Source organism: Agelaius tricolor, unplaced genomic scaffold, assembly GCF_023055355.1.
Source record: "Agelaius tricolor isolate 1412-34295 unplaced genomic scaffold, bAgeTri1.0.p SCAF_3, whole genome shotgun sequence".
NCBI lineage: Eukaryota > Metazoa > Chordata > Aves > Passeriformes > Icteridae > Agelaius > Agelaius tricolor.
In genome coordinates this window covers 26,959,432-27,031,520 of record NW_027269263.1, presented here as the reverse complement: position 1 = coordinate 27,031,520, position 72,089 = coordinate 26,959,432, and the positions used below count along the sequence as shown (strand labels likewise).

At 37.0% G+C, this 72,089-nt stretch overlaps 2 protein-coding genes and 1 long non-coding RNA gene across 3 annotated transcripts; 1 reads left to right on the top strand and 2 right to left on the bottom strand.

Annotated features, from left to right (window-relative positions):
• Positions 1-15,641: 15,641 nt before the first annotated feature.
• LOC139588695 (uncharacterized) lies at positions 15,642-27,351 on the top strand. The gene is made up of 3 exons (XR_011678774.1): positions 15,642-15,801; positions 26,649-26,809; positions 27,140-27,351. It is a non-coding gene; the product is annotated as an uncharacterized lncRNA (long non-coding RNA).
• On the bottom strand, positions 25,129-42,577 carry EPYC (epiphycan). The gene is made up of 6 exons (XM_071424307.1): positions 42,410-42,577; positions 31,764-31,917; positions 29,118-29,276; positions 28,339-28,541; positions 26,654-26,749; positions 25,129-25,414 (listed from the first exon to the last, which is right to left on the bottom strand). The coding sequence occupies exons 1-6, from the start codon at positions 42,575-42,577 to the stop codon at positions 25,244-25,246; spliced, it is 951 nt and encodes a 316-aa protein (XP_071280408.1). The 3' UTR covers positions 25,129-25,243.
• Positions 42,578-65,901: 23,324 nt separating this feature from the next.
• Positions 65,902-71,509, bottom strand: KERA (keratocan). Its single transcript, XM_071424306.1, has 2 exons — positions 70,624-71,509; positions 65,902-66,074 (listed from the first exon to the last, which is right to left on the bottom strand). Exons 1-2 carry the CDS (start codon positions 71,507-71,509, stop codon positions 65,902-65,904), a joined length of 1,059 nt encoding a protein of 352 aa, XP_071280407.1.
• Between the last annotated feature and the right edge of the window lie 580 nt (positions 71,510-72,089).

Sequence of the window (72,089 nt, the reverse complement as noted above, 5' to 3'; positions counted from 1 at the left end):
TATCTAATCATCTACATCCAAAAATACAGTAAGGTCCTGTTCACCAAATGTTAGCTTTTCTGACTGAAGTACATGAAGTGATTTTTGAACAACACAATGTCTTAAGGAATGAACAAGACATCTGTGGGAATGTCTATTAACTGGAAATTAGGAAACCACAGAGACTAATGAGGCACACATGGAACTTGTGAGAGAGTATAAATATCCCTGAGTTATGCAGCCACCCAGAAAGTATAAATGAAGGATTTAATTAACCTCTGCTGTAAGCAAGCAGATTATTAGAAATAGCTGTTCAAAAACTCTATTCCAGGTTAAAAAAGCAACCACTGGTTCCTAGAAGTGATTTCTGTGGTACACATTAAGGAAAGCTTTACAAACAGCAACTGTCAGTCGTGGAAAGTAGAAAACAAACCAAGGAAAGCAAAGCTTCTTCATATTTAACACAGGGTTTACAATAAAATCAGAAATGCAGTAGAGGACATTCAGACTTTTAGGAAAGATGTGGTCTCCTTGTAGAGAAGAATCTCAGAGCTATATAACTGCTTGTCATGTATATTGCTGCTATAAATTCCTGAGTGACAGTGATTTAGTAGAGATTACAGCAGGCAGGATGCCTGCTCTGTCAGAAGTGTCTTGTGTGGATATTAGCTGTGCCTGGTGGTCAAGCCCCTGATGTCACAAGCTCTCCTGCTATGGAGTTACTGTCTTTCAGCACAGCAGCCCTCCCTCCCTCCTCCACCTCCAGGATTTCTAGAACAGTTTAAAATACTGAGAAGTATTAGGTATAGAAGTATATAGATACTTAGAAGTATCAGGTATAAAATACCTGAAGAATTTATATGTTGGTTGAAAGGAAATTAGGACTGTGTGAAAGGAAGATGCACAAGGAACTCCTCTAATGCAGGACTGATAATAAAACTACCTATGGCTTTCTAAGCTGGAACAGAAATAGAGCACCTTGGGTCCTTAAAATCAGGAGGAGAGAAGAGAAAACAGACCAAAAAATGTGTTTCTGAATCTATTGTCCAGTTCCACTTTGAGCAACTATGAAGAGTGAGCTCTGATAAATAAATTGCTGTAAAATAACATATAGAACTGCTCCTATACCAAAAAATATTTCTTGAAAAGGTAAGTCATTTCCCACTTCATAGCAATGCCGAGTCAGCCTCTTGTACTTTCTCAAATGTAGAAACTGAAAATCTAATTCCATAGCTTTTCTTCCTATGAATCTATCTTTCTTTCAGTTAGTATGCAAGCAAAAAATTAAATCTAAGTCGAAGGATCATCAGACCTAATAGCCAAGACTGCTATTTTGAAAAGGTCACCTTCTTACATGCAAAGCATTTAGAGTGAAATCCAAGCCTTAGCAAGCCTCCTATTGATCTCATTTACTTCAGATGCATATACTGATCAGGAAAAACACTTTTCAATGACGAAGGAATTGAACTGGAAATGTAACTTTAGGAATAAGAGTCTTAAATATTATTACAACAAGATTTTCCTTTTGAATTTCAGGTTTTGGACTGAAAACTGTTTTTTCTAATTCTCCAAAAAGTTGTATTTAGTTCACCTATGCCACTTTATAGCACTTTCTTCTTGTAGAAGATAGCTTCTACATTGGAAAAAAAAATCTTCTGCAGACATTTTAAATTTTAGCCTGATTAACTCAGTTATTTTGATCTATTTTTTTGATTGCCTTCAGGTTCCTAACCCACTCCAATTAATTACTAGAGATGATAAAATTAATCATCTTATTAGCTAGAAGCCACAGCTACCATGGTACCCTCGTTTAGTATGCTACAAGAAAGTCATGCAGAAATTTAAAGCTTTAGAGAAGTTTTAAACATACAAAAATTATTGGAAATATGAGATTAACTCCCAGATATACAAAATCTCTTTTATGGCTGAATTTTATAGTGTTTGACAACCAGGATCTCCAAGAGAGTAGACCAGGATTTGGACAGGAGATGTGCTATTGTACTTCATAGTTATCAACAAAAAAGCCTAGAACAAAAAACCCCTACAGCTGAAAGTAGGAAGTCAGAAAAGTTAGAGCATTTTTGAAAAACAATGTGCCCCCTAAGTGTACTGAAATGTCCCTGTGTTATTTAATCAAGAAAAAATTAAAAGGCTAAGAACTCATTTGTCTGGGATGTTTCTACAAAATATATTTTTAAAATCCACAGTAAATTTGTAGACACTAAAGTTTAATTCTTTATGTATTTCCATTCATTTTGGGGAATGGTTTGGAAAAGGAGATAGTCATATCCTCTCTATCAGACAGGGTGAAAATTATAAGGTCTATGTCAGGCAGAGTGTTGTCTTCTCAGATGGTGAATATCCCTCTATTTCAGGATCAGCTAAAAAAAGAATTGGATGATGGAAAAAAATTGGAAATGTTATAACCTTTTTTGTTGCTGTTGTTGTTGCTCTTTGGAATGAGTCAGTTCTGAAGGCTTTTAATTTACAATTGAAAATGTGAGTGAAAGGGTGAAAAGGTTTTGAAAGTGTCAAACACTTTGGATACTAAGAAAAATCATTTTAGTTTGGCTACACAACATTTAAAAATCACCAGCTAGGAGTATCAACTATTCTCAAAGCCTTTTGTGCAGCAAAAAAGAAAGTATGGGTTAGACAGCCAGGGTAGTGCCCCTGAATTGGAAGTCTGAGTTGGAATTTGAGTCTGTCAAAGAGGTGTCTCAGTGCTGCTGGAGAATTGCTGACTGTTTACTAGAAGTATATGCTTTTTTGAAAATATGGGGGAATCATAAAGGAGATGTTTTTCAAAGTTCTTAGGCTATTCAATTTCTCCCTCTGTATCTAAGCTGAAAGTGTCTCCTCTTGTTTGGTTTATGGGAAGTATAAGTCTATGTATTAAGCAAACTATCAGCTCTGCATTAACTTAATTTCCTTTCTCTAATCATGATACATATCAAGATGACAAGAAGCATTCCTCAAAATAGCAAGGGCCAAATCCATTATCCTCTGCAGAAAACTGCTTGACATTTGTGACATTTAAGCACCATTTTTATATGTAGTCAGGGAATGTGGTGAGGCATGATTGCTCTCAGTCAAGCAACATAGCATATCACAGTTCATAAAGCATGGGGTAGGGATGCTCTATAGGTCACAAAAATGTCCTAAATTGCAGACAGGCACATTCTGTGCTGGTGAAAACTTTTCTGGTTTTCTTTATTTTTAATCATTAATGGCACAGAACACCATCACCTACGGGTGTTCCTCTTTTGCACAGACTAAGGATGATGTTGTTTTCCACTTTTCACAGAACTTCTGGAGAAATCTGTAATGAAATACAGAATTTAGATTCTGTATCTGTAGGCTTGGGGCTGCACTTGCTATAGTCTTATTCACCCCAACGTTGCAATATTAAAAACTATTTAATTTTTATCAGGGAAGTCTCATCTTCTAAGTACAATAGGAGTATGTGGCAGATGTGCTACAGCAGTGAATTCCACTCCAGTGTGTACGGATACATGGAAGGAGGCAGCTCTGTGACTGAGGGCTGGAAGAGATTGATGATGATGCAACTGGTGATGCAATTTTGAAAATGGTACATGGAAATTTTCAATGCTCTTGACTAAGAGCACATTCTATGATTCCTGGGCCTTCACAGAAAATACCTCTCTTTCTTGACAGGCTGTGAACTCTAAAAAGAAACACCAGAGACTCATGTAAATGCTTTTACTATTTACAGTCATAGATTTAGTTACATTACATTTAATTACAGTGAAGTACTGTTGATGCCTGTCTTCTCTTCATCTGTCTCCTGTCAGTCTTAAAAGCATTTCATTGACATGCCTGGAAAATAAACTTGTTTTTAGAAAATTCTTCATATCAAAGCTGAATTAATTTGATTCTAAAGAAAAAGGAATGACATTAAAATAGTCAATTGTACTTCTAGGTTTTATAGCATACATAATTATCAAATTAAACCTTGTCAATAGTAATTAATTTGTTTTGGTAATAAAAACAGCAGGCTGCCTTTTCTTCTGTTAACATTATTTCTTCAAACCATCAAATCTATATATGTGATAGATCTCTTCTGTAGAACTTTTTTTTTTTTTTATGGCAGCTTTATAGGATTTCTCTTTTAAAACTCCTATGAATCTTATTGCAAAAGAAGAGCGATTGAGATGGAGGCTTTTACAGACATTTCATTGCTCATTTTTCTTTCTCAGCATACACATTTTTATTTGGTATTTTGCAAGGATTTGAAAGCATCTTGTCAAAGAAAAAGTAATTATTTTTCTATAATTACATATCTATAGTTCAGTTCACTGTCCTTGCTAATGTTTTTCAAGCTGCATTGGGTTAAGTTCCAGTGGTAGTTAATAAATCTTTGAATTCTTTCATGTAGGGAGATGCAGTAAGAAAAATCTATGGCACAATATCATGTGAATTATCTGTCTAGACACTTCCAATCTTTCTGAAGATACAGTGGAACTAATGAATTACTAATATTCACTGTTTCTAAGGTATGTGTTTAAAACCTTCTCTATGTCACAGATAAATACTTTAGAAAAAGGAGGAAAGTATTTCAATGATGAAACCAAAAATCAATTGTTTTCTGTCAGACTTGATCTATATTACTAAGACCAATTGAGATGCTCCAAAATGTTGACAGAGTATCTTTGAAAAGAAACCAAAGTAAAACATTAAAGTAACTACAATTTTAAATGGGAAGAAGACAAAGTCATCACTGATTGCCATATTAGAGTCAAGACCTTTATTTTTAGCTTCCTTTAGTTTGAGCTTTCATTCATAAATATACTTTTTAGTGGTTGCTCAGATGCAATTTAGCTATTTCAGTCAATAAACAAAAATGATTATATCTCCATTGTATGAAAAGGAAAAAAAAACCCCAACAAATCAACCCTAAATTAGTTTTAGAATTTAGTTTGGATTTGTAGTGATAGAGGAAGAAATCAGATTCAGTTTGTAGATTATGGCACCTAGTGCAAGGATATCCAAGTAGAATTTCAGACCTACACTGAGCAAGGTGTGTAGACTGTCCTTACACTGGGGAAATCTACATTCTATTGTGATCTTAGATGAGAGTGTGAACATAAAATTTAGGTGTAAATCTTTAAACTATATTTTAGCTATGTTGTTTTACATAGTTATTCATCTTGAAGTGGAATGGTGATTGTTTGAGACAGTCATGCTTCCTTTAAGGGTGGGTAAATAAAAGGTTGTATGAGATCCTTGTGATGATCTCTCTGAGCCTGAAATTGGTCATTTTTGGCTGTCATGGGATTTGTTTAATTCAGTTTTTTCCATGACCAAGAGAAGAGGAAAATAATTGACAAAGGGCTTGAGGATTGGCTTTCAGGCTATGTCAGAGGCTTTCAAACTACAGCTTTCAAAAGACTATAGACATTAGCAACCATCTAGACTAACAAGCTGAATGTATTGGGGACCTTCATCTGTGGTATTAAACTCTTATCTTCTAACCACAACAGCCTTGTAGCTGCCTAATGAGAGTAATACTCAACCCATGTTGAGCCCTGAGCAGTGCTCAAGAGGTGCTTGGAGCAGGGATGGCTGACTTGGGCCAAATCAACATGGCACCTACTCCAACAATTTAGAGTTCTATGCTGATTGCTTCAGGGCCTGGAAATATATCTTTAGACTCTTCAGTTTATTACTAGAGATACAGGTTATATGTTTCTCTAGCAACGTACTTATAGAAATCTATATCCTGAAATGCATTATAGAAAATATAAAAATGAAAATCCTGAGTGTTTCTATGCTGTGGCTGAAGATGTATATTTGGATGCACTGAGCACACCAATAAATGTTTCAGATATCTTTTTAAAGGAAATGAGCGAGATTTTCACCTTATCTAGATGTGCAAGATTAAATATTGTAGAAGAATGCTGCAGGTGAGGATCAAAACTATTGAGAGAACTGAGTTTTGAAGGAAAGATCTTGGAAAATATCCAATTTTAGGTAACTTCAACAAAGTCAGGATAGCACGTCTATGATCCACTTCTCTCCATGGCCCTAAACTGATAAGAAAAAAAAGATGCCTAATATGTCCATAACTTTAAACTGAATCCTCCTTTTAAATATCCAGTAATTTCAGGAATTTAATCTATAAAATTTTTCACATGGATTATTTTTATCATCCTCATATGATAATCCTCATTGGATTATCTTTTAAAAAGTTTTTAATACCTTATTTTTCAAGTTGTACTTAGTTGGAAGGATAACATGCTCAGCAATGTCTATTTCTGTTCTCCTAAAGTAAAGTAATTAAAACTTGCTGTACTTTCAGTTTGTGTGTTTAGTAGATATCTGTCAACATTCCCTACCTGTATTTTCTTTTTTCTCTCCTGTGTATTTTAAGCGTATATTTGCACTTCTGCAGGAATTTGAGCAAGGGCTGAATGTTAAGCAGAGAGAATGTCTGTCACAAAATCAGGGTAACAGAATGGGAAACTGGAGAGAATCTCTGGAGCTCATTTTGTGCCCAACCCCTTCTTAAGAAGGATGCCTAAAGCCATTTGCACAGGACCATATCTAGATGGCTTTTAAATATCTCCAACGTAAAAGTCCCCACTATCTCCTTGGGCAACTTGTGCCAGTGCTTTGTCAACCTCACAGTAAAGAAGTGTTTCCTGATGTTCAGAAAATCTCCTGAGTTTCAGTTTGTGACTATTGCCTCTGGTGCTATCACAGCACCACGGAAGTGAGTGAGCTTACATCCTCTTCCAGTCACCTGCCCTTCATTTTTTATAGATTTTGATAAGATCTCTCCAAAACCTTCCCTCCTCCAGGCTGAAAAGTCCCAGCTCTCTCAGCCTTTCCTCATGTGTTGGATGACTTAGTTAGTCCCCTAATCATTCTTGTGGGTCTTCACTGAACTCTCTCCAGGATGTCCTTGTCTGTCCTGTACTGAGAAACCCAGAACAGGACCCAATACATTTGAGATGGCCTCGCAGCACTGAATAAAGGGGAACGATGTCTGCCTTACATTCCATGTGGTGTCCACCAGGACCCCCAGGTCATTTTCTACCAAGCTACTTTTTTGCTGTGTGGCTCAGGGCACATTTGGGTACCTGGGCTGGTTCTTCTCTAGGTGCAGGCCTTCCCAGTTCCCTTTGCTGAAGTTCACAAGGCTCTTGGCAGCCCATTTCACCAGTCTGCCATGGTTACTGCAGATGGCACACGACCCTCTGGCGTATCAGCCTTTCCTCTCAATCTGGCATTTGAAAATGCCCCATCATCTCTGCCCCCATCATCCAGATCATTAATGAAGAATATTAAGCAGGAATGGCTCCAATACTGATGCTTGGGGTACACCACTAGTCACTGGCCTCCAGCTAGACTTTATGCCACTGTCCATCACCTCTGGGGCCAGTCATTCACCTAGTTTTCAATCTGCCTCACTGTGTGCTCATCCACCCATGACCTCACTTTGGTGAAACCACACTGACGACTTTTGATGGCCTTCTCATTCTGGAAAATATTTTATTCTTATTCATGACAAAAAAAAACAAAATAAAAAAAAGCACCCAAAAGACCAACCAACCAAACAAAACAGTTATGGTAGTTATGGTCAATGCTGTGTGTTGTTTTTTTGTGTTTCAATTAACTTGATCTGATAATTAGAGAGATAGCAGTCTTTGTTAAAACTCCAATAACTAATCAGTGTACTCACTGTGACATTGGTTACTGACAACCCAGGTGAGATACGAAATTCTGGCAACACTGAGTTGATTGGAATGATAGCTGCATTAGCAATGAATATCCCTGATACACATGTTGGTAATGTATATGCCCCACTTGCAAAAATCATTTGCTAGAGTAGGTGTTATTTGTCACATAATGTATAACACAGTTTTCTTTTAAGGTAATGAAAAAGTAAATTAAACTCCTTGGAGTGGAATGGAATACAGGCTTTAATTGCTTTGTTAACTCAAATAGTGGCTTCAGTTCCTAAATCTAACATTTAAAAGGAAAAAGATTTGCATGTGACCTTATTCTTTATTTTTGCCTTTATGAAAAACAAAATTAAAAAAAATAAATCTAACCATCTGTTCCAACTCTTCCAAGTAACAACCTTTACTAGGTGAAGACTGCTTGATTCACTTAGACAGGGACACGGTAGACACTTTCAGTGATTCTTGTATTTCTTTTAAAATAAGTTAATCAATAATGTGATCTAAAAATTCAAAGTTTTAATTTTCTGACACTTTTTATCCAAGAGCAAGTTACATGTAAAAAATGAATGACAGACTCTTATAATTTTTTTTTTCCCCAAGAATACCTTCCAGGAAAAGGAGAAAAACTGATCAGAGATTTTCTTTATTGATTGGGTCTTGCCATTTGGCTCCAGAGACTGATTGCAGAAGAAAAAATATTACAAGGTTCAACTGCTATCTCCGGAGGAAAAACAATATTGATTTTTCATGAAATCCAAAGTGTTAGTGCTGAAAATTGAAAAAAAGAAGTAATATTTAGCTTGGTTTTAAGAGTATTGTGTACTGAGACCTTCATTAGAGTGCAAGGATGTATTTCAGGAATTTTGTATCAAGAAATGATTTAATATTGTAACTCCAAAATCTTCTGTTCTTAGTTCCTTAAAATTGTAGAATTTATATCTGTCCTCCTTGTGACCTACTGAAAAAACATAGCAAAAAGAGCTGGATGAGTTGCAAAACCCTGTTACATTATAAGTTTCTTAAGACTGAACTTCAAGTTAACTCTATTTGTGAGTTTAAAGAGTTTTATGAATGGATTTTAAATATTAAGTATATCGGTATTAAAATTAACTGCTGAATTGCAGGTCGTGCTAACTGAATTGTGTGAAAATCATGACATTTCTTTTCCTTGAAAGCAATGCATATAATCTGAAAAGAAAAATTTCTAAAATTTACAATTGTCTCTACATTATGAATAGTTTCTCCTTATTGCTGTGATGCAGTCCTCAGCCCTTCTGCCATAACCCCCAAAATGTATATTTTGTGACCATATCCTGTTGCAATACAATATTATCACAGTGGAGAAAAGGACTGATTTTGTAAAAAAGTACCTGTGACAACCAGATAGACATTCCACTAACATGAAGCTTGAGCAATTCTTCAAAATGTGAGTGCACTTTTATTTTTTTTAATAGTAATTGTTTAAATGTTACACACAAGGTAAGGATTTCATTAAGATTTCAAAAAAAAAAAAAAAACAAAAAAACCAACCAAACCGAAAACTAACAAATGATGCCAGCATTGGCCATTGGGATCTCAGCCTTATCTGACATTTCTGGGATAGTACCTTGGAGTTCTTTCCAGAAAATCCATGAAGTCCTCAGTTTCCATGTTGATTTATGTCTTACCAATTTGTTCCTTCTGAACAAAGGATTGAATATGTGCTAAGTTTTATTCAGTGTTACATAGAAATTTATACAATAAGGAAACTTTAAAGGGGTTTTGTTTGCTTAGTTGATGGCAAAATTGCTACATGTAGATTTTGTATTTACTTCACAAAAATACTGGTCTGCAAATAATGCTGTACATGTACAGAGTAAATTTTCTTAGACTTGCAACAAATATTTTGATTTTTATTCAAAAAGCACATTTGAATCATAGCCTGCTGTCATAATTAATATGATTACATATTAAGAACAAGATTTTTGTGGCATAGCATCCACCAACCTTTCTCTAAAATATAATATGCTCGTTTCCACATTCTCCACAAAAAAATCTCTCAAAATAGAAATTTCAACCATGTTCCAGAAAGCCATCATTCAACTGAGAGCAAGCACGTATGAACACTTGCTCTTCCACACTGGAGAAGTCTTGGAGGCAAGAAAAGAGGCTGTTGTGTGAATCCAAGGATTACTCAGCAATGCCTGCTGGTGTCTTGAGCAAACACATTAGTCTCTTGCTTAAAACAGATGCAGGTCACGTTCTCTGGGCCAACATGTGCAGACAAGACTGTTGAATTGCCATCTGTGCTTAATCTGTCACTGAAGAGCAAACAAGGCTGTTTCAGCCTTTCAAAGGAAATGCTGACTGGTAGGAACATGTGCAGCATTAAAAAGCCCTCCAGTCACAGGACTCTGTTCACTTATGCCTTCTGTTTGATTGCTTTCTTAATTAATTATTTGGCCAAGATAGCTATCTTAATCAGTATAGGCATTTATTTAAAAGATTAATTGCTGGAAAAACAGGAAAAAAAATTCGCCTTGAAGTTTTTTTTTTTTTTCAGTATGCTACTGCAGTTATGTAATTTCTGGACATGTCTGCTCTAATTAGCCATCTTCTGAAAATAGTCCTAGGTTTTTAAAACATGATTCTCTGAAATTACGTGCTTAGGGCTGTAAAAATGTACAAGAAGTACTTTCAAGTTACTTCAATATATTATCTAAGGGGTTTTTTTAGAGACAAATCACACCAAAGCATGGCTCCAGGAGAAATGCTCTGCCAGAACCATTAGTTTGCCAGTGGGTTTTTTAGTCTTCTTTTCTACCACAGAGACAGTTCTGTGGATTAAAAGTAGACTTTGCCTTGCCAAAATCTTTCTCTTCTCTGAAACTCTCCTATGTATATACTAATTCATGCAACTCCCTCTATCTTATTGCCATCACCAAAGAAAGGATGTAATTTCACAAATCATGTATTATGACTCAGCTACTGCAGCAACTAGAAAAATATATCAAATTACTTTCTCTCTAGGGGCAAGACATCACTTTGATAATTAGGCAAGACAGCAGAAAAAGCTGGTGGAAAGATCAAGACAAATCTGCATGCATTTTAAATAATATGGATGACGTATATTTGTATAAAGTTCCACGGATATAAATGCCACTCTTAGTAATATAGCCTGAAAATTAAGCTTGATGTGGTTTGGATTTTTGTAATTCATCTAGCAAACTACTCACCCTGCCTTCTGGGCTGGGTGCTGAAGGCAGAGAGAAAAGATAAAATATAGCCAGGCAATTTAGCTCCTGGCAGGTCTTCCTTCCCATAAAGTCACATGAATAGTAGAATAATTTTGTTGCACCTTCCATTATGCCACACACGTACAGCAAACAGGACAATTTGCTAGCCTTTAAAAGGTCTTTGTAAGCTTGGTTCTTTCTAAGAAAGAGGCAACATTATGAAGACAAAGACTTCTGAGAACAGTTTATTATTTTTCTCTTTCAGTGCATGAAGCTCTCATGAACCTTCCATTATCTCAGACATTTTCTGGCCAAGCACCCCCTTTTTCTGAAAGTTACTGTTATATTTTGATTTGCCTCTGTCTCCACAGATAATCTATTTTAAGTAGGTTTGCTTTTACATTTAAGCACAAGGTATCTCTAACCTTTATTTTACTGAGGCTAAAAAGGAGAAAATTCAGCCCTAGAATGGTAAAACTGTTTTTTTTAAAAATCCAACTGCCAAATTCAGTGGCATATTGCACCAGCGACTGGCATCTTTCTAAACAAATCACTCTTTTTTGGGGGTGTGGGCATAAAGTAATCACTGTACTTAATGAATTCAGGATGGTTTCATCCTCTCAAGCACTATTCCATAGAGATAATGACATTAAAAAAAAAATCAATGTGTAGGGGTTTTTTTAAGACTCCAAAACATTTCTAAAGTAGCTCTTATGCACCCTTTGTGGCATATCCAGATGACATGGCAGTGGAATATAATAGTCATTTTTAGCAATATTTTGGGGTATATGATGTAACTTGGTCCTGCTCTTATAATTTATAGATAATTCAGTTTCCTAAAACTCATGCTAATAGAAATGAAAAATTAATTGGAAACAAAACCATAACATGTTCCATTTTGCTTTTAGTGGAATCTCCCCCCTGTCACCATTGTTCTTTTCTAATCAGTGACAATTTTTCATTGGGAACCTGAACTATGCTTTAATTTTGACAAACTGTGTTTTGAAGCAGGAAAATGCTCTGTTGGGCTCTCTGACTAGCTCTGCATACCAGAGATGAGCAGATGGAAAGGCTGTACTACTCCCACCAGCAGTGAGACTCAGAGGGTTGATGCTTTTCACTTCCCAGGAAATTTTTACTGGCTTCGAATTTTTCTCCTCCCACTCTCAACCCTCAATTCTCTTTGGGGCTGAAATCAGCCTTTTCTCTTGTTTTTTAGTTCTTGCTTCTCAGTAACAGTTAAAATCACTCCCCACCTGAAACAAGAGCTGGGATGACTCGTGGACACACAGATATTTTTATTTCTTTTGCAGTATGCATCCAGAGTTTTCTGAAAAGTTTATGAGTGGATTAAACACACTGGCATATCCAGCAGCCTCAGGTAAAAGACTGCTGTTTTGTCTGTAGAAAAATCAAAGTTTAAATTTCTTTGGCAATTCACTTATCACCATTCAGAATGCCAGGACTGGAGTGGAGATTGAAATTCAAGGGTTTACACGGCTGAGGACAGATTATTCATGCTTTCTTGAACTATTTTGTTTCTTAACCATTAAGGCTATTAAAGACTTATCCAAAAATAGCTGTCCCTTCCCTGCCCAAATAATGTAATGCCTGAGTGCCCAGGTGCCATTTGTTAGGGAAATTGAAAGGATATTTTGAGTTTAATCTGTTCCTTTCAGGCTGCAGTGGCTTGGTGTTAAAAGCTCTGCTGAACAGAGACGGGTTTCAGCGCCAGCAGTGAAAGCCCGGATCTGACAAAAAGCGACAATCACAAATAAAACCTTTTATGCTGCAAAGGGCCTGCCACTCTGGTGGTGACAAATACGCGTTCAAGTGACAGCGACGGAACACCGCTGCTGCCCTGCTCGGCAGCTCCCTGGGCTCGGCAGAGCGCAGCCGCGGCCGGGCAGCCCCGGGCTGGGCCTGCGCGAAGCCAGCGAGCGAGGCGCTGCCCCGGAGCGGGCAGGAGCTACGGGACACATCGCCTGCCCCTTCCTTCCCCGGCTGCCCCTCCCTTTCCCCGCTGCCCCTTCCTTCCCCGCCTGGCCCCGCCTTCCCCGGCTGCCCCTTCGTTCCCCGGCTTGCCCCTTCCTTCCCCGCCTTCCGCCTCCCTCGCCGGGATCCCGGGCGCGCAGCGCCGCCGGCCGGGAGCAGCCTCGCCTCGACAGTCGGCAGCAACGCGTTCTGAAATGCAAGAGCAAAACGTAGGGGTTGGAAATCACTCATATACAGAAAGAATAAAAGAAAAACACCAAAAACTAACGACACAGCACCACAATAACTCTCCCCCCCAAGCCCCCCACACTTACTTCAGTTAATGCATCCTGTCTTGTGGCGTCAGGCTGGCTCTGTAATTACTCTAGGATTTCCATCCAAATGTTTCCCATTCAAAAGGACTTAAAAAGATAATAGTAGATAATTTAAGCCACCGTTCTGAAGAAACTGTACAGTATTGGGACCTCGAATTTGTCGAAGCTATCACAACCTGTCCAGTCCTCTGACTGAAAGCATCATAACTCATGGCTCTGTACAGCTTGCTCCTACCTAGATTACAAAAACTTTCTGTGGGCATCTGAAGTGGATAGGTAACACTGTATCCTGCTAATATTTCCATAATGCATGTGTTGGTGTGCCAAAATGTTACAGTAATTCGAACTCCATGATGCCTCAGAAACCACCCTTTACTCCTGAGGCTAAAGCCAGCCATGCTGTGGATGAGGCATGACTTATGCTCAGTGTGACCTAAAGAACCTGTCTTACACTTTCAGGGCTGAAGATCATTTTTGTTTTCATTTGTGTCTGGACCATGTTCTTAAAGTCCTGGAGGGGAAAACAGATTTTTTTTTGATATTTAAAGAGGTGGGATGATTCCCATCACAGGTTTAGGTGTGGAGAGTTTGGCACAGAACAAAATTGTTTATTCCATATGGTATCCTGTTGTATTCTCAAAATATGTTTTTATTCAGGTGTAATTTTGTGGGGCAACAATTATTTCTTATATGTGAAGATTTTATTGGTAGTTAGATAGTTTTTAATTTTAAGCCCATTATCAGTTGTAATTGTCACTCTAGTATCCTGTCTTCAGGTGTTTGTAACTGAGCTTGGACTGAAATTTTCCATCTTAGATATATACTTCAGTTTTAGCCTTTGGGAAACTTATAATCAAATTTATTTTAGCTGTTTATGAGAATATGAAAAAGAGTCATGTCCCTGTTAAAAATCCTTGTGCTCCTTCTTTTTCAGCCTCCTGCACTTCCTCTAAAGGGCAGGAACTTGATGTTGAACTGAAGTATGAAGTTTTGCCTTTTACACCTCTTCTGTTGCGAATGAAAATTCATCAGTATTTTTTCTTACATTTATGAGCCTTTAAAAAAAAAGTGCAGTTTAGTTATGACTCTAGGAGGTTTGCAAAGGCTTTACAGTTTCACTAAAGATTCCACTTGCTCTGAGTACGAGTGCTGTCCACATGGGCACATGTACCAGCTCATATTCCAGGGCAGGATTCAATCCTGAAGCGGCTACAAAAGGATGTGGGCAGCACTGAGCCCTTGCGGACTGACTTGGGAGTGTGGACTAAATTCAGAATAAGAAGCTCACTGCTGTGCTGCTACCAACAAGAAAGTTTGAACCAGGAGGGGAGAAAAGTTGGCTCAAACAAGGAAAGGAAAGACAAACAGATAGCAACAAAGTCTCTGAAGCTGCATTTGGACTTGAGGCCTACTGACACAGCATAGCTTATTTCGGTATAGCTCTGTCCCTTCCCACCCAAATATAGCCTTATCCAGACTGCTGCCTTTGAGTGGTTTTCAGCCCTTGCTGACTGCAGGTATTGTGTAGAAAAGCATCAGTTCATTCAGGTTAAAAAGATGCCCAGTCCATATTGGAGGTATACACATCTGCCCTACAGATTTTACTCTTCTCATGTAGACAAAGGCTTCTGGTGGTAGTGAGGTGGGAACAGAAAAAACACTGAACAGCTCAGTCTGGGAATATTAGAGAAGATGACTGAGTAAGGAGTCCAAATAGAAAACATAAGTTTGGGAGAAAGATGGCTTTAGAGAAAGTGCTTAACATGGATGAAAAGCTCCTGGATGGGGAAGGCTGGGATCTGAAAGTAATTTAATTGGAATCTTTGTAAACAACTATATCATTTTCAAATACTGGATACTTATCTGCTAAACATTTATCAAAGCAAGGTGCCCAAATCTCTATTCTGACATAGCAATAACAACAGTCAGACAGAATGATAATCAGTCTGGGGCTTTGCAGTCCCAGATTAGATTTCATGGATTTTGAAAGATGTTGCATTCTTGTGTTTTTGTAATGATATTAATACATAATAAAGCATAAATCATGTGGATATGTCATTTACAAAAAAACCTTAACCGAAACCGTTTGCATTGTTTCAATTTCTTCTAAGCATATCCTTAATGTTGCAATTTCCTAAGTCTATGTGACATAATTTGTTTAATGTTTACATTTCAGATGTATATTCTAAGCCATACCTCCCATTTAAACTGTAATTCCTGTGGGAATTTTATTGCTTTTTGAAAAGTTCATTCATGATCAGTAGGAAGGTAAATGCAAGGGAGAATTACCATGTTCTCAATTAATGGTGGGGAACTGTTTTTTTAGTGGAATCACAGATTTGCTAAAGTAGTGCTTAGCAACTAATCTGTGTTGCTAAAGGACAAAAATACAGCCAAGGTAAAGAGCTTACAGAATCACACAATGGCTGAGCCTGACGTCCATTTGGAGATTGTGAGTCCTCAATGATGAGACAGCAAGGTCTGCTGGAACAGGTTGCCCAGGACAGGTCTTAAGGATCCAGATATGGAGATGCCACAGCCTCTCTGGGCAATCTGAGTCAGTGTTTGTCCACCCTCACTGAGGTGGTAAGTATTGCTCACATTTACACAAAATTGTTTATATTTCATTTTGTGCCCCTTGCTTCTGGTCACCACTTGGCTACCACCAAGAAGAATCTCCAACTCTGTCTTCTGTCCTGTCCTCCTTGGATGTTCACACACATTCGTAAGATCTGTCTCAGCCTTTTCTGCTCTTTACCAAAATTGCTAAACTAGTGGCTTTACAGTTGCTAAACTAGTGGCTGCAAGGTTCTTCTCAGCTTTTATTTGGCCACTCTTTGCATGCAGTGCCTAAAACGAAACACTGATCACCCTGATCTCTGGCCTCTGGCACATAAGACCATGGAAAGGAAGAGACACCGCCTTGGTGGTGTATGATCTCCTCCCAAGGAGAAGGAGCAGAAAGGCCTCACTTGTTCTGTCAGTATCTTGTTCGGTGAATGAAGAATGGGTCTCTCTTGTCAGGCAACACTGCTAGGATATAAGGAGTAGTAAAAATGGTCTTGCTTCTTCATTAGTGTGCAATAGAGACATAGTGCCAGGTCTATGGACTGCTCTCGGGTTTGTTGTTGCTGGAACGGCTACCAAGGTATTGAAGAGTCTTTTTTCCCAGCCCCACAATTGAAGAAGACGACCAGATTCTTTGGCTCTGGTTTTCAAGGTTGTTTATTTTCTCTTATCTAATACATTCTTTTTCTGACCTGCAGAGGTCTGTCTGGCAGGTCAGTTCGTGGCACACTGACCACCCTTGGGGTGGTGTTATCTTTTTATACTAAAACCTAAGTGTACTTTATTTACAATAATTTTCCAAAACCTATCACCTATATTAGACAATCTGTCTCTCTCCTAAACTAATGCAGAAGTGCCACCATCACAGCAGAAGATGGAGGACAAGAAGAAGAAGGACAGGACACGCCCAGATTCCTCCATCTTGACTCTTGAACCTCCATTCTAAATCCCCAAAATTCTAGATTTTCATCCTGTGATAAATTCACTAACATTCTACTCAAACTCTTGTGGCTTGTAAATCCTCACACAAAGTTGGTAACTTTTTCCATGGGCTGAGATCGATGGCACAGGTGTTTTGGACTCTGTGCCAAGATCTCTGAGCCACCTGCCAGGGTCTCAAGTCCCCCAGGGCAGCCAGAGGAATGTCCTGGGTTCTGACAGACTGCCATTAATGGCATTCCATAGCAATATTCTGTCAGGCTCAATTACTAAATTGAGTATATATTTAATTATGTACAGTAAAAATATTAGTGATTTAGATTTTTGTGTAATGAGCTTTCTTTAGTGTGAACACCAAGCTGATCTTTACATACCATCAGATGTCATCAGAAATACCTGTTAAGACACAGTTCACATTAAATTCCTGTTTTAGGAAGTGTGTATTGTGGGAGATACTAAGAAGTTTTGTTTGGGAGGCCTTCTGGTGATGTGCCACAACTTTGAAAGTATTTAGATAACTTGAAATTATTAGCTGCTGGTTGTCTGGGGAACTTAAATTGTAGTTTGATAAATTGGATAAATTCAAAGTATTGCCATAACGTTAGGGTTGATTCATCCTCTTAGCTGTGAGAGCACTGTAGAGCACACTCTTTCTCTAAAAAAAGAGGGAGAGGGGAGGAAGACACTGTTATTTTCTATCAGCTATTGTTTTTCACAGAAATTCATACGTGTAACTGATACCATCTTGGGGTACCATTAAAATCAATCAATCCCTTTAACAGAATTTACCCAGACTCTTTACTATTAAAAGAATATTTTCTACTTTCTATCTTTTCTATTTCTCCAATTCACAGCAGTAAATTAAAAACCCACAAATTTTTCCTTATGGTCTTGAGATAAAATAATATTCCTGAACAGCTCTTCTCTAACAACTGTAGCTTCTTTTGTCAGAAGATGAAGATTTTAAAAGTGCAATAAGCTGGTTTTCCTCAGAAGTATTTCAGACAGAAATTCAATATTTAAACCATTCTCTGCCATATCATTGAGCAGTATCCAGAGCTGTTTTTCCCAGTCTTATCACAAAAGCAGATGAAAGAGATGAAAAAGTCAGATATCCAAATCTTGGAATTTAAACAGTTTTATTGCCAGAATACAAGTACTTCTAAAAGACTAATTTTTTAATATATACATAAATAATGGCAGAATTTTGAAGAAAGGCATTTCAACCTTATAACTTTTCAAGTTATAGAGTTTAAGAGTCTTATACTGTTTTAGTCTTTAAACCAATTTCCTGTACAGTGTCAGTGACCAGTACAGTGTCAGTGGTCCACCACTGAACTCAAAAAGATGACATACAACTTGTACACTGTGAATGGAGAAAATACTCTGTAAGAATTTGAACTCATTTGGCTGTGTATCAAAATGATAAATATTTGGTACTAACTGTGGTGCAGTCATCTTTTCTAGTGTAATAACAAGACAGAGAAAGGGAATCAGCAATTCCAGCTTTATAAGGCCTTGATATTGCATTGACTAAAGAACTTCTGAGTTAAGAAGCCAATTTTTTTTCCTGAATTTTGAATGCTAACTGATGTTGCTTGAAATATAAATTCAGCCATTACAAAATAAAATTAAATAAATTGAACAAATCTTTATTATTCATAAAAGAAAATAAAGATGTTTATCTTAATCTTTCAATTGAAAAAACAGTAAGAAAATTGGAATAGAAACAGTCTGAATTAGAATGCAAAATACTTGGGAGCTACATTTGAAATGCCTTTGGGGAAGCTCTATTTTTTGTTGTTGTGATGCTGCAGTTCTTGTTATCCTTCCAACCGAATAGAATAGAATAGAATAGAATAGAATATTTTCAGTTGGAAGGGACCTGCAATGATCATCTAGTCCACCAGCCTGACCATTCCAGGGCTGACCAAAAGTTAAGGCATGTGGTTAAGGCCATTGTCCAAATGCCTTGTAAACACTGACAGGCCTGGTGCCTTGACCAACTCTCTAGGAAGCCTCTTTCAGTGTTTGACTGCCCTCTAAGTAAAAAAATGCTTCTCAACATCCAGGCTAAACCCTCCTAGCACAGATTCAAACTGTTCCCATGCATCCTGTCACTGGATACCTGGAAAAGAGACCAGCACCTTCTCCTCCTTGGGAAGCTGTAGAAAGTAATGAGACAGCCTCTCAGCCTCCTTTTCGCTGAATTAAACAAGCCCAAAATCCTCAGCCTTCCAGCCCTTTCCTCAACTTTGTTGCCCTCCTCTGGATGTATTCAAGGATCTCCACAACCTTCTCAAACTGTGGGGCCCAGGATTGCACACAGTGCTCCAGGTAAGCCCACACTGAGTAGAGTGGGACAATCCCCTCTTTTTCCCAGCTGGTCATGCAGTGTTTGATGCACCCCATGCCTTTTGCCCTCTAGGCTGACAGGGCTCACTCACTGCTGACCTATGTCAAGCCTGCTGCCCAGCAGCACCCACGTATCCTTTCTTGCAGGGCTGCTACTCCAGCCACTCTGGTCCCAGTTTATACTTGTGCCCAGCATTACTCTTCATAGGTGCAGAATATGGCATTTGTACTTGTTAAATTTCATCCCATTAATGATTGCCCAGTGCTGCAATCTATCAAGATCCCTTCTGATAAGCCAAAGTTTTATGAAGGTTTTTATTGTCTTTCAAAGACAAAAATATAGCAAAAGGAGATACTATAAGGAGACTATAAACCTTGCATTTATTCAAATTTTTTTTAATTCATAATTAGTGAATTTGAAGTCATTTTTACAGACAGTAAAAAGATAGAAAATTATACTGATTGAGGAATAAATTTAATTACATGGTTTTCAATTAAGCAAGGGTTTGATAAGTCTAGCATAAAATTCTGCTCATTAGTTTATAGCATATCAAAGCTTTTCTTGCTTTACTGCCTCTCTCTTACTCCCTCTCACTCTCAACACCACCCTATCTTATTACAGTTCAGGATATCATCTTGAGGGCTATGACAGGATATGGGAGCTAAAAACGAGGCTTTCTGCCAAATAAGAGATTTGCATCCTGCTAAATGTTCAAGTTCTAATGGTTTAAGATGGTTTCTATTAGCTAGCAGTGAAGAAGAGTGTGAAGGAAGAAGACCAAAAAGTATTAAGGCATTATGAGAATAAAGGTGAACTTCAGGAGCAGAATTTAGGACTTTAAAAAATTATTTGGAGAAAAAAGCCCAAAGAAGAAAAATAGATCCACAGATCTAGGTAGGCACTTACTTTTATGAAGGAGTCAAGAAATTTAAATATGTCTATTTATATATACAAATATATATAGTTGCTTTGCATAGAAAGCCTATCAATACCAACAGCAACATTATATTTAATATTGATTTTAATTGATTTTATTATAAAATTTTATTTTATAGCAATTTTTTTCACCAGAAGCATGAAAAATTTAATACTTGTATAACAAACCGAGTTTTAAATCTTCTCTCAACTTAGACCAAAGTTAAAAAAGGCTTATGGGCACCTCATTTTATCTTTAGCTACAAATACAAGGATCAGATCCATAGCCTTTCCCACTAACATTTTGCCTTCTCCCCATTTAAAATCCCCAGACTACATCAGCATCATTCTCTCTCAAGCAGCTTCTTAAGCCAAGAGATTTGACTCTTGGGAATAGTAGTATATTTGTGATGGTGTCCATGGCTATAATTTCAGCCACCTTAAAAAGCAAAGCTATGGCATATCACCAACCCTCTGTATTTGACAACTTCTAAAAGGAAAACCACATGAGCATTCATGACAGGTCAAGGTGCATGATCTGTGATCTAAAGGGTTTTTTTGTTCTCTTTCTCTTATTTTTGCGATGCATTTAATTTGCTTGTATATATGCAAATGCAGACTTCAGTCATCAATAAACAGGTTGTAGTGTCTGTTTATAGCAAAAAGTATATTTATCTATCAAGTACTCTCTTTTATTTTTTATAATGCCCAAAAAGCCTCCATTCTGATGTTTGCTTGTCACAGACACAGTTTATGAAAAATCCTTTCCTTAGGATTTTTTCTTATGAAAAGCTGAGAGGCCTCAGGAACAAAATATAAACAATGATTATCTGCTGCTGTGGAATGCAACAGGTGCATCTTTGATTGGTCTCATGTGGTTGTTTCTAATTAATGGCCAATCACAGTCAGCTGGCTCTTTGACTCTCTGTCCAAGACACAAGCCTTTGTTATTCATTCTTTCCTTTTCTATTCTTAGCTAGCTTTTTGATTAAATCCTTTCCTCTATTCTTTTAGTATAGTTTTAATATAATATTTATCATAAAATAATAAGCCTTCTGAAACATGGAGTCAGATCTCTTCCTTCATCCTAAGACCCCTGCGAACACCATCACATTTGCTGAAAACCATTTTGGGATTTTTTGAAATTTCATCATCTAGTTAGGCTTTCTCTTTTCAGTATAACAAAATAACTTAAATATTATGTTAATAATAATACATATATAATATAATAATAAAATATTTATAATACTTCAGTATAACTTAAAAAAAACCTTCCTGAACGGGATATATGTATCTGAGGGGAACAAAGGGTCTCTAAAAATAAATCTCTAGGGTAACAGTTTTGACCTCTTTGGCATATGCAATGCTAACCTTCTTCTGGTTCTGCCAGGCCTCTCTTAGTGTATGTGAATCATTAGACAGTAGGCAGCAGGGTTAGAAGTATACAAATATATATATTTATTTAGGGAGCTGAATGTCAAACAGTTCCCTGCTCTTAATAGCTGGTGATTTTACAAGTCAGACACTTTCCTTGTGCTGTCCCTCTGGTTTGGGTTTCACACAAGATCGTCTTGGCACTTGCAGTCTTGGCAGGCAGGCTGTGTGCTCTCCTCTTCCTCTTCTGCTGATGTGCCTTCAGCCTACTGGTCTGTGGAAGGGAAAGCAGCCATCAGAGGGAAATCCTCATCTTCAGTGCTGCAGTCACTAATTTCTCCAGACACCTCCACCGCCGCTTCTCTTTCATCTGTGTACTCGCGGTGGCCCATGAAGTACTGGTTGGTGTTGTGGGGCGTGCACATCCCTGGCAGGCGGTATCCTGCCAGGTTCATGGGCCGGAGGCGCGCTCTTGCCTCTCGCTGTATTGCTGCTGGCAGATGTGAGGTTGTGATCCAGCAGCCCTTCTTTGCGTTCCAGAGCAGCTCGCTCTTTTCATCACTGCCGCTCTGCTCGCCTGCCTGGTCTTGCTGGAGGGGCTCAGTGCATTGTAGTGGTTGTTGCTTCCAATTCCTGCTGCACTTGTGACCCTGCCACTGTGCCTTCCCAGGCTGCTTCTGCTGCAGTCCATGCACAGGATCATTGTGCTGGCCACCATGCCTCTCACAGCCATTTGAGGACGATGCACAGGGATTCTTCTCCATGAGGTCCTTCTCTCTTTTCTGTTGCCCTCGCTGACTGTCTCCGTTAACGTGTCTCCTGCCTCTGTTCTTCCATTCCTGCTGTTGCCTCCTGCCCCTGCCAGCCCTGTTGCTATACAGGAGCACAATAAGCATGTCTTTTGCCTGTACTTGGTGGCCCTGCCTTGGTCTCTTGTCCCTGTCCTGACCTTGCTGTGCCTTCTAGCACTGCCCAGCAGTGACGGCAGCCAGCAGCAGGGCACGGCTGGGGGAGCGGTATGGGGGTTGGCTTTCCCTCCAGCTGCGGCCTGGCCCAGCAGCCATGGCCCCATGGGGGTGCTTACCTGGCAGGCCGGTGAGGGAGCCTGTCCATGCTGACACCCTGCTGTCCTGTAGAGGCTCTTTGTGTGGGCACTCTGTGACAGTCTGCCATGCCGCCCTGCCTGGAGGAGCCAGTGGTGCTTGGCAGTGACATGGAGCTGGGGACAAGGGCACAGTCCATCAGTCAGTAGGGGGCCCTCCCGTGTGGGCCCTGCAGGCCCAGGCCAGGCCTCACTGGAACAAATCCAGTCTCTGGCCCTGAAACCATCACCAGCCCTGATAGCATCACCAGCCCTACTCTGTGATTCCCTCCAAACACCTCGTGGCACTGAGGGAAAATTGTCCTGGGCACCTGGTGAAGAAGGATGTGGAGGGACTAAGTAGCTGTCAGGAGCTGGCACAGAAAATCAGCACCTTCAAAAAGGCTTTCTCACCCTCCTGACTCAAAATTCTGTATCCAGCCCTTATGTCAGCTGTTGAATGAATTCCTAATTTTTCAGTGTGGAAGGTGGAAAGATAGATACCAGGCTTATCTCGAGATTAATTTTCTTTACACAGCATATTGGCATAACACCAGGTGCTATTTGTAGCATCCTTCTTGTTGGCGTTTTGTGATACAGAATAAAAACTAATAAATCATAGAATTACAGAATGGTTGGCCTGGAAAGAATCTTAAAGATCATCTAGTTCCAACCTCCCTGCCACGGGCAGATACATCTACCCCTACACCAGGCTTCTCAAAACCCCCAGTGTGTTTGTTATGGTGAGAGAAAAAGCTCTATAGATGACAGCTATGTTGAAGAAAAGAGTGTCCTCATTCTCACCACACAAAGATAAGGATGGGGTTTTTGGGGCTGTGTTTGTCTTTGGAAGTTTGCACATTTTGTGTTGCTGGGAATAGGTAGGTATTTATTATTTTAGGCTCCCTGTCCTTCCACTGATACTGTCCAGGCTTGTGGTTTCATAGTAAGTGATGCATTTATACTATTTAGACCAGAAACTGTGTTTGTCTTTTGCTGAGAGATATCATCAAGGACTCTGAATTTTTGTACTTAACAATTAGAGCATCTGTATAGTATCATGCCCAGCAATAAATTGTTCTAATGGCATTTATAGTCTACTTATTTAAATACAAAATAAAATAATTATAATTTAAAAAAATATAGAATAATCGTTTTGCAGTATGCTATACAAAAAGATTTTCCTACCACAAACAAAGTACCAAAGCCAACCAAATAGCTCCCTCAACAAAAACAAAAGCAAAACCATTTCACATGGTCTTCCTTTGTTTTTATCATCAAAGAGTTTTCCATTCCTTCAGCTTTCATTAAAGATGAAGGGAAAAAAAAAAAGTGCATAGGGTCGAGTTTACCAACCAAGTAAAGACAACTCTCATCTACCCTTAGTGTCAGGCATTGGTATGATTTCAAGTGTCGCTATTTATCAACACACGATGGCAGTAGCAGTCCATGAAATGATTAGCTGACGCTCTACATGACTGAAACTAAATCTGCCTAAGGCCTTTTTTTCTAGATAGCTATAGTCTTTGCTTATGAATATTGACAGTTCTGAGCCCAGCTCCACAGAGAAATTAAAAAAAAAAATAAGAGGAAGGTTCACAGTCTTTTCCTGATCAAGGTGACCCCTAGATATTATCCCAGGTACAGTTTGTGATCCCAAACTCCACGTAAGAAGAGGCAGACTGGTGTTTTCATTAACCACAATGTAATTATAGCAGGTTCTGCAGTCATTCTTTATCTCCTGGTTATTTTGGGGATCTCCTCAAATCAAAGATTTCTCTAGCAGCCCATTTAGCTAATAACACTCCCTTATCTGTGATCAGTTTTGAGTGAGGTATCAAAGGTGCTTACTGGAGAGCCATATTGACTAAGCATTTACAACTTTTTTCAAACTGCATTGCCATTTCAGTTTCATTGCATCAAGAGAAAGTCTTTTAGACATGTGGCTTAATTCTCATAATTATGAGTTTGATTTAATGCCATTACTTGTCTCCCTGTTGAACTCTGATAGCTTCAGCCTTTCTACAGAACATGTCTTCATGTATTTACTTTCAGGTGAGATATTTACTAGAAAATAGACATTTAACATCAACTCCCTGTAACTTAAAGTAATTACATGTTTGAGATTCTCATGGGTCTCCCAAGTCGAGTCTGTGGCTGAAGGAGCATTTGTACGGGTCAATGGATTGTGCTGCTGAGGTAAGCCTGTATGCTTCCCAGCTCCTGAACCCAGCAGCAGAAATAGCTGCATCACTCCAAAAAGCCCAAGTTAAAAGGATCTACAAAGATAAATTATTGCTGCAAAAATATAGATAGATTATGGAAGGGTAATCTGAAGGATTCAGTTTTCTGAAGAAAACATGTTTTTTGGAATATTGCTAATACTTTTCCAAAATAAAGGGACCTTTAAGGAAAGAAGTAGAAAATTAGATGTATCTCTGAGAGAATAATATTTAATTAAAATAAAACACAGTAAATAATAAATGGTGTACACAATTTTATTTTTATTTCTTTGTTTACCATATAATAGTTAGACCTTAATATGTAAAAATTATTTAAATTTAGAATTCATACATTAGATCTGAACAATTTAGCAAAAAATGTTGTATTTGCATTGTTTTTGTAGTAAAGTATTTTTCTTGATATTGCTAAATAACTTGCAGTTGGGCAGATAATGGATTTGTCTTTTAGCATTTCATAATCTTCTCGGTATCTCAGTAAAATAAATTCCAATATTAACAGAAATATTTCCTGAATAAATGATGTTTGTAAAAATTCATCTAGGTTGATGTAGCTTAGATGAGGTTACCAACTGGCAAACGGGGTAGACACATGTAAGCATAAGGTGTTTTGCTCAGGTTGATGGGATTGCCATCCAGCCTGATGTCTTCAAGAGCCCTACGCACATAAGTAAAATCTCTCCTTTTGCAGAAGGTATCTTCATGCATCTCTTGAATGTTGTTGTTCTAAAAGAAAACAAGCAAACAAAGGAGCTATCAGAATAGTTACCTGAAAGTAATTTTTTATTCTGAAACACCATTTATGGATGTGTTTTCAGTGTGTAGAGAGATACTTGCTTGAACTCAAGGGCCCAGATTGTGGCAGCAAGTCATCAACAGAGAAATCAGGGGAAAATTTCTTGGCCAATGCAAAATTTCAGAACTAAGTAACTCAAACCATGTAGCAGAGACAGGCTTTGAAGGAGGAGCCTGGTAGAAGTACAGAGCATTTTCATTTCCAGATCATAGAGAAGAGCCATATTAAGACAAATTTGATCCACAATAGGCCAGTCCATAAATCTAGAAACATAATTATCATCCTGACATCTTAATATGCCTCAATCTGCAAAGGTACAACTCTGTAATTTGATCTGTGACAATTTATTTCTCCCCAGCCCTGTCACATTAGTTTAATTCACACCTGTATATGTACTGGCAAAATTTAATGCATTTGGTTTTATTCCTTTGATTTAAATTGCTCTTACATGCCTTATATTCACTGGGCTTCCATTCTTGAACCAAACCATTCTCAACAATGAATTGCTGGAATTTCAGCATTTCAGGAAACTGGGACTAAAAAGCTCATTACCTAAAAGGAGGGCTGAAAATTGTTCCCTTCTCCATTCCTTTGTTAGTGAAAAATTGGTGCGGACAAAGTCCTGCTCACTAACTTTTTTCTGTAGCACATAGCAGTGAATATTTAATTTACAGGCACAAACAGGTGAAAAGGAAGTCAGCTAGAATGCAGAGAGTTTCGATCAATTTACCTACTAAAAGATCGAGGTTAAATGATCTGAGGCGCATTACATTGCTTACTGAAAGGTTTTTTCTGTATGATGTAATAAGTAAAAACATCTGATAAACAAAACTGTAAATTGGTACAAGATGAGATAAAGGGAAAAAAACAGAGCTGGAAAAGGTTAAAAGGAAGGATTCAGAAAGAAACTATTAGGTCATAGTAATTCTAGAATTTGATTTTTGAAAAATATTTTATTAAAAATTCTGAAAATTAATGCTTAGCAGAGCTAAATTTTACTTCTCTAAAAGACTTGCAATCACTAGTTAATTTTGTTTCCCAAAGCTTGTTTAGTCAAGTAAGAACACCTTTGGATAAAAAGAAGAAACACTACAAGACAAATATTTGCCCTTCTGAGTTGTGCATATACTTTGAGCATGATACAAAGAGCCATTTCTTTTGTAGCCTACCTGAAGATGAAGAGCTTGGAGGCTTTCAGGGAGTGGCAATGGAATGTGATCCAAGTTATTGTCAGTGATACAAAGATGCTTCAGTTCATCCAGATTCTAGAGGAATATGGAAGAAAACAGGAGGAAATGAGAGATATATTTGAAAATCTCTGGCAAGTAAGTTTGAAATCTATCACTGCAATGAGCATGACTGGTTAGCAAAACATTTTGTCTCAGCATGATAAGGTGAAAAGACAGAAATTTAAAGACAGTAATGAACTCTGATTTGTATAGGCTGAGAATGTTGCTGATAAGGTTAAAATAAAGGGCAAAATGTTTTTCAAAAATCTACAGAATTATTAAAGATGTAATTTTAATGGTGATGTTGTTACCTTTCTCTTTTGTGACAAGACTACTAAATTTTGCAGAAGTGCATTGTATTGAAGCAAATTATAATTGTATAAGAAATGCCTGAGTTAAAAATACATTTCTCATTCTTTTCAAAAGGTAAATATTTTTCTCCCTTGACTTGTTGGAGGAATGAGTGCTGAGAAATCTGGCAGACACCATATCTAGGTTGCTCACAGTGGTCTTTGAAAGGCCACAGGGATCAGGAGAAGTGCCTGAGGACTGGAGGTAAGCCAGTGTCACCCCTATCTACAAAAGGGCAAGGTGGATCTAGGGAAATACCATTCAGTCAGCTTCACCTCCATCCCTAGAAAGGTTATGGAGCGCCTCATTCCAGAATCCATCTTCATCCCCAGGGATGATAAGAAGGTGATCAGGAGTAGCCATCATGGATTCACTAAAGGTAAATCATGCTTGACTAGCCTGATTGCCTTCTAAAATGAAACAACTACCAGAGTGGATGAGGGGAAAACACTGAATATTTTCTACCCTGACTTCAGCAAGGCTTTCAGTACTTTCTCTCCTACTATACTCTTATCAAACTCAGGAAGCGTGGACTGGAAGAGTGGAGGGTGAGGGGGATTGAGAACTGACTGAATGGCAGATCCCAGAAGGACCTAATAATCAATGGCACAGTACAGTGGGAGGTCTGCCCCTTATGCACTTATGAACCTTATCCCAAGGTTCAGTGCTGGGCCCAGTATTGTTTAACATGTTCATCAATGACTTGGGTGGAAGGACAGATGCCTCCTCAGCAAGTTCATTGATGACACAAAGCTGGGCTGATACCCCAGAAGGACATGCGGTGCTCCAGAAGGACCCCAACAGGCTGGAGAGATAGGACGAGAAGAACCGTCTGAAATTCAACAAAGGCAAATGCAGGGTCCTGCACCTGGTAAATATAACCAGCAGTACAGACTGGGGGCCAATCTGCTGGGAAGCAGCTCTGCAGAGAAGGACCTGGGGGTCCTGGTGGGCAACAGTCCATGAGCCACCAGTGCCCTTGTGGCCAAGAAGGCCAGTGGAGACCTGGGGTACATTAGGAAGAGCATTCCAGCAGGGCAAGGGAGGTGGTCTTGCCCCTCTGCTCAGCCCTGGTGAGGCACATCTGGGGTGCTGTGTCCACTTCTGGGCTCCTCAGGACAAGAGAGAGGCATGGAGCTCCTTGAGCAGGTCCATTTGAGGGCTAAAAAGGTGATTGGAGGACTGGAACATCTCTCTTACGAAAATAGGCTGCATTTCTAACCACATCCTCTGGAGAGAGGAAGAAAATATTTTCCCATCACACCCAAACTTACTTTAAATGCCTCATTTGGTATCCCTCTGCGACCAAGCCTGTTCTTGCTAACATCAATGAATGTTAAGGTAGATGGTAACTCAGGGAGTTGCCTTATCCTATTGTCACGGAGCACCAACTCCTGAAGTTGGGGCAATCTTCGGAAGGCATCCTTGTGGATATCTGATATGAAGTTTGCAGTCAAATCAATCCTCTTCAAATGGTCTTGCAGAGAAAGAGAATACAACAGATTTATAAGAATGTATTTCCTGAAATTTAAAAAAAACTCTATGTCTTTATACATCTTTCAGTGAAAGACCTCAAAGTTTAATTTTAAGATTTCTGTATGTTTTGGTAACCTTATAAATTATTATCTTTTGGAAAAATGACACTTTTAAAGGGAAATAAATATATTTTCTACTACCTTGTTCCACATTTCTTTATTGCAACACTTTCCTATATGTAAGAAATTTGATATATTGACTTCTTTATAAAATACACTCAAGCCCTTTTTCCAATTAAATAAAAACCCCAAAATTAAATGAAATATTTGGGGAGTTTTATTTCTTTTATAGAGATGATTGCAAGTAACAGGAAGAAGATCAATGATCATTGTTATTTATAATAATTCAAAAGTTTGACAGAGAATCTGCATCTACCTTTATCCTCCAAAGTAACAAAATGCATGTTTATTTGCGTGTAAAATTTGCCATAATCAAACATTATATAAAATATTTTTGGCTGATATGAGCCATAAATAATCAAAATTAAAGCTGATTTCAATAATACTGGTATCCATACTTAAGTTAGCAAAGTCATTTCTGCTGATCTTCTTGATTCTGTTATAGCGGGAATAAAAATAGGTGGTTTTCTTAGGCAATGGTGGAACAGCATGAAGCTCACGATCGTCACAGTAGACTGTGGTCCCTAGGCATGTACACAAAAGGCAAGTGGGAAGACCTATCAAGGAATTTAAAAGAGAAAACATTTTTTTTAGAAAGGACATGAATAAAAGTCATACATAAATTACTACAATGAAATGCTCACATAAGCTGCTAATGATCAGTCTTTGTCTATGGTAAAGTTCACTTCCCATTCTGCTTTGATCACCAAACCATATAATTGCAACACTAAAGTGATTAAATTATTTTTAAAATGAATTTATTTTTCTCCCTGTGCCTAGAAGAACAATTAACTTGTTCTAATAAATTGTTTCTCAGACTATAATAGACTATTTGTTGACAGCAACTAGCCAGAAGTTGATTTCCCCTTAAGCTAGCAGGTGTACACTTCCATCTGGATGGAGGAATAATAGCTGATGAATGATATTTTCTACCTGATCTGTCTCTCTGACATTCTCTTTCTTTCCTCCCCCTCCCTTTTTACATTTCTTTCTACCTCTCTCTCTCTCTCCCCCTCACATGTACTATTAAATAGAATCCATCCTATTGACTTTGGCATATGGTCTCATTTACACCTTTATTCAGGCAGAGGCATCCCTCTAACAGTTTTAATAACTGGCTTATAACACTTGCGACACTGACTTTTTGATACATCTTTTATGAGTGTATTATGAATATACATTATGAGTATAAATCAGCATATCTGTTTATCAACTTTTAATCCCATAGAAATACTTTCCTGTTTCATGTTTTCACCCCCCTTGTAGCAGATGGGGTGGTTTGCTCTTGTTATTTATAGAATAGTAGGATAATTCAGGAATACGAAAATGTTTTTCTTGCAGATTGGTTTTTTCTCCAGGTCAGATGTGGCCACATGAGAGATGTGCCTTCTTAATCTGCCCCAATTATCTGTAGGTTATTGAGGTGCCTTTTGAGGCAAGATTAAACAACCAGTAGCCAGAGTACTCTTTTATTTTTATGTGATAATCATTACTTGGACATCCAGGAATACAATTTCCCTAGAGATAAGGATCATTTCATGCTTTCCCTAACTTTCTCCACAGGACAGATTAAATTGGCTGCAGAGAGTAGGTCTGATACAGGGAAAAAAATATTCCCACCTTGAACTGTTCTGGAAAATCTGGGCCGAAATGAATATTGAGTTAAGGATGGCTGACATTTTTTCATAATATTGCAACACAGTACCATAGTATGGGGAAAGGGTTTCACCCTGTCCTATTTTTGTTTTTGGAGGAGTGGTATTTTTCACCTATATCTGGTGGACACTGAAAAAAAACAGAGGTAGAAGAAGAATTCAAAAAGATAACAACAAGAAAAATGAGCTTGGCTTAGTGTTACTGAGCCTTGTCTTTTATTCAGTACCAGGTCAATAGCGGCAACATCTGACAGGAAAGTATGTTGCTAAAATAAAGACAAAAGAGAAATCTGATTTGATGTGTTACTGTCTTGAGCATTTCTTTAGTTGATGCACTACTTGATTTGCATTCAGTACTCAAAAATGTTGACAGACAAAGAAACCATCATATAGAATATTTACAGGATATGATGTAAAATCCTCTAATTTTCAAATTTGAAAAAAAATGTATGGGCCTTTTTTTTTCCTTTTTTCTAGAATCTCCTTGGAGGTTCTCATTCCATTTTTATTTGTTTTGGCAGTGTATATTTTTGCCTGGTCAAGCTCACTTGTAGTATGTACCAAAATAAGGCTATGAATTATTAACTTCATTGAATACACAATTTTGGAAGCAGTAACTCTGGGGTTTATGTTTGGGGTTGTTTTTTTTTTTTAAATTTCATTTTTCATCTGTGTAACTCAGCTGTAGTGTTGGGCATAGTAGAAAGTAGGATTTTCCTGTTACTGTATGTTGATCACCATAAAACACAAAGATCCCTCACAGAAATTGATAACTCTAGTGGACTTTACCTACTATAATTTAGAGGAGCTTCTGACAAATGCCAAAAATTAGCAGTGCGAAATTTGTGTGGGAGAGGGACAGATTGTGTTTTGCAATTTTAATTCCCCTGCAAGATTTATAAAGTTCTTATTTCACTATTGATAGTCAGAAGAACTGAAAATTGTCTCCACTAAAAAGTTCTAAGTAGCTCCCTTTCCTTAAGTTTTTCAGCTTATAACTTTAATGGTCAAAAATTCTTCAACATTTTAATTATACTTTGTATTAACACATTTATAAAAAACATGTAGCAAATCATTATAAGTAAAGACAGTTGATAATGATATTGAAATCTAAGACAAAAACACAAGTACTGGTAGCATTTCCAACCATCAGCAAATTTTCAAGTTGTAAATCTTCTGGAACAAGTGGCACAGTTGTTTTCACAGTGAAGTAGTATGGAGACCTTTTGACTAAGCACCTATCTGACTTTGGAGGAGAATTCAAGATAGATTCTTTCTTCAGTAAGAGACATACAGAAACTATGTACTTCATTTTTAGTAAAAAAGAAAATAAAATGGGCTTGCTCAAAATCAACACTACACACAAAAACATTTCTCTTTCCTACTCACCATCTTGAGTCTGGGGTCCAAGAACCCCTGACCCCTGTGCTGAAGATCCATCAATTAATTTTGGTGTTGATGCTTCATCCTCAGTTTCTTCTGTCAATGGTGCAGAAGAATAACTCTCTTGAATTACAGACAGTAGTTTTGTCCCAATATCTGTCTAGGAAAAATTAAAAGGAATTGTTACTGTTTACTTCCCTTGGAAGCTGTTTCTCTTGCAGTTATTCATATTCTTCCACTAGAGGTCACATATTTTCTGAGATTTAGTGCTGGAGCTGCATTTTATCTGGAGCTATAATGGATTCTGATGATGTATAAACAATTCATGAAAATCCAATATACTTGTTCACTTTTTGTCTGTGTTTTGAGTTTTTTCCTGTATGCACACATGCATATACTTCATTACTAAGAATATATATGAGAAAAATTATTTTTCCATATTTATTTAAAGATAAATTAGATTTGTGATAAAAATTGATAAACTGTATGTAAAACATGAAAATTTGCTATGAAATATCAAAAAGGTGCAAGTCATTTACCATAAAATTGTAAATTGTACCATCATAAATCCAAATCCAATATAGGTGTGCGGGGTCTGCTTAGAACACTAACATGATTTTAAAATATTACTTAATAATTCTGAACATGATTTTAAAATATTACTAAATAATTCTGAACTCCAACTTCACATAACTTTCTAATATGTTAAAGATTCTGCTTAACTTCATTCATTAGTAGCTGTATTATGTATTATGAAAAAATTGATATATTGGATAAAACCTTGGTTTTAAAACACTTATAAAATTTGGAAGATCCTTGCATAGAACTAGAAAACTTATTTTGTCCTTCAATCAACATAACTAATCAAAGCATTTAATTCTGTCAGGTTAACTCTAATTCTAAAAATGCATTCTGTTGATTTTCTTATATGACAATTCAGGATAAAAATTCAGGTATAGCAATTTTCTTGTTTCACATCACCTCTCATAAAAAGAGTATTGCAGACTTGTCATGCTTGTTGCAGAGGAGGGGTCTATGTTAGCAAAGAGGTAGAATTGTTTTCTGTAATCACCCAGACAGTTCTGTGATCTTTGCAAGTTACTTTCCCAGTGTATCTTCATTTCCCCATGTTTAACAGTATTGTTCAGCTGAGCCAGAGCCCCTTTTGAAAGTGCACTCTATTCTTTAAATCTAAAACAATTAATTAGTATCATTACAAGGTTTCACACATCAGAGGTGCTGTTAAAAATGTAGGTAATTGTGGAGACCCTGGGGGGCATCCCCTAGTTTAGGGGTTCGGAAGAATCTTCACCCAAAAAGCTGTTAAGACCCCATTGGCTCCTACCCCTGTTCCCATGTCTGTTCCTATGTCCCTGAGCCACTCCCTCCCAATTCCCTGATTGGCCCTCATCTTTGTACTGCCCTGAGACCCGGTTCACCCCCTGCCCCTCGGATAGAGAGAAACCTGGACCCTCCCTGTGTGTGCCTGGGACCTGAACATCTTACCAGGTGCCTGAATAAAGCATCTGTGGATACCATGCAAAGGCCCTTTTTGCTTCCTTGCCCTGGACTTTATTAGCAGTAATTCAGGCTGCAATAGGTAATGCATTTAACCCTGCAGGTGCTTCACCCCTGTGCTGCATTTAGCACTCCTTTTCTTTTTCTAAGACACGGCCAAATACAGAAATTTTGGTCACAGTATCATTATTCCAAGTGCAAAGGCACCAAAGCCCAAAATCCTGCTTCAGTTTTCATCCACTGCAGCTTTCTAGCACAACACCACCACAAAACTATTGAATCCCGAGTCTTTAACCTGACCAAGCATCTCCTTTTTTGACACCATCCCACAGCTACTGCTTTCTTTGCTGTTTTCATGATGAACCAGTTGTTGAAATCCATCACAGTAGTGTTCATAAATTATAATTGTAAAAGACAGGTAAAAAGTAATTGACTGGCCAAATAGTTAGAATTTTTAAAATTTGGTTTTGTATGTAGACTATAGAAGTTAAAGGAAGTAAAACACCTAACATCTGGATTCCAAGCACAGGCAAATCTTTGCTGTATTCGATCCCTATTTGAATCTCTTTGTATGTGTATATATATATGTAATATGTAACATATTAATATTTAATATGTGATTCTGCCCTCCTACTCTGTTCTTGTGGGACCCTACCCGCTGTATTGGATCCAGCACTGGAGTCTCCAGCACAGGGAGGACATGGGCCTGTGTGGAGGAAGTTCAGAGGAGAGCCAAGAAGATGAAGACAGGCTGAGAGAGTTGGGGTTGTCCAGCCCAGAGAAAAGTAGCTTTCCAGTGCCCAAAGGGGACCTTACAAGAAAGCTGGAGAGAGACTTTTTAGAAGGACATGTAGTGATAGGACAAGGGGGAATGGCTTGAAGCTGAAACTTTTATATATTATTAAAATCTTTACTGTGAGGGTGGTGAGGCATTGGAAATGGTTGCCCAGAGAAGTTATGGAGTCCCTTGCTCAAGGCAAGGTTGGATGGGGCGTTGAGCAACCTGGGCTAGTTCAAAGTGTCCCTGTTCATGGCAGGGGGATTGGAAGTAGAAGATCTTGGTCCCTTCCAACACAAACAATTCTATGATTCTATGAACTGTGAAAATTTCGGAAAAAAACACTTTACCTCTCAGACTATCTTGCAGCATAGCTATATATAATTACAGGCAGTATTAAGCATTATGATCCTGGATTGCCTTACAACATCTTAATAACTACCTAAAATCTAATTTTTTTTTTGTACGTAAATAATTTCATTTAGGTTATATAATGGCAATAGGTTCAAATATTTTATATCAATTAGTTTCACTGAAGACAGAGAACATGAAAGCAATAAAAAACCAGTAAGCACTCTGAACCACACAGGCTCAGATTTTGACTAAGAACATTTTAGATTTTCTGTATCTTCTTTTGTTGTATTCTACTAAGCCACAAATGCTATTACTAATTAGAGTTTATGGATAAAAATGCTCCAACACAGTTGCAAAGTTCACAAAATGCAAGGTAATCAAATGAGCAAGATGACCTTCAGCTGAACTGAGTAACTTTGAGTTGATGTAAGTAAGGGTAAGGATGTACCTTGTCCTTTTGTGCAGACAAATACACAATGTTACCATCTGCAGCACTGACAGTAGACAGCTTAACCAGGAATGGACTTGGGGACAAATCAAAAGAAGGCTTTGGGAACAAAGGAAATGGGACAGATGTTCTCCGAATGGAGGAAGCCTAGAGGGAGAGATACATTCCAGACTTTTATTGACCCAGGTTAGTGCTGCACTAAAGTTCTTGCACATGCTACTTCTTCACCAGATTTGTGGAAATCAGATAAGAATCCCTCTTCTGAACTTCGGAATTAAATCCAGAGATTTAAGATCTGTAAATGTCTTTATATGCAACTTTTCTTCTACTGAAAGTAATATTCTGTAGAAGAGTATTTTCAAGATAGGCTTTGTAATTAGGCTTCAGACCAAAGATAATTTTCATTTCACTTGTTATGGGGTTTGGGTCATCTACACTGACTGCCACCTCTCTGCATTTTTGGGGCATGCTTTATGGAACTTACTATCTTAGGATTTGTTATTTACTTTATATTTACTTTATGCTTTCTGAGGGTTCTTAGTTGATTAATCACTGCAGCTGTTGGCTAGCAAGTGGAGGTGTTAACCTCTAGTACTTCCATTTCTACATTGTTATCTCTTTCTTACTGTAGGATGTCACCTAGATTTGCAGGTACACAATTCAAAGTCTCCCAGCAGTTTCCCTGCAAATGCTCTATGTCTGGGGTTTAGGGAAACTGTTCCAAATAGTTAACTTTATCTGTTCAGTGTTCTGCAGTTGTGAGTGTCATAAGAAAATAAAAATTATTGATGTTAGATTAATGATGTTGCAATTTTTATACTTGCAACAGAGTAGGAGTTCATTGATATATGTGTTTTACATACCAGACCAAGAGCATGATCAGTATTTTCTTGCTGTACATAACTTGGACTTGAACCAGTGACCTAAAGGTAAAAGTCTGTTTCCCATTATTGGTCATATGATCCATGCAGCTTTGTATCTTTTACAAGTTTCATAAATCATGCGAGATTTTAACAAGACAAAGATGTTTCTTGGACTATATGCTGTACAGAATAATCCCTCATTTTCCAGATGTTTGTTTATTTTTGGCAACTGGACTTTAATATAAAAAAATTGAAACATAAATGACTGTATATCACTTAATGTCATTATTTTCCATTGGGTTTTTTTGGAGGGAGATGGGAGCCTGGAATTAGGCAGGGAGTGGACTTGTATTTCATCTGGTACTTTAAGAAATATTCTTTGTGAAAAATCACAAAGCAGGAAGAACATTGTAGAGAAATACAATAAGATGTGTTCCTCCTCATCAATATCTACAAGTCTTCAAATAATAATCTGCCTTCCAAGACAGTTTTAATAAATGGCATAAGAAAAAACTGAAGGGGCATCACATCACTTATCTTTAGCCATCTATGTGGTTAATAGTTACCCTAATCTGTCTTTGGAATCAATCAAGAGATTTAGAAAATACCAGTGCAGATTAGTCCCAGAACATGCCAAAGGACAGTGATATCTTTCCTAAGATTGCATGGAGTACCTACTTTTTCCCTATCCTATATTTATCCAATGTGACTCCAATTTCCAATGAAAGATTACTTAGTGAGGCTGGCCAATTCAGAGGCACTTTCAGACCAGGAAGTTACAAAAGTCAAGAATGCAGAAATCAGAACACATCCATAAGTGATAAAATGCAATTGGTAAAGTCCAACTTGCTGCTTGCCATCCATAGGCTGGGCATTTAGTTATATTAGCATCACTTCACAGTCAGTATAGAATGAGACAAAACTTCTGAAAAGCAGCTCCAGACATTGGCTACAGAATTCCTTTTAGGGTGGGCTCTTTAGGTATCTGTATCTCACCACTGACAGTAAAAGAGGTGAGACAAACAAAAGACTCGGAGAGGATCAGGAGTTTATTTTACGTGTCTTTTTTATGTGTCTATTTTATGACAACATATTTTAGGATCAAACCTGATGTATTACATGTGATAAGTTTAAATCCACAGAAGAATTCTGAAGTGTGTTCTGTTTCAGTGTTTCTTTTACTGCAAAAAAATAGATTTAATACACAAATAAAAATGCAAAACTTAAGAATAGGCATTTTAACCTTGAAGGGACAGTTGTTCCACACACTGACCCATCAAAAGGAACTGGTTTCTCCCATAGCTGTTTTGAAACTACCAAAGGCTTACAAGAAAATGTCTAATTATGGTAGAAGTTATTCATAGAATCACAGAATGGTTTGGGTTGGATGGGACCATAAAAATCATCTATTTCCAACCCCCTTGCCACAGGCAGGGAGTTTTGCTTTCCTATCCAAAAGTGGTCTAAACTTGTTCTTGAAATTTGCATTTAAAGACTTCTTTTCTCCTGTTGTTCTATCTTAAAAAGAAAAGGAATTGTTAGTCACTGCAGACAAGTGAATAACAAGACCTGTAGTCAAAACCTTTCTGAAAAACTAGAAAAATTCCTATTCAGGGATAAAGCTTCAAATGATGTTAGATTTTCTGATCAGCTATGTGGCCATCTGATTTGTACATTACTTGTACCAATTAATAGGGTTTTTTAAAAATGTATGTGATATTCTGAAAAGTCATTGTATATCCACTTTGAAGTCTCCTATTTAATCAGACACTGACCACAAAGACTGGAACAGCAGTGGAAGCCTCTGTCAACTCTGCAGAATGGCAAGAGTGAGCTCTTGCTCAAGCATGGCTCCTTCTTCACGTGTGTTATGCCAACAGGAGAGATGGTTTGTGTGTATGCACACAGACATGAGCAAATATGTGTGTGGAACTCAAGTTCTGAACTTTGTGCAGGCACCAAAATGCCCTATTATTAGTTGATTCAAATTCAACAAGCTATCAAGTAATGTTAGTCAAAATGCATCAAATATTAGACTTTCACTGTATTTCTTTCTGAATGTTTTGTGGATTGTATTTTACAGCTCACCTCTTTTGTGTAAACAGACCCAGACCAACCTGTATTTAACTCCCTTACTTTTCTGCTTATTCAGTGCTAGGCAAACCATTCGTATTAAGTGCTCCTTTGCTTTTCAGCCTCACTGATAGCCTATCTTAGCAATGAAAATAATTTTCTGATGCTCCTGTATTTTTGCTTCTTATTTTTCTTAGTTTTTCCTACCTAAAGAAAAATTGACTGATTATATTTGACAGACACTGTGATAAAATTGCAGTGCTATTTTATTAGGCATTAGTAGCCGATGTACATAAAAATCTCTCTCCGCAATTTGTTTTTCACACATATTTTCCAAACAAAGTTTTAGTTTCAAAGAGGCAAAAAGTGAGAAGCTCACATAATAATTCCTTTGAGAGTCTGGCTTGATTCTATTTGTTTTAAAGAAGGAAATCTCTCTTTGTATATGCTTTCAGAGCAGTTAGGAGAGCTAGTTTTGACTGTGGCCTCTGGACTCTATCATTATATAAATATTAATTCAAAATACTAATGAACTGTGAAGAAAAGAGGAGATACATCAGCTCATGTTTATACTGTTACTGTCTGTTTCAGAAGATAAATCCAACACAAAGCTTCTACACTTACAGTGACATTTCTTTGCTGTAGATTTCTCCTTGAGGACCTTGGAATTCTTTCCTTGATAATAGGCTTTTCTTTTACTCAGCCTTTTTTTAGCCATTATCTGTGAAAGTGTTGATACTGCTATCTTAATGTCTCTATGCACATTTTATTTCTGAGTGATATATTACTTTAGGTTTGTTCCAGTATTAATTTCCATTTGGATGCAAGGCATTAGCTAGGTCTTCTGTGTCTCACTAACCTGGGATCTTGGAAACCATAGATTTTATAATCTATAATGTCACCTAACACATGACAATCCGTAGCTTTGATTGAGGATTCAATACAATACTCGCAAGTAATTCACAGCTACAACTACTTCCCCCGTGCAAATATTTGCATTAAAAAAAGTATTCCATGTATACATTACTAACTTTTCCCAGCCTTAAGATTATTCCAAAATCTTTGACAAAAATAGACCTCAAGTGAAGAACATCAAGACCCATTATCTAGAAATGTTTTCAGAAAAATGTTTTCAATCCAATGAAGTGTGTGTGTATATACACACATACACTCTACACAAGAAACCATACTTCCAGAGTATGAGAATTAGCAAAGTCATGAACTTGGACTCAGTCACCCTTACTTAACTGTATTAAGATTATAAATTCTCATACTAAGCCTGAAACACATGTCTAGGGTTCATCAAAAGTTATTTGAGGAAGATAGGTGTATGGGGTGGAATGAACTTTCCCCATGGCATTCCTCAGTGCTGTGCTTTGTGTTTTCAGCTGAAAAGGTGTTGATAATGCTCAGTGACTGCTGAGCAGGGCTGGCACAGCACCAAGGCTGTCTCTCCAACATTCCTCTCTAACCAGTAGGGCAGGGGTGGTCAACATCTCAGGAGGGGATGGAAACAGGACAGCTGACCCAAGGTGAGCAAAGGGATATTCAATATGGTATCTGGTCAGCAATAAGAGCTGAGAGAAAGGGGACAGTGAGGGTAGGGGATGGGCTTTATTATTAAGGTGTTTGTCATCAGGAGTACCTGCTACACGTACTCAAGTCCTACTTCCCTGGAAGTGTTTGGCCGTTACCTGCTGATGGGAAGTAGAGGATAAATCTTTTGTTTTCCTTTGCTTCTGCATGCAACCTATGTTTTTCTTCATTAAACTGCATATATGTCAACTCCCAAGTTTTTAACCTTGACTTCTTTCCCTGTCTGTCTGAGAAGGGGGAGTGAGAAAGCATTTTGATGGTCACCTTGGTAGCCAGCTAAGATCAACCCACCTCAACAGATATCCAAAGAGAATGACTCATTCTTGTCTTGGAGCATGGTTTTGGGATTCCAAGCCTAATTTTTAAGATAGAATGAGTGGAAAGAAGCCCTCTCTAATTTTCTTCAGGTCTTTCCACACTTTGGTGATTACACATTGAATGTGTGATTACAGTACCTAATGGTCTGGAAAAGGACATGTTGACACAGGTGCTTTAGTTTAACTCCTTGAGGTGCACAGGTTAATTTTACTTCAATTCACATTGAAATTATCAGGAGTAACATCTGAATGCATCTGAGGTACTAGAACTTGTCAGTTTCCTGGACCTTCTGCTAATCAGTTGGGTACACAACCTTGCTAAAGTTTGCATTTTAGCCCATGAGTCTAAAAATGGATTAAACAGAATGGCTTCTATTTGCACATAACTGAATTTTCAAATCTTAAACTGAAGACACCAACAACAGAAAATGCTATTTGAGTTTTTTCTCCACTGCTCCAATAGCCTGAATACATGATTCAGAACTCTAAATGGAAATTCAAGTCTTAAAGAGTTACTGCACACAGGCTAGATCTGTTGAAGGACTGCTGGTTGTCTGGGTCTCTGTGGTATTGCTCATCATGCAAACTGTGCATAATAAAAACTAACCTGTGACCTTGAATAAATATTTTACACATAGATCCATTTGTGTTGTTCACATCATTACGATAACAAGATTTTAAGCAGTAAAGTCATAACCACAATCAGGAAATCAAACATATTCTGCTTAAAACTTGGGTGACACCAGTAATATCAGTGATTAAAATGTAACTTGCAAGACTGACATGCCCTATCAAATAGCACACTGACATGTCTATAAAATTTGCTTGATTTCTACAGCACTGACCACTCATATCTCCTGGGATATGGGGAACTATGAATGCTTAGGATTCTCTTGGGTGGTACATGGTATTAGGAATGTAAGCAAAAAAAAAAGATTTTGGCTAAACATCTATGAAAATAAGGCTCTCACAGTGAGGTCCATCCATATGCAAAACAAAACTCCGTTCAACTGCTGTGTTGGATGAACTTTACCTGATGAATTTTAAAAAGGCTGTCTGAAGAGCTCAGTAATGGAAGATAATCCTGCTCTGGAAAAGAGGCTTACCAGTTTACCCTGACTCTGCCTATTCCATGCCTTCTAGAAAAAAACAATCCATGTTGGGATCTCGTATCTTTTCATGTTGGCTGCAACATCAGTCATCCTGAGTTTCCTTTTGGATGGAAAAGAACATCGAAGCCTTGCTTTATCCTTCACTCAGAAACTTGGAAAGAGCCACCCCATGTTTTGGTGTTATAGGACCTTGCAGAGAGAGCACAGCACAGGAGAATCCCACCTACCATTAAATGCATTACTAAGAAATCTGTTGTTTGAATGAGAAAAACTCAGTGATGAGGCACATTCAAAATAACTTCTCCCATTTCTGGGAAGGAAGTGATTTCTGTAGGAATGATAAAGGCTTCATTTCTAAGAGCAAAGTGAGGCAGAAACCGTGGTTTATTAATCAATGTGAAATAGAGCACAGGGACTAAAATTGGTAGTGACTTTATCAGGAAAGTGAGCTGAAACAGAATTAAGTAGAGCACAAGAGTGGCACAAGGGAAACAGGCCAAAGGCAAGGTAAGTTCCTTGCAGCAAAGTTCTTCTCAATCCCTCTTAGATTGAAAATTTATTTCCTACAAATTATAAGGTTCTGATCTTAGTGCTAACTTTATTTTTATCTCTTCAGTTCTCCTGTGTTGGAATATAGTTATTCTTAAATTGTCTCTGTCCTTTGATTTCAAAGCTGTTATCCAATTTCTATTTCACATTGATGAAAGAAGAGCTCCTGTCCCTCCTGCTGTAATCATGAATCTTTCAAAGGATTGTATTTTCATGAATTATGCATTGTTATGTGAAAAAACACCAAAACATTATGTATAAAAATGAAAATACCATGTTATTTAAATGTTATATTTTTTACTCAACTTCTATCACACACAATCCTGAATCACAGAGTGCTTATATTACCTTCAGGGAAGTTGTGCCAATGTCTAATCAGCAGGGTGAAAAAAAAATTAATGTAGCCTTTTAGTAATTGTAAAGAAATAAAGGATTGTAGAAGAGGAAGGAAACATTTAAGTCAAGAAGTGGAGTCCCTTGCTTCTACAGGTGACATATCTTATCCACTTGTACTGTATCAGAGTTTCAACAGGTTTTTTTCACTATTTTTTTTTACTTTCCTGTGTTTAAATTCAAATGCTTTCCCTTTCTTTTTTCTTCCTTCTGCCACTTTCCTAGCAGCAAGAGAAAACATTAGCATTTATAGCCTGACACACTTCTAGTGAACATAAACCTAAGGAAACAGCATTTTACAACCTCATTTAACGGGAAATGCTAGAAATCTTGTCTCAACTGCCTCCATGCATCACCCAGATAAATAAATTACAATGACAATCTCCAACAGAATTTGGGGTATTTCATGGAGACCTGAGGAAAGCATGGCACCTTTCACCTACTCTTAAAGATTACCACAAATAAAGCCCAGAACAATTAGAATATATTTTGTCTGTGTTTGTAAGTTAGGGAAAAGGTGAATGAACTGCAAAGGCAATAGAAACCACGGGTAGATTTGTCAGATAAGTATTTTCATGGCAAAGAAAACCTGATCAGTAACTACTGCATTTATGCACTTTGGAAAGACAGAATAAATTAAGTTCTAATTACCTCTACTTGGTCAGACTGCTTGTTTTCATCATGGGCAAATGGATGAGGCAGCTCTCCAAGTGGTATGTCATAGAACTCAGAATCATAAATTATGGTATCACTGATAGGGGCAGCTACAACAGACTTGAAGATAAAAAATCCCAGAAAAACATTTACAAAGGTCTGCATTCTGTTTTCTTTTCTGAAAGAGAAGAAAATGGACAGATGGTAGGTACCCTGGTGTTGAGTACCATGTCACAAATACAGTGTGTATATATATATATATATTTATATATAAACCCCACAATATTTCTGATGAATAATTAACATTTATTTATGGTGACTCAGTAGTTTAATCTGGTTTTCTTCATGAAGAGTCGCTGGAGCTGAGAATTCTGCATACTGCTTTGGCCATATTCATATTCATATAATTTAGAAAAGACCTATGGAATTTTATTGGTGTAAAAATAAACATCTGAACGATATTTTTACCCTTTCATCTAACTTGACCTATTTTCATTGCAATTCGATATGAACTTTTGAGAAACTGGAGAAAAGGTAAATTATTATATTACTTGTCTCTATCACAATAAATAATCTTTTGGAATGTATAAAAATGTAATATTATATCTCTCCTCCATCATAAAAAACACTAAATAGAATCAAACAAACAAACAAAACAACCAGCCTGTTAGAAAACATTAGAAACTCTGTCATTTCTGGATAAGCATAATCAAAACACTTTTCACCTGTTAGTTGGTTTGTCAGAACATAATTTTACTTGGTGTGGCACATCTGGACCATACTTTTGCAAAGGCCTTGGGAGCAAAATAAAAAATAATATGTTGCCCCAAGGACAGTAACACCAGTACTCTGAATTCCTTCATTATTCAATCAAAACCATTTTTGAAGTAGTGAGAAATTGTGGTGTGGTGTATTCACCTGTTCTCCTTGGAAAATAGAATTGTAAAACTGAGTTATCACCTATTTAAAGTTCTATAAAATTGAATTATCACTTATTTAAGGTTCCAGAATTGTAAAATGGTAGAAAAATTCATGCTAGGCTTGAGAAGCAGTGTTTATGCATTCCCTTTTCCTTGTAAATGATGCATTCATTATTATCATATAAGATGCCTGACACAAGGCTCTATTCAACGTTCTTTACTTACATCTTTATTTATCTACAGCTCATATTAATTTCACTAAAAGCACAGAGATAATGAGCAATGCATAAGTCTAATAAACTGTATTCCTTATGCGATGCCGTGATACACAGTCTTAAATATTTAATTTCAAAATTGTAGCTACTTATAATAAAGTACAAGAAATACATGAGACTTTTTTTTTTTTATGTATGTACTGGGCAACAAGCTGAATTTTAGCTTCATGAAAAGAGGTCTTTATAAAGTTGGTTTAGGCATGAGGATATGAAATTCCTCTGGGGATGGTCAGTAACACAAGGCGTTCATTTTTCTCTCATTTTTATTATTCAGAAAGACTTCGGCTGCTGCTGGAAGAAGCTAGAGTCACTGGGTCTTCTCTTCGAGAAAGCTTAGATGAATTTCACCTTTCAGTATTAGCTTCCAATATTAATAAAAGTATTCTGCTTTATAAAAAAAAATTAAATAAATTAAAATAAAATAGAAATGCAATCAATCTCTTAAATAAGTGAGTATGCTAGAATTAGCAGATTTTTGTCGGTCTTTGTTTTCTGCTGCCTATTTTTGACAGAATTGGTTTTGGTCTTGCTTTTCCTTACTATGTCATTTATCTCAGATGATTCAGCAATAGAGGATGTTATCTATCAACCCAAAATGTAGTACTAACATATATGGTGTAATTTTTCCTCTGAATAAACAATTCTTAAATAAAAAATTTTTCACTATGCATAATTGCTTGCATGCCACAACTCCTAAAAATTAAAGCTTTTTAAAGGGTATGAGGCTTGATAAGTATTAAATTTTGCATATATAGAGACAAACCCATCAAATATCTCTGGAAAAAAAAAAGTTTACCTATGGCTATACTATCTGCACTAATTTGCAGTGTTTGCATGTCTCTATTTCCCTTTCATGAAATATATTGGAATGCACTGTAGAAATATTGGCATCTGCAGTAGCTGTAAGATCAAATATTTTGATGAAGATTATGCACACCTCTCACAGGAAGGAACTAAGACATATCCAGGGAAAAATAAATAGTCTCCACAATCTGCGAGCTTTGAATCAGTATTAAGCATGATAAAATAAAACAAATACTAGTATTTCCAGCGATAAAAATTCACCTAAGAGAGAAGTGCCAAAACTTACCTTTAGCTTCCGCTGTCTCAAATAGGATGGAGCTGCTCAGAATGCAGAGCCAGTGCTATTAGACCCTGACCAATGGCAGTGGCATTCTGCAGCTGTGGGAGGTAGTACAGCTTCTACCCTCAGCTGAAGACCTCAGCCCAGGGAGTTTCTCAGACTTCAAACACCTTTAATATATGATTTTGCTGAACTGAATTTTTGGAAGGTCAAACAAAGATTTGTTGTAAGGAAATGGCATTTACTTCACATGACAGTTTTTTTACCCCTTCCCCTCAAATTTCTTGGTGCTCCTACCAATATAGCAATAATTTGTGTTCTGGAAACAACTTTTTTTGTATTATCTGATAACCTACAAATACAAATTTGTCTTTGTCCAAAATCAAGCCTTCAGCAAATTGAGTTATATAATAATATTTTCTCTATATGTAACATCTCTATTTTGTGGCTTATTATATGTGATAATGTTTAACAAATTTCCATCTACTGCAGGTATTATCTGGTATGTATTCAGAGGTACTTTCCCCTCACCCCCCTTACTTTTCTGTAAGTACTTATGGATCAATGCTCAGAAAATATACTACTTCAAGTGTTTTCCCTCCAAGAGGAAATGCCACTTTCTTAATTGATATAAGTCTCTATCATAAGCTGCAGATAATGGGCATACACTCTAGTATAATGTGCTCTATTACACCACAAAAAGTTTTACTATATTAGCATGTCAAGCTGTGTCTTTTCTTAATTGATTGTGTTTTCTTTATTACCAGTTCCTACTTAATTCTTTACCATTGTATTATCAGTATTTGTACAACATCCACCTATTCCTCTGAATATTTTCATAATTTTTCCAACTCTTCAATGAAATGTGCCTTCTAATACTGTCAACATCCAATATTTACAACAGAACCTCTTCTGTATCCTTGGAGGGATTCATGTAGAAGATTCATGTATAAGGCTCCAATATGCTAAGGAAAATTTATTCCCTTTGCTTTATGTAACTTCCACAGCAATTTTTTTTTTTTTTCCAATAAGGCCATCCTAGTGGACAAAATTTGCATAAGCCACTGAAAGCACATCAAGAATTTTAAGCCATGTGCCTTGTGGCAAGAATCCAAGATGTTTGGCCAATAGGTCAAAGGGTAGAAGAGCAATAGCTCTGTTAGCAGATAGAAGGGGTTAGGGTGTTGTGGGACAAATAGCTCAAGGTTTCATGTGCTATTTTGGCAATTGAGTCAAGTCTGCAGTGGCTTTTAGAATATGACCAGTCTTGGATGACAGACTTCTTTCTGAGGAAAGTTTAGCATTAATTGCTTCTATAAAAATAGAAGTCTTGAATCATTAAATCAGGTATTTTTAATTTCTTTTTCACTGTCTTTGTGAAGATGCAAAAGCATCTTCTTCCATGAAGAATCAGGGCAGTAAGCAGAGTGAAAACACCACACTACTGTGTCCTGTTGCTCTTCTCTTTCTTCAGATCAGTAGCCTCAGTTTACTCCTTAATTTGGTGATCTAGTTGCTTGCAATACATACCTGTGTATGCTCCTTCCTGACAACAAAGCAAACCTGTACCTGCTGCAGCAAAAATTCATCATTCACCTTCTTAGTGCTACTGATAATTTTTATGCTGCTCCATTTGCAAGTAGTTAACATTATTTCACTTTTCAGTGTAGTATTTTCTGCTGTGCTTGGTAATTTAAGATTTGTTCTGCTAAATCCTCACTTCCAATGTGTCTCTTTCATTTACAAAACATATTCTCTCTAGGCAGGTCAAATATTCATTGCTTTCACTTGTGCAAAAGATCCCAATTTTTTATTTTTTATTGAGGAAAAATTGAAGGAAAATTCTTATCTGTAACAAGGTATTAATATAATTATTAATGTTTATCTTCATTCTTACACAACTAAGTAGATTTAAGCATACTGAGACCCAGGGCCTGAAACTTTTGTATCTGTAGGTTTCCTTTTTCGTTTTATAATACCAATGAAGTTCAAACCACTTTGTGTCTGAACTTAACTTTGATTTTAGTGGTATACTGTACTCTTGTCAGAATACAATATGCTTTGCTGGCCTTGTTTTCCAGAAACACTAAGCAAGTAAAATTAATTGAAAATGTTAACTTTCAAATATTGGATTTCTATTTTTTGTTGGAGCTAGGAAACTTATCCGAAGAAGAATATATTTTATATAAAGAATTTTACATGCTTATGAGAATGATAGTTTGCTAAGCACACAAATAAGAAAACAGTTTTGTTTGTTTTGGTTTATGTTTTAAAGAACAAGAATGTGGAGATTGAGTTCTGCATCTGTAGGGGACATGCCTTAGTTGATGCCAAAATTAATGTTTGGCAATTTGCTTGAGCTTGGATGACAGAAGTCCTGACGCTAGCAATTCTAGACCAGCTAGAAAGCCAAGAGACCCAACAAAAAAAAAAGATAAAAGAAAAAAAAGACTACTTAGAGGTCTTGTGGCATCACTGAGCAAAACCCCAAGCTTTTTAAAAAGCTCACAGTAAATTTGCACTTGAGTTAGAAACTGATTCAGATCATTGCTTGCATTTTCTGAGTCCTGTTATCACAGAAGATAATGAAATTCCCAAGACTTGGGAGTGAGCTTTTCATGTCCTCTAATTAGTCCCTTCACTGACGTTTGGGTTTTTTCCAGATCCTCTGGCCTTGTGCAGTCTAAGTTACTGTCTTGTGAACTTCCTCAGCTGTCTTTAAATCTTGCTGTTTGACTTAGTTGGGCTTGATTAAAAACTCACTGAAGTTAATAGAGAGTTCTATCCCATTCAGTGGTTTTTGGGGCACTGCTTAAACTGGAAGCATACCCAGCTGTGACCATTGCCTAACACATTCCTAGGAAGAATGTATTCCCACTGCATAATTTCTGGCAGTAGTAAATGAATTAATTTATTCCCCTGGTTTTTTGAGAGGCCTTTGTTTCCATTTCAGTTCTCCCAGTTCTTGGAGGTGCAATGACTCCTAAGGGTGTTCTTGAACTCAGTGCCAAAGCCTCAGGGTCATCCTATTCTTGTTCTTCCAATGCTTTGATTATAAAGCACTGAGCCTTTGATTCAGACTGTCAACATTCACTCATTATAATTTTTTCTTTGCTTTCTTTTCTTTCAGTCCTCACAGATTCATTCCCAGGAACTTAAGATAAGAAAAAATGTGTGGAAAAAATGTTATCTTTGCCATAAAATGAAAAATCCTGTCTGAATCTCAGAAAGAGCTTGGGTATTGTAGCAAATTTCCCTCTTGTCAGCTTCTTGGCCTGACAGTCTGAACAGAAGAAGAGGTCTTCAGTCTACAGTGTCAGCTCTGGAAAATTTTAGTACTGATTTTTAACAAGAGGAGAAAGGTATGTCCAGCATTTAAAAGAGTGATGGGAGAATCCCAAAATAACTTCTTATTCATTTTGTTGTTTCACCTTGGCACCTGGCTAAAAGATTCTCCTGGTCTGAAGCTATTGTGTAAGAGTAAAGCAAACCAAACTAAGTTAACATGTTGATGTATTCTCATCTAGAACAATAGTAACAAAATAAAAGATCACCTTCTCCTGGGCCAGGGACCAGTCCTACATAAGGGGGGAGATAATACATGAGTGTTCCTGTAATGGTGACAGTAAATTCAACTGCTGGGTTATGTAGTCTCTTAAAACGTCACATTTGGTTTCCTCCAAATTTTTCATATTCTGTGACCAGAAAAGCATCTGTCAGATGAACAAAATTGGGTCACTCATATTGTGTGGCAGAGACAATTGTGTTTTGGTCAGAAGTGGGAGGTCCATGAATATTCATTTCTCAACATATGCTATGACTCATGAGCTTGGTAATGTTAGTATGAGGAAGCAAATGAATGTTAGTTTTCTTTGAGTTTACTGTAGACAAGTAACTGCAAAGTAGGTGTAACTCCATCTACAGACACTTTAAATTATTTGGAAAGGCATGTATTATTGTGAGTTAAAAAAAATATAGGATTTAAAATATGACTTTTCAAACAATATCCTTTTACCTACATATATGTATGTACCTTTACCTAATTAAAATTGATTTGTTTTGGTTTTCTAAATAAAAGTATTTAGTATTCCAAGATTAGGCCCACTGAATGAAGAATTTTACTACAGTGCATATCAAAGAGCTTTGGATCACACATCTTTGACATCCTACTTCTCCCAGTCATTTAATATGAAAATCCTCCAACATTTTCACAGACGTTACATGATGTACCAGTGTGTCTGCTTCATGTCCAAATAAAAGCTTTTCTCACCCTTTTTTAAATGATTTTATTATTTCCTGCATCATTATTTATCATTCATTTTCCAATCTGAAATATGTGGTCAGAATTATACTGAACAAAGGAAAAGCACAATGTGAAATTCTGGAATCACTGAAGGCACTACGATCATTTCCAGGGCTAAAATTCAGGCCAGTATTTTAGACTGATTCCTTCTGCAGTACTGAACACTCTTGACTCTTTTATTTGTTTGTTTGTTTGTTTGTTCTGTAGGCATAGGAAGAGGATGGAGAGGTAGGAATCTGCTTTGATAGATCCCTTGCCTGTCTCAGTACCAGTTGCAATTCATGAGTTGCTGGTTGTGGAATTTCGTTCACCCTAGGGCCCTGGGAAAAGGACAGCATCCTATGAAGCTTGATGGGACTAGGGAACAAAGGTTGGATAACAGAAAAACAAATATCTCAGAGAGAGGAGAAAGGAAGGAAATCATGTGTCTGCAGAAGGGATTAGCATTTCCATTTTGCTCATCAAAGTTAAAAGAAGTACAAAAGAAGGATTTAGAGTGCTCCAACTGTTCCATCCCCTGTGCAAATTAGCATAAACAGCAGGGAAAAGAGAGTTAAACAGAAAATGTGAGATAGCTACAACTGTTTTTGCTAGCAAAGTCTTGTTTAGATTTAATTATTTCTGCATAAACAGTGAATGCAAGCAATAAAAAGAAGCTTTTTAATGAGTCACAGAAAAAACTACTCTTTACATAAAGATCTACTAAAGGGTGTTATTTCTCATATTTGCCTGATTTTTGTTCTTGATGGCAGATTCCTTTTCAATTCACATACTCTTAAAGTCTGTTATTGTCTTCCTCTGTGTTTACTTTAATTATTACCTCTTACTTCCATGGCTAATGGAGGCAGATAGCATATGACTTTTTCCCTGTCCTTCAAATATATTTTGCTGCTTTTTTTGTACTGCCCATCCAGCTGTTTGGTTTTGGATTTGGCGGTTTTTCAGTTGTTTTTTTTTGGTTGGTCAGGGTTTTTTAAATCCTTCAGAAAAAAATGACAATTTTAAATTTGTCAGGTGTATGCTATTAGATCCAACTAATATTGCTTACTAGCAATAAAATCTCAGAATATTTTCATGCAGTCTGGTCTAGCAGACTGATGACTTTCTAAATGAGCATTCAAAGTATTATTTCCTTGCATATGGAAAGACCATACCTATATAGTCTCTGGTACATCATTGCATTCAGTATGCTTGGAACTTCTTAGTTGTTAAGAAAAAGCATTCGTTTCAACAGAGACCATGCACATTTACAGTAGAATCAAACAATCCATAGTTATAGCAACAGGAATGGATGGCTCTCACTTTACTTTCAGAAAGGGTGATTTAGAACCTTCAATATCTGCTTCTGAAATTACTAAACTTTGTTGCAAACTGTGAGCAAGATCCAAACTTTCAATTGCCTTAATCCAGGCTTGATATAAAATTCAAAGATCCTCCTTAAATGCATTGCTAATTTTATATGTCTAACATTTGTTTATGTAATAAGCCCACAAGTTAAATCCATCAGAGTATGCTATTCACTCTTTCTCTATGATATGAATTTTAAAGCAGATGAAAAACTTGTCAGATTGTCACTATATGTTGTATACGAATAAACTATATTGTTAGCCTAGAAAAGCACTTTGGAAATCAGAGAAGTCCAATTATTCAAGCTCTGCTAAAACAGGTCTGAAATACAGTTTATAATAAATTATGTTCCTTGCACTTCTATTTGATTAAAAAGTATCAAGAGAATATATTTTTGAAGGGTATTTAGTAATTTTGGTTTTGAAACAGCTGGGAGGTAATACTGAAATATAATCTAAATTGACGTTGGTGACTAAAATAAAAATTTTCCCTGTTCCATGCAAATATGCATATGAGAGAAGGAAAGATGATTTTTTTCTGAGGATTGTGCTGGACAAATCTTAATGGGTCAATTTTTTCTACCTTGTTACTACTCCTTTCATACTTTTGAAATTACTTGGGTTACAACACACCTGGGTTGGCCTGTTGGGTACGTGCATGCACGCAGATCTTTGCAGGTTACACCAGAGCTCCTTCATGAAGGAAGTTTCAGGAATTCCCAGTGAGGCCAAAGGCAGGAGTCAGAGTTTCAGGCTCACATATTTGGATTCTATTCCACTCACATTAGACAGACTGTCATTCTTCTAAAACCAAATTTACAATATGCTGTTTAAGAGGTATAATTTACATCAGTTTTGAGAAGGAGCAGGGAAAGAAATTGCTGTTCTTTCTTTAATCATGGTTGAATATAAGATAGTACTGCTGAGTATGCAAGCATGTGGTGTTGCAAAATGGTTTTTATTAGCATACAGAGCAATTGTCTGCTGTTCCAGCCCAGCCTGTGGACTGGTGGTGTTAGACCCTTTCAGGAAAATGCAGTTCCTGGCCCCAGAGATGGAAAATTTCAGTGTGCTTTTGCTTAGCTAAAGAAGTACAGTTCAGAGCTGGGTTATCATATTTATCTCTAGAAGACAAATGATATTTTGCTTGGGATTGAAAAATAAACCAGAAACAAAGGTCAACAAGACAAGGATTTGGAATTCATAGAGCACAAGTTTTGTGTTATATGTTCACACACCCATTTATTCAAATGAAACTGTGAACACTATTTTACTTCACTTATTTCATGGATAGAGAATAGAAAAAAATTTATGTAGCATAGTGTCCTCAATATCCAGAGAAAAATTGAAATTGATGTAATAAATTAAAGTTGATTTTCTCATTAGCATAAATATTTCCCAGTTTCCTATGAAGTTTGATTATGAAATTTTATGTGTACTCTCAGGTTTGCATTTTATTATTTACATAGATTGCAGTGGTTTATACCCCCTATATGTGTTTCCAAAATGTTAAAAAATATTTACAAAGAAGTTGGCATGATAATTTGCATTTGACTGGCCTCAACATTTGCAACATAAAGGAGTTCTCTGCTGTTACTGAATTTGTTACAATATGCATGGATAATAATAACTTGTAGTATCTTAAATCTTAGAACAACTCACCAGCAAGTAATTCTCAAACACAGTGATCCCAAAAAGTTATAATTCCTCCAGACTGTAGAATACAATCTGGAAATTATTAGTACAGTGTATAAACCAGTCATGTTAAAACTTTGCTTAGTCACCAGTGTGTCATACATGCAGTTTTTAGGTTCTCAAAATATCCATTGCACCCTTCAATGCCATATATGCATTATCTCCTTTTGATTGCTTCTTCTAGCAGGAGCCAAGGTAGTGGCTCTGAGGGCTTGGATCTCAGGGGAAGCTCTACTGACCTTAATTCATGTTGCTCTGATCTAGTATATTTGAAATATATTAATTCTCTTAATCTGTCATGGAATCAATGTTTGAGTATGGGTCCTGTTACACGATCTAGCCCTGACTATAACACAGAATTTCAGGCTGAAGGTACAGAAGGAGTAGTGGCACGCAGTGGGTGCATGGGAGGTGGGTGCTGTGGTCAGAAAACAGGGGGCAGAAGTGAAGGAGCCAGTTGCACAGAGTGAGACAGACACAGCTGGTGTGGGCCAGGGCTAACCACAGCCTGACTGCAGGACCTCTGGCACTGTAAATAAGAGACACACCACCCTTCAGCCAATAGTTCTGTTTATTTGGTTTGAATTTCTGCTTTAAACTGTTTCTTTTCTGAGTAGATGTGGAAACATGTCCTTTGAGACACTAATGTACAAAGAATGTGAAAATCTTGGTTTTTCTCATAGGCTTTAAGGAAAACTATTAATTAGCTTTAGTTCTTAGAATGACGATGGACTTACTTATTACCAGTAAAATAATGTGGCTGTGAATGAGAATTAAAGATGTTTTTAATCAAACCGTCATTTACACAAATTAATTATTTGGAAAACATCTTTAAAAAGTTTGGAGAAAATATCAATGCAGATAGCAGTCCAGCAAAAGTGCAGGTTGCTATGAGCAGAACAATGAAGGAAACTATAATTAGTTAATGAGCAGCATGTGAATTTCTCTGCTATTTTACAGGTCAGACAGTCATATTTTTAAAATGCAGATATCCAATAAAAATACTGAAGTTAATACTCCATGTGTGGTTGAATTGAAGTATTAAAAAATTGCTTTTCAGCTCTATTTGGAATATAGGCGGCGTTTTCCAAAAGTATTTTTCTAATTTATGCACATACACACACACACAGTCACACTCACAGAGATCCTGGTAGCTACAAAAGATCTCAAGATAGTGTGATCAAATAGCCTTTAAGCTTTTGATTAGTGGCATTGTCTTTTAGGGGGTTTGTTTGTTGTGAGTTTTCTTACTCAGCTCACCATCTGCATCAAGTTACCACGTGGTGTCTGCTCTGCAAACTCAGTCATCTCTCTGTTGCTGAGAAACAGGACCAGAACAGGGTGAGAAAGGCCTTTAATCCTACACGCTCAATACCTGTTTTCACACAAAGCTGTGCTGGTGAGTGTGTGAAGGAATCATTCATGGGGAAGTTTCAGCCTGTGCAAGTTTTCTGAAGTCTGTAAACCCAGAGCTATCCAGATTCATCCAGTTTTAGACTAAGGGAATAACTCCAACTATGTGCAGAGAAAAATTCTACATCCAGGCACACGGGAAACAGTGTTAAATTTCATTGTATAAATGGTACTTTCTTTTTGTTTCTGTCCTTTGATGAGCAGTGCAGTGATTATAGTATTGTTTGCCCAGATACCCGCAGTTATTTTGCTGATTCTTTGGTAGTCAGTTGGTCCACTGTAAGTAACTGGGGAAAAAATTATCTGCTGGCACCATGACAAAAGCCCTTCTGTCAGCCACATAAAAATTTAGGTGGAAACTTTAAAGTTTCCTAACTGTAAAAGCACTAGAGGAATTGTCCTATGATGGCTAAAAACCTTTGGTCATTTACTGTAAAATCACAAAAATGTGTTAATTAGATTATGTGATAACAAGTAATGGAGATTTTTGCTCCAAATGAAAAAGTTGTACATGAAGATCAGAAGGGGTTCTTTTAGCATTTGAGGAAAAGGAGTAAGTGGGAATATTCAGCCATAGCCTGTCATAGTCAAAATGGAGGCAAGGAGGAGTATTTGAAACTGGGTGTTTACAATGTATGAAGTGTATCTGAATGGCCATGGGCAAGGAGAGAAGAAAGAAAAAAAGGATTGCTGTACTGGAGATCAGAAGGAAGATATTTTAATAACAGAGCTTTATAAAAACATTGACAAGAATCATGCATAGGAATAACAGTTCAGGTATAGGAAAGAGCATAGCGTGTAGTGCAAATATTCACACCACAGAATTGTGGTATCCAAAAGAAGAGTGGGTGAGATATTAGTATCAGTAAGGAAGACACATAGATGACATTGTGGAGAATTGTGCAGAAAAAGAATTAGCTTCATTTCCCCCATCTAAAATTCCAGTTTCTTTAATATAGTTGTCAGCAGGAGACTGGGGAACGAACCCCTACCACAGAGGTTAAAGATCAAGTAGTGTGAATCAATAAACTCATCCAAGGAAAATGAGCAAAGAGAGATCAGCAAGGAGTGGAAGAGATTGAGGGAAGGACTAAGAGCTACTGAAGAATGTCCTGAGAATTAGGAGCATACCCAGTTACTGATGTTGCTATTTAACCCATAAATAAAATGCAGAACCACCACCTTTTCACATAACCATTTCCTGGAAGGAAATTTTATGTATGCAAAGATGAAAGTGTTCATCTCATTTGCAATTTCTAGTATTCATAGATTTTCTTTGCCTTAGTAAATTCTGAGGGATACAGCTGCAGCTGGTGAAAAAGATCAGATTTTCCTGTCAGAGTGCAGATTAAGGAAAGTTGAGGCCAGAACATTTTATGGTGGTTTAATGATAGCTAATACATAAGCATGATAGGCCAAAACTAATTAAGGAACAGTGCAGTGTGACTTGTTAAACACATTACTGAAGTAAAGCCATCTCTGAGGTAAATCACTTGGAGCCTGTGGCGAGCTTAGTCTGCTGGCAAAAGTCATTGCTTTCATTTACACCTCTGAAACCCCATTAACAAAGGCAGATTTTGGCCCATGTGCTACTTTAAATATAATTCAAGGGAACTTAATAAGTCAGACATGTCTATCATTAAAAAGAATCCTGCTGAGGGGACCACTCAGCTTTGGTTGCTACTCTGTAGTGCCAGTGACTGTCACTGTATCAGCTGCTACAGAGAAAAGTTTCTTCCTGAAGGACTTAATGCAAGAGTATTTGAAATGGTTTCATTTCATTATGTCTGGAATTTTATATCATTGAATAAAGATAATAAAGGGAGCAGAGGGAAACTCCATAATATATAGTCTGAGAAGAATAACCAAAGGCAACAAAAACTTTCCCTTTGGCAGTTAGTTTTTTCCCTTTTACTCCATGAAACATGAGAACTTTCATTATATAAAACTGTGCTTTCTTCTGAATTTTTCCTTTAGGTTTGCCAATGAGAGATGATGATTTAATTCCTTCCAGATATTCAGTTGATTTAATATAATTTCTTTCATGTGGAACAAAAGGGGATAAATGGGCACAGATCCTAGAATATCTATTCTTTTTCACAAATCCTTAAGGGTACATTTCATGGAATCACAACATATTTTTGGCACTCAATTCTTGAAATAATTACACGGTGTTTAATTATAAGGCTGTTTATTGAAGATCATATGGTATTTGTCCTGTGTGCTTACTGTGGTTTTTTTTCTTTGTTGTAATGGATTGAGATGTATGCTTGAATTAGAAATACTATTAAAACAGACATATTTGAATAAGAAGCCCTCTTGTCCAGCGTCTCTAGACACAGCTGTTACTTTTGCAACCCCAGAAGCTTTCATGTACCTCATTCTCATTTCATTTCTCTTGGATTATTTCCAGAATAGCTTGAAGCATTGATTATGGTTAAAAGCTTCATTTTCCTCTAACTAAAACCAGTTTCATAAAAGTCTTCATTTCATGGTATCTTTTATTCACTCTTGTGCCTCTTCCTCTATCCTGTGTCTTTTACGTGCATGCAATCTGTTTCTGTATGTTTCTTTTGTGTGCTGCACATATTTAGTTGGAAAAAATCATCTTGAAACAGGCATATGTATCACTCAATTGGGAGCTATTGACACAAAGAACAACCTTGCCACTGTGGAATTCTGGCAAGAAGATGAGTCACTGTGGAGAGGGAATGAATGATCCAAACCAACATTTTATTCCCTAATTAGATTTTGTATTGAAACAAAAATATGTTGTGTTAAGGTTGAGCCAAAAAAGCAGTTCTGTGGGTACAGGGATTTGGTGGGAGAGCTGTTGAGTATTTTCTTCTCAGCTTTCCCTTTCCTTTTAAATTTACTTTCAAAATTAATATATTTTTTTAAATGTTCTATATATGATTGAGGTAAAAAAGAGCTTAGGGAAATTTGCAGTTTACCTTTTAGCCCTTCTTTCTCCCTGTTTTTTTTAATAGGAACCCATAAGATCACTCTCCCTGTCTGGAAACGGCTCCTTCACTGACTTAATTGTCCCGAATGAAGGAACAGCTGAATTTTGTTGCTATTGCTGTCATGGCCATTTCAAAACAGTGGGGTTGTTCTCACTGTCAAATTGTTGACCAGAATCCATTTGGGAACAATCTAACCCAATCTATCTGTATAGGAAGAAATTCACTTTTGCATTCCTGGACTCCAGAGGATGTAAGATCAGACATTTATCTGTCTTAAAAAAAAAAAAAAAACCCAGCTGAAAAGAGTTTATCTTGACAAGTAACCTGTTCTTCAGTGAAAAAAAAAATCAAGTTGGATTTCTGATATTCTGGAATATTAATCTAAATTTAAATTTGGTCCATATCAATCAATGTTAAGTATTCAGTTGTTTTCCCATCAGGAGTAAAATGACTTCACAAAGCCTTCCCATTTAGATGGCCAAAGATTTTATATTAAGCAGTGTTTGGACAGTTCTTTGAATTTCTTTAAACATTTTTTCTATAACCATCAAATATCGACTTTTCTGCTTCAGCATGGACAATTTGTTTCCAGTATTCCTAGACAAAAATAGGACTTTTTAATTGCATGATGTGAAATGGAGGCCAGCAAGAAGCAAAACTTTGCTTTTGATCTTGTACTACATCTGAGCTATGATTCAGCACCTGAAAGTATTTAGGGGGCCATAGCACTTCTGTAAAGGCCAACAAGTAAACATGCCTCTGAAAATTCATAGACCTTGGATCTTACATCTGCCAGCGTCTGATATGTCAGCTGATAAAACTAGGTATATAAGCTGATAAAAAATGGAGAAGTATATGTTTTACAGGATGAAGACTAAACGTGAGAAGCTGCCAGAGCTAATTTGCTGCTGACATTACTGACATTACCTCTTCATGTGGTTTCTAACTAATGAAATTGATGGTTGTGGCCTATTACCATATTCCCTTTGGAATTCATTCTAAAAGGCATGAAAAAAAGCATGAAATACACAGAATACAGCAATGCATGATCTGAAGAAAGCTCAGGGGTGTTATTCACACATCTGCACACTTCCTTTGTGTTTGGACTGTGTATTTATCAGTGCTTTAGTCAGCATTACAAATATTGAGCACTTACTCTTGGTTGTTGCGGTCATGCCAGTTCCCAAACTCTAGACCAGGCCGAAGGATTATAAATCTCAGAAAATAAACACCTTTGTAGACTGATATTTTCCGAGATTTCCAACTCCCAGTTTTTCTCCCTAAAAGTACACGAGTATCCTGTGTCTGCTTGCCCATTGTTTTATTCTTATGAAAGGGGATGCCCAGTAATGCTCTCAATCTTCCTTCTTTTCCAAATGTCTTTCCTTCTTCCTCTTTTATCCCCTCATCACAAGTTTTTCCTCTTCCCTTCCTAGTCATCCTTTTCATATCTTTTATATTCTCTCTTCTAGTATTTGACTTCTTTTTTCTTCTTCCTTATCAAGGTGTGGTTATATTGGTTACATAAAATATGAAGGATAAAGTTGTTTTGTTACTTTTCCAGACATGGACCACATATCCTATATCTGGAAGTACTGAGTAAAAGTGGTAACAAATAAGGCTCCTGCACATATGTTTGAGATCTCTAAGATTTCCCCGTAAAAAGGCAGTTTTTCTGCAATTACAATACTGTGAAAGGGCACTTTTTTTACAAGTGTAAAAAGGCCATCTATAGGGCTAAATTTGCCTTTCTAAGTAAAGAATGCCATCCACAGATATTTTGACTGTGATCTGTTAACTGATTTCTGATTTGTTCATATCACATCACTTCCTCTTCATCACAGTTTCTATCTGATCCTGGTTCTACAACTGAGAAAATAACTGTGATTTTGTGATGCAGAGGAGGAAATCTCACCTAATCCTGGTCCAGGGCTATACAAGCTACCTAATTTTATTTCAGCTTTTCTTTTCAGCTGTTTATGGACAAGGCTTCAGAATATTCAGTTCATCTTTAGACAAGTTAGACATCAAAAGGCATCAGTCTGAGGGCTAAGTCTCTTGAAAGAATAGGAATTTATATTCCCACAAGAAAGTTAACTGGAGTCAATAGCTCCAGTAATCCCCAGTACATCAGGCATTTTGTTAAATTTGAAAAGAATCTTAAAATTATTATATACATCACTACACACACAAAGCAGGAAAATTTAGAAATATTAAATGTTTGCACTTCAATGGGAGGCAAATATTCCATACAAAATGTGTCTTCTAGCAGATCAACACAAAAAAGTTTATCTAAAACATTTCAAATTGTCCACTAATGGCAAGATATGCTTGTTCTAAGTTTATTTTCTTTTAAATAAGGCACATGAATTCCTCTGAAAATAGTTTCTGAAATAATGAAAACTTAATGCAAACTGTAGAAGTACTTAGTATATTCTCCCTATAAACAATAGCAGCTTTCAAAGGAGAGGCACTCTTAGTTTCCTGGGTTGTTTTAAACAAGCTAAATGTTTACATGAGCTTTCAGCAACACATATGACTGCTGGGCTCTTCCTAAACTGGTAATTTTTAAACAGTTTCTGAAGATCTAGAAATGTTGCCTGATGACTGTTTAGACCCAGTCTCAGTGATCAAATAAAAAACTGTTTCAAACAAACCCTATTGACAGCCTACTGTTTACCTGTGAGAAGGTAAACAAGAGACAAATCCTTACACATTATTAGAAAACCCTGTGAGTGTTGATTCAGCCAGTGCAATCAGAAGAGGCAGTCAGAGGGGGTAAAAGTGTTTCCATTTCTGCATTCACAGCTTTCCACTGTTTTTTCTCTCTGAAGTCCCTCTGGGTTTATGCCATAGCAGCAAACAGCCCAGGCTTCATGATAGGTTTCCAAAGACCTGTACAAGTACTTGCACATACTTTTTAAGTTTGACAGTTTGCCCCAATTGCATCTTCATTTCTGTCTGTCTTGCTCTGGATAATTTTCTGCTTTGCATGTTTGTGATGAAATAGACTTCAATGTTGAACCCATTTTTGCACTGATTCTTGCCACATAATTCAGTGCCTTCATGAGCTGAGCTGCTGGTTATTTGCTGCAGCTCCTCAGACACAAGAGATCCTGGCTGTCATTCCCTCACCAAGGCCAGATGACTCATGCCAGCAGCAGCCCACCAGCAACAGGACTTATCCCCCTCCAAGCCTTACAGTGCTAACATTGGGAAAAACCCCAGTATGGAGCTAGTATTAAACCAGCAGGAAATAAAACCACCTGAGTGTTGGGATGTAAGCAGAGGATGTCTAAACATGGGAGAAAGCAGAACCACAGAAAGCCTTGAATCTCTAGGAGCACCTTTTTTCCTGAATAAAGAAATGGGGGCTGTAGTGCAGGGTTTTCAAAACTAGGAAAATATAGGCATAAGTCTTATTAATGCTTTGAGGAAAATGGGAAGCATGGATAATACTGCAGCTGAAATAATTCTCAGTGTTCCTCAATACCTAATAATTCTGTTACACTGATCCCAGACAGAATGCAGATGTAAGCAAAGAACAATGGAGAAAAAGAGGAAAGCATGGAAAATTTGGCCTGAGAACAGAAAATTTGCTTTTCTGATTGTTTGTTTATTTGATGGTCAGTCCAATGTAAAATTATTTATATTTATTTGAGAAGGAATTAATTATTTTAGTCTTCTTCTTTATCTAAAAATGAAAAATAGACCTCACACCATGTTCATATGTGGTATTTTAAATTTAATGTTAAAGAACTTGCACCAAACCAAAATAAACACATAAATAATTAGCTTTTTAAAAGATCTAAAACAGGGAGAGTTTTAGAGAAAACCTTCATGCACAGCTTTCTCTTCCCAAATTGGTCAGCAATTCAGAGGAAGGGAATTTGGGCACCTTGTTTCTGGCAAATTTTAAGTGTAACACACTTCTATTCTGCTGCTAAGCAGAGTTGAGAAGGTTTGCTATCAGTCTTCTTCATTAGAAGCAGTTCCAGTCATTGAAAGGAACAAATCTTAGGATTCACAAAAGAGTGAATCTCAGCATCTCTAGTCTGATGCTGCAAACAGCCTCCTCAGAGAAAAAATAAATCTGCACTCCAATTCAATCTGCTTCTGATTCAGACAGGGTCTTGAGCCTAGATCCTATAATACCATGAAAGCTATCCTCACTGCCAGGAGAGAGAATTGGTGATTATTTGAAGTCCTGTAACAAAGTAGAGCATCACAAGGAGATTACCGTCCTCAAAATAGGCTTCCTAGCAGTGGGAGCATGATTTCAGACAAATTCAAGGATTTCAGTAACTGGCGAAGGGCACATCATGCTCCATGGACATCCTAGCAACAAGAATATTAAGTAAGAAACATGAACATTATTTTTTTTTCCTTTCCTGTGGCTGAAAATATTCGCTTTTTTTCTGCATCCACTAAGATTTCATAAAAATGGTAATGGACCATTTTGATGAATAAAAATCATTGAAAAAACCTAGCTTCACTGAGAGCTGCTGAGTCCATATGTCACTTTCATTGACCCCGTCCCTAATTAAGAACAGCTTTTCTTTGTGGAAGATGTGATTCTAGTTTCTTCATAAATTTTCATACAAAAAAGACTGGGAGTGAGGAGACAAAGTCTTGGAAATAGATTTCCAGATATACTCTACCTACAGGGCAGCACCAGCCTGGGTCTGCACAGAGACACTGTGGGAGGTGTGAGCACTGTGAGTAGTGGGGCTGTTCTGCTGCCATGGCTGTGTGCAGTCAGGACAACCCTTTCCCTGGGGAATTCCAGATGGAGCTGAAGTGCCAGGAAAGGGCAGGACATCAGGACAAATATTAACACACATGCATAATGATGCCTAAGCTAAAAAACACAGAAGAAATTAAATAAAGCTGATGGGCAGATAGTTTGGTCAAATGGATGTAGAATCATAAAGTGATTGAGATTGGAACAGACCTTTAGGATCATCTAATTCCAAGAGCTCTGTCATAGGCATGGAACCTTCCACTACCCCAGGTTGCTTAGAGCCTCATCCAACCTGGCCTTGAACACTTCCAAGCATAGGGCACCTACACCTTCTCTGAAGCCTTCTCTTCTGCAGGCTGAATAGCCACAGCCCTCTCTGTCTTCACAGGAGAGGCGTTCCAGCCTTCTGATTAACTTAGTGACCCCCCTCTGGACTCATCCCACTGCTACTGAAATCAAGACAAAACCAGTAAGAAGAATATACAGGCTGTTGGCAGCAGTGCAGGGAGTATAAGAAAAAACTGTTTTGGGAAAGATTTTGAATTCATTAAAGTGTAGATTTGCTAGAACTAGCACTGTTAGAGCAAGCACAGGGCTTAGAAACAATATCACTTCCACTAATGGGTGAGATAGTAAGTTAGCTAGGGCAGAACATGATCTGAATTATGGATATTGTTTCATACACTTGACCTGAAGTGGTTATTGCTATCCCTGAGTATCACTACACACACAGTGTGGTGCCCTATAGAGCCTCTCATCATGTTTAAATGGGTAAGCAAGTTTGGGGAAAAAAATGCAATTATGGAAGAGACTTTTAGTCAAGAGAAAGACATTAACTTGCTGACTTTAACAGCACCAAGGATTCTCAGCCATGCTTGGCAGAAGATATTAGCTCTTTAACAATCAAGACAGAAATGTAGATGTTACAGTAACCTGATTCCCAGTAGGTAATTAAAATAGCTGCAATTTGATATCAGCAAATAGTTTCTAGGCTGGAAAAGTGAACAGCAACTACTTGTAGCAAACATTGGAAACCATTTGGGTGCAGCAAGGGTCACTGGAAATCCCTCCAATGACACATGATATGTGCTGGAGTTAGTAATTGCAAAAATGCAAATTAGTTTTCTAGTTGTCTTCTGAATTTTTACCTCAGTGTTTGTGTTCAGCTGTCATACAGGCTGCTGTGGTCACTGGCATCTATGCATGATTGTTATGGTGGTGTTTTTCCCTCAGAATGTTGAAGAATAGTGGTAGCACACTGGACTCTTGAGAAAGAAACAGAAAATGCCAGAGAACAGTATGGAGCAGGGAGAATCACACATGTGGCTAAATTTTAAACTATGCCAGCAGCATCTGAAAAGAACTTTTTTCCTGCAGAGCCAGCTGTGTTATAAAACCCCACAGCCTTTTGATAGATCCAGCATTCCAGCCTCCAATCATGCTGGTAGACACGTCAGAAATGTCTGGGTATTTTCAGTTCTTGAGTCTCTCACTTTGCTTTAATACTTTTCTTTACAGGGCAACTGTCTGTACCCTGGCTGAGGTGATAGCACATCTGTGTTAACAACCCTAATTTCAAAATTACCTAATATGTAAGATGGATTTCTTCAAAAAGCACTGGATGTTTGTGGTTTGATTAGTGATGGACCATGGCTGCAGTATGCTTATGGTGACCTGTTCTCAGCTTGTCGTACTTGTAAAGGCCTTTGCTTCCATGGTATTCAATTCAAAACTGATTGCAATGTGTTCTGACAAGTAAGGGAAGCAAATGACTGCTCTGATGCCAGCTGCACTTTCAGACAGGACAGCTGAGAGGTGTGCTCCTCCCTGGTTTCAGAGGAAAAGAACACAATTGTTTCTGAACCAGGAAATATCTGTGGGAAGTCCTAGAGAAATCTTGGATTAGGAAGAATTAACATCAGAATTTCAAGCACAGTGATGCTTTTTACATTGTATTACTGGGTCTCAACATTAGGAGAAAGACAATGGGTTTTACATATTCCTTTATAGTCTTCTGGCACAATGAATGAACTGACTGTTTAGTGGCTAAAAGCCTACATTGTTTAGTACCACACAATAATGCAATTTAGGCCTGCTATTGTAGTCTGAAAGGAAATTTCACCAACTTCCCCAGGACATTTAAGAATATTAAAACTATTGCAAATGGCCACGTACATGCAGTAAAGAAGCTTAACCCCCTATCAGTATTGATTTATTTTGTAAAGGTCACTGCAGCAACATAACTGGTTTTTATTCTGCTTCATCGAGCTGGCTCAGGGAGAGAGCATCAAGATGGAACAAATTAGCCTAAGTGAGAATACTTAAGATTTTCTCTTTATTAAGTAATTCTCAGATGTGGAGTCTGACAGCATTGCACCCAAGGTGTAGAATATAGAGCACTTGGCAGCAGCAGCTCTTCAGCCCAACAGAAGTTTGTCCAAGGACGTATCACGAATTTTCACTTCACTCAGATTAAGTGGGATTTGACAGAAACAAATCTTGAGCATCCATCTGCATGTGTTCTAGAATTGCTTCATAGGATAGTACTGACTATTTGAAGGACTGATTTATAAGGATTTCCACATTACACTGAATTGGAAAAATAGCAGTACAGCTGGTGAAAATGACTGTTAAAAATTATTTCATCACATCTTGTGCTCTTGATTCAATCACATAATGCCCCTATCCAGCAAGTGGAACACTTTGATGCTCCAGTATCCCTTTATGATTTTACATATCAACCTTTGCCATATTTAAGCTTAACATCTCTTTGGGAAGATTTAGTCTTTTCTTCAATGTGTATATGGTACCTAAAAGGGTAATTTTTACTGGATCTTCAAGATCCTTTCTGTACAATTAGAACTGTAAATAAGATTAATAAGTGCATGTATACCTGTGAATATTCACTTTGAAGTACCTGTATTTGTTGTTTGTTTAAAGTAGAAATTAATTTACAAGTACAAGAACATAATTAGTTATAATTTAATTAGTAGTATTGTCACATAATTCTTTTTCCAAAAATAAATTACTATGCTATTATTGAGTAAAGAACATAACTAAACATGCATACATATTGTAAAGACTTTTTAAATCTGTATTTTTTCATATAGGGTGAACACAGAGGTACAGAAAATACTTTTGTTAGAAGGGCAGGAGTTTCTCAGCAATCACATAAAAAGAACAGCAAAAATAAATGGTTTAGTGATCAGATTTATGAATTCCTATGCTGGGTTTCTATACTAGGTTGTTTCCACAAGTTCTCTGGGTCAGAATAAGGCCTGATTTTCAGATAAAAAGGATTGATTGTCAGAAATTACAGTTCTCAACACTTTCAAAAATCTACTTTTAAGAAAATACAGCAAAGCAAAATTATACCATGTGCATAGTCTTTAAATGCTTGCTACTGAGGCCAGTCTTTAAATGTTAGCAATAGATGCAACTAATTGCTTCTATCTAGAAATGCAAGAAGACTAAAATAATGACTGATGGATAGTCTGTTGTGCTGGCTAGCAGAAATAAGAAAGTCATACTCTGTCAGTGAATAGTTGACTCTAATATTCAAGTTATTTATTGAAAGTCAATATGATAAAATAGAAAAAAATCAACTAGATTTGATAAAATCACCCATATTTCATTAAAAGTTACCTTTTGATATCTCTGTTGTTAGTGAATTGTTAATTTATTGTGTTCTAATAATCTGGACTTCTCTAAAATCCAGTATTATTGTGTGCATGTGTGTTAGTTAGCAGATAGCTGAATACTACTCTGAGTTGAATGTATTTGCTTAAATGGCACAGTCCCTATGCAAGTGCTTTCCTAGTTCAGCAAATAATTGGGAGGGGATGTATCTCTGAATTTCTTAATTTTCTCTTCATCACCATTACATTAACTAGCCATTCAAATTTTTATGAAGTACCTAGTCCATGAAATATCTAATCATTCCTATTCTTGGTTGTATCTCTCTGCAAACTAAAATTAACCAAATATTCAATGATGATCCCAAAGTTGCAGAAAGAAACGGTGTCAAAACTAGAAATGGAATAAAACAACAGAAAACTGGGACTTTGAGAGACTCCCTGAATTTGAGCTGGATCAGTTTATTCCAGTTCTGAAATTCACTGAATGAACCCCTACAATGATATATATTCAGTATACTTTGGACACTAAGCCTCATGTACTTTTCACCTTAAAAGTATTAGTCTTCAAAGGATGACAGCAGTTGATGGGTTATTTGCATGTTAAGTGGTTGTTCACCACGAGTCACTATCTGAAATGTCAGTGGCAGTTCTGATAACTACTAATCATGCAGCTCATGATTTTATTAGCATTTGTATTTGGTCAAGTGCTAACTAACACAAATTCATTGTGTTAGTTACTATATAACAAAATGAAGACACATAACTTGTCTATAGGAATTATGTTAGCAGGGTAGGCATTGTCACATTTGACAAGAAAGATGGAGTAAGTAAGGATTTTCTTTGGAATATTTGGGATCTTACACCAATGATTTTTCAATATATTCACTTATGAATTTATAGGATAAGGTGTTAAGCACATGTTTCAGGTCCATACAAAATCCCTTCTGAAAGAACAGCCTTTTCAGTTGTGGAAAAGATACAAGCCAAGAAAAAAAATTAAAGTCAAATGAAGCTGTTACTTCTTGATTTGAATTAGAACAAGTTTCATTCCAGCAAAACTTGTATCTTAGCACTCTCATGGTACAAGAGTGACACTGCAATATCTTTATATGACAACAGCTTGAAGTAGTCGGAAACAAATCATGATGTCCAGTGGGATTGGAGGCTGAATTTCGTTTCCATCCAGACGAAGGTATCGGAGGCGAGGGATGTTGCCATAATAACCATAATCTTCTTCTAGGGCAATGGAAACTGGGCACATCTGAGTACCATTGACACCTGAAAGTGTAGATCAACATGTTAGGTTATTTCCATGGGAAAAGTTCATGAAGATAAAATTCACCTGGGACACAAATAAAGTAAACTTCCACTGATGTTAGCATGGGAGACTGTTGCTTTTGTTTACCTTTAAATACTTTGTTGATTGAAAACAAGCATCTTCATATAATGTGATCTGGACCAGTGAATTACATATTTACTGTGGTGCAATGATGAAAAAAGGCCATTAGATGCATAATTTATCCTTGGAAAAGGGGATACTAAGTTATACAACTATGTGGTAAGCATTGAGAAATAGCTCTTTACATTCTGAGTGAGCAAGGCAAGATTACTTCTGAGGGGTTTTGAACATCTTATTTCAATGACAGTACATTAATTTTAGGCTGATAATATTCTCTAATGAAGATCTTGCATTCAAAACAATAGCAGTATTGAATCAGAGGAACTTTTTGTATAGTGTTTTTAATTTTTAACATCTGTACTTTTCTGTTCTCTGACATTATTAAGTGGCTTTGGTTCTAATTGCAAGACTATAACTTGTGCAATGAGATATTTTTCTTCCTGATCTGAAAGCTAACAAATCCTCAAAATTCTACATACATCATGCATCATTTATTTCTGTACAGATAAAATTTGAAACTATGGCTTCAATCATTACCCATATTCTGAAGTGTTGAATAGCTTGGGCTTTTTGTCTCCTCTAGGTTGTCTACCTCTGCACTGTCACTTGGCTAAAATGCTTTTTTTTAAATATTTTGGTTTTAGTTGTTAAATAATCAGGAAGCCTCAAAATGGCCTCTAGAAAACACTGAAGTGGTGTTTGTTTATCAAAGATGTCAAATTCCTTCAACCAAATTATGATATTCTAACTGCTTGAAGATCTTGGCCCCATACTGACTGAAAAAAAAGTGACTGGAGAATGTGTATGTAACAGATTTTTTGAACAAATTTCTTTACTAACAAAGAGATAAGAAAAAAAATTCTCCCTTTATATTTAGTAATGATACCATGCACAAATCTTCTGACTACAATCTCCAAAATCAGAGAAATGTTATAAAGTAAAAATAACAACATAACTTACTTTTTTTCCCCATAACTTACTTTTTTTTTTTCCCCTCCACTCTATTTTGAAAAACTGCCCAGACATTTGCAACATCTTGGAAGTGGACTCTATCTTTGTCATGGAAACTAGATAAATACATCCAGTTGGCCAAGGCCCGAAGCTTTTGCTATATCCGTGATAGCAAATTGTTTTGTTTATCTTGTGAAATTTGATTCATGTTGGAAAAGATTTTGGTATTTTTGGAAGAAACAAGCTACAGCTTATCTTTATGTGTGAATTTACAACACAGAAAGCTTAAGAATTTTCATTAAGAAGGCAGCTATTTAAAGTTTTGGGTGAATCAACACTATCTAGCAGAAAATATCTGCTTTGTTTTATCAGCACTACAGGTCATAGAGACAAGATGGCTTCAAGTGTATCCTAAATGTCTGTCTTCTCTGACTAAAAACTATCTCACTGCACTCATTTTCACTGGGTTAATTGCTCCAGGCTTGAAGTGAGGCAGCAGTTATCTAACCACAGGCCACCTAGGAAGAAGTTATTTCCTGATGATGTGTGGTATGAATTGGTTTGGGTTTTATTGTTCTCTTCCCATAAACAGTAAATCCTACCCAAACTGTCAGGAGAGTAAAAGCCTCTCTATTTTTTCTCTCTTTCAATACTCTTCATGGATATATGGCTGAATTTTGTTTAAGTAGGAGGAACAGGTTGTTCCTTCCAGAGGTACAATTCACCTTGCCATGATCCATTTAGAAGTTGTGTCAGCCTAAGTAAACCATTTAGACTCTCTGTATAAACTCTAGAGAGAGATGAATACTTCCAAAAGGGGACTGGCAGCTCCTTAAGATGGGATGAATTTCTCTGTACAATTGTGTATCCCTTTCCATTGAGTAGGAGGTCTGTATGACTACTGCAAATTAGATAAAAAAATCTAGGATAGTTTATTCAAAGAAGATGAATTCTACCACTTGTCAACAGAATTGTTATGTCCTTGAATATTTAAACATGAAACCTAGAGCTGCTGTAAGGAAAAACTGCCAAAGTTCTCATTAATGGCTAATAGTGTATGTCTGCTGAAGAAATGCAGAAGATCTTTTCCCAGTAAAACTTACAATTAAGGAACAAAATTTATATACATGGCCCAGGGATTTCTCCCTTTCTCTAAATGTGGAATAATATTAGCTCAGAGTATCTATCTTGTCCTCCTGGTGTTCTTCCAGGGGAACTTACTGTTTATTCCCTTTCATTTGCCCTTTGACAGCACTGTAATAATACCACCTGCTGACCCTTGCTCACTTGTTACATCATTTCATACCTTCTTTTTGCTTACTTTAACATTCTCTTTTCCATTATTTAACAATTCCCCAGAGCCTCACAAGTGTATCTCCCAGGTAAATATGTAGGCATGTGAGTTTTATAATGCCATAGAACAAATGTGTTGCAAATCTGTTGGAGCCATAATTAGTTTTGGATTTAAGTTGATTTTACTTCCAGAATTAGAATAGTTTTTTTCCTCTGTGTATAGAGATCCTTAGGGAAGGAGTTACAGGTGAAATTCTTGTTCCACTGAGACACATAATGAAGCTATCGTTGGCTTTCCTGGGCTTCAGAAGAAGGCCTTGTATCTTCATAAACAGTTTCTGGAGAAATAAGGCCATGCACTTATATGAAGAATTGATAAAACATAGTCAAATGGTATTTACATAGAAATGCTGATGTCTGAACTCTTGCAATGACAACAGTGTAACTATGATTCGCCAAGAGAAAATAAAGCAGTGATATGCAGTTGTGAAGGAATACCTGAAAATTAATGTTATAAAAAGGGCTCATACTGCACACATAAAAGTAAACCTTCAGCAGGACTCTTTTGTGAAGGAACCAGATCAGGACTTTACAGCTGTTTTTCTTTCAAACCTTTCACATTGATTATCTTAAAATAATGTCTGATCTGGGCTTAAGAAGACAAAACCAATCTGCAGAATTAGTGTCAGCTCTTACTACACTGGCCTGATGGAATTACATTCCTGGTTTGCAATTCTAAAGGCCCTTTAAGATATTATCTATCAGAGCAAAGTCTCATGGAGACTATGTCATTATCCCTTACTTCTTGAACAATTATTCCATGTGGTAAAACATCCTTACATGATACCCAAGTTTCATTTAAGGCATCAGGTTGCAACTATTTTATATTCAGTTACTAATAATTACCTTTTTTTTTTCTTTTTTTGGCTAAAGTCAGCCACAAGCCAACTTGTGCTTAAGTTGACAATGACTTTTGAAAAGTGGTAAAGGCACTAAGGAATACAAGATTTGTGGAAAAGCATCAGTATTCAGTTCATCACAGGTTATGTGTCATTGGAACATGAGATTTTATTTTGTACATACTACAAAAGTTAATTTTCATGGTCTTAAGCCTTGTCAAACTTTTTCAGGGAAGGAAGAGGACTGGACAGCTCTTTAAATACTACCTAGACACAAAACTGTTCTTAAACTGGACGGGCTACATTCCATTGATTTCAATTTTGTGTCCACTTGAAGTGAGAGAATAAAGTCTGCACCTGAGGCCTTGCAGTGAAGCAATTAAAATAAATCTCTTAGTAACCAGGGGGCAATGAAATATGTTCAGAAACAACATCTGTCATAAGCTTTAACTCTAATTAACAGATAGAATTCTTTCAGACCACGAAAATATGTGCCAGTTATACACATTTTTAATTTATTTATATGATTTCACATTTTTATTTTGCCAATTGCAATGAATAAATATAAATTATCAAGAAGTATCTTCATTTCATAGGTCCTTGTTTTGTGCAAAATCCTAACCATTATTTTTAGTATATTTTTGGACTACAGTGGCACAAAGAAGTGGTAAAGGACCATGTATTCAATTAAATCATCATGATGAAAAGATAAATATAGAAACTTGGCTTCCTTCTGTGCAGTGGTGAATAAAAAGTCATCATTGTTATTTTGGCTTTTGGCATGAAATGAAGTACTTACTGATTAGATACTTTCATTATATAGAGTATGGAATATCCCCACCCACCACACCCCCTCTATACCTGGATGAATTTGGAAACAGTCCTGGAAATGAAACTTAAAACCAGCAGGCTTCTGTTGCCTTGGGTACAGAAAACCTCATCTCAGAAAACCTCATGGAAAACCTTTAAGGACATAAACCTTAATAGAACAAATATGCTGTAAAATAGTAAAACACAAAAACAGTTTGCTCAGAGAGGTAGTGGATGCCCCATGCCTGGCAAATTTCAAGGTCAGGCTGGACAGGGCTCTGAGAAACCTCATCAAATGTCCCTGCTTATTGCAGGAAGGTTGGAATAAAGGGACCTCTAGAAGTCCCTTCCTTCCCAAATTATTCAATGATTCCATGATTTTAATCACTTTATCTCAAATACCATTTTTATAGTTAAGTCGACATTTAAAATGGAGATGGTTTTGAAGGGTTTCACTCTGGTAATACACACTTACTTTTGATTTTGTTGTGATCAAGATGAAGGTGCTCAAGATGAGCATTGATTGGTGGAATTTTAGTGAGCTGATTGTGAGACAGCTGTAGGTCTAGAATAGATGAAACATTAAACCCATTTGGAGGGATACCATCATCAGATAGTTTATTGTAGTTCAGCCTAAGGAAAGTCACTTTGGGTATTGCACTGAAGTAGTTTTCTGGTATAACTTCGATGGAGTTGTTGTCCAAAAATAGCTGCAGTGTATTAGCTGGAATGCTTAAAGGCATTTTCTTGAGTGAATTTTTTGCGATGTTGAGCTGCATGAGGTTGTTGAGTCCTTGGAAGGTATCACTTTGAAGAGCGCTGTCCAACAAACTGTTCTGGTGCAGGTCTAACATAGTAAGGTTTTCCAAGTGGCTGAAGACTCCTTCTGGGATTTTGGAGATTTTGTTTCTAGCTAGTCTTAGCTGTTCCAGACCCACTGGTAATGGAGCAGGCACCTCTTCCAACTCATTATCTTCAAGGAATAAGTAAAGCAGCCTTTTCAGCTTGCTCAGCACACCATTCTCAATCCCACTGTTTGTGATCTTATTCTTGTTCAGATTTATCCATCTCAGATGAGTGGCATTTGCAAAAGGCTTCTCTGAAATAGTTTCAATTTGATTGTTTTGAAGATAGAGGTACCAAATTCTGGCTGGAATTGGAGGTATTTCTTTAAGTCCTTTGTTATCACAGTATAATGCGTTGGGGAAACTAGGAGGACAAAAGCACTCCTGTGGACACTCAGAAGTATAGTGAGACCAGTGGCCAGGATCCAGATCATCATAAACTTGTCTCACAGTTCGAGTCCACACAGAATTGACCAAGAATAAGAGCAAAAGGCTTGTATAGACTTTTAAAATCATGGTGTTTGCCTTGGAAGGGGAAAAAAACAATTAGCTGTTTCTCAATAAAACTCCCTAGTAGCATACTAGATTAACAATAAAATTTTGCATATAAAATAATATTTCCTTTATAAACAGTCAGATTCTTTCCTCTAGGGTGGTATCCATGGCCTGTTAAGGAAAAACTAAAAAGTAATATAAAAGGTATAAACAATTCTGTGCTATATATTGATAAACATATCCCTGATTCAGCTTAGACTCCACATTGGCTCCCAGTTTGACTGATGTTCATGCAAGTATCACTTAAAAAAATATGAAAGTATGGATAATTTTTAGACAATTAATCAGTACCTCTTTTACATTTGTGTAAGTTTTCCTGTACAGACCTATAATCTACATTATATAATGGTTAATTTTCAGAAAGGATATCATTACCATGATGATATAAATACTATAGTACTCAGTGTTCCTCCTTTCAAAATTAATCATCCCCTCTTTTCTGTTTTTGCTCTCTCTTAAATTATAATGACATCTGGATCAGATTTTCCAGGGTCTTTTGTCTTCATTGAAAAGTGGAAGATCAAATAGTGTTTTAACAGCT

Coding starts and splice junctions, on each gene's coding strand:
- KERA (XM_071424306.1), bottom strand. CDS start 71,509: ATGATTTTAAAAGTCTATACAAGCCTTTTGCTCTTATTCTTGGTCAAT. Junction 66,075..70,623: donor TGATCACAACAAAATCAAAA/GTAAGTGTGTAT, acceptor CTACACTTTCAG/GTGTCAATGGTACTCAGATG.
- EPYC (XM_071424307.1), bottom strand. CDS start 42,577: ATGCAGACCTTTGTAAATGTTTTTCTGGGATTTTTTATCTTCAAGTCT. Junction 31,918..42,409: donor AGCAGTCTGACCAAGTAGAG/GTAATTAGAACT, acceptor AATTTTTCCTAG/ACAGATATTGGGACAAAACT. Junction 29,277..31,763: donor TGGACCCCAGACTCAAGATG/GTGAGTAGGAAA, acceptor ATTCCTTGATAG/GTCTTCCCACTTGCCTTTTG.